The 60,948-nt window shown below is 47.8% G+C and overlaps 1 protein-coding gene across 1 annotated transcript; it reads left to right on the top strand.

Moving 5' to 3' along the window:
• The first annotated feature begins 13,247 nt into the window (after positions 1 to 13,247).
• Mapkapk2 (MAPK activated protein kinase 2) lies at positions 13,248 to 57,315 on the top strand. The gene is made up of 10 exons (XM_070041631.1): positions 13,248 to 13,753; positions 52,038 to 52,177; positions 52,444 to 52,508; positions 52,722 to 52,801; positions 53,281 to 53,407; positions 53,959 to 54,034; positions 54,397 to 54,521; positions 54,890 to 54,975; positions 55,098 to 55,178; positions 55,780 to 57,315. Exons 1-10 carry the CDS (start codon positions 13,472 to 13,474, stop codon positions 55,921 to 55,923), a joined length of 1,206 nt encoding a protein of 401 aa, XP_069897732.1. The 5' UTR covers positions 13,248 to 13,471; the 3' UTR covers positions 55,924 to 57,315.
• The last annotated feature ends 3,633 nt before the right edge of the window (positions 57,316 to 60,948 follow it).

Genomic DNA, 60,948 nt, shown 5'->3' with positions numbered 1-60,948 from the left:
AGGCAAAGAAAGGCAGTAAGGAGCACCAGCACCTCCAAACCGGAGGGAGCATTTTGGCTGTATAGGACATTGGGGTGGTGTCATGGTCCCCAGGGACCACTTTTTTTTAAAAATGACTTTCAAACCAATAGATTGATTTTGGTTTGGGGGAAAACATAACCACACCTCTATGTTTATTGCAGTACTATTCATACTAGCCACGATGTAGCAACAACCTAAAGGTACATTCGCAGCTGAATGAATAGAAAAAAGTGGGATAGCTTGATGGGGCACATCTATAATCCTAGCTAGTCAAGAGGCTGAGATCTGTGGTTTGAGGCCAGCCTAGGGAAGACAAATCCAGGAGACTGTCACCTATTAACTAGGGAAAAGCTGAAAGTGGAGGTGTGCTTCAAATAATAGAGCATCAGCCTTGAATGGAGAAAGGAAGCAAGAGCTTGAGGCCCGGGGTTCAAGTCTCAGTATCGATGCACACACACCCACACACGAAAACATGAGAGAAGAAAAGGAAAGGAAAAGTGGGATACATATACCATGGAATGCTATTCAGACTTTCTTCCTTTTTTTTTGTCAGTTAGGGGCTTGAACTCTGGGGCTGGGCACTGTCCCTGAGCTCTTTTGTTCAATGCTAGTGCTCTATCACTTTGAGCCACAGCACCACTTCCGGTTTTCTGGTGGTTAATTGGAGATAAGAGTCACAGATTTTCCTGCCTGAGCTGGCTTTGAACCATGATCCTCAAATCTCAGCTTCCTGAGTAGCTAGGATTACAGGCGTGAGCCTCCAGCATCCGGCTTCCTTTTTTTTTTTTTTTTTAAATAAAGAAATTTGCATGCAGGGATGGTGATATATCCTTAAAGTTCCAGCACTTGATAGGTGGGAGGCAACATAAGGAGATCTTACCTTCAATTTAAAAACAATTGTAAATTTGCAACATGCAACATCATAGATGGTCCTTAATTAAGGATCATCTGGACTAAGAAACCATTCTTCAGATACCTCATAGAGGTATCTGTGAAGTATCTCGTACCTCACAAAAGGCACTATCCTATTGATTCTTTGAACTGAGGAATGGAATGGTTGACTGGCAGAGGTTGGGGGTAGGGAGAAAGAAAGAAGAGGCTAAGAAACCATGAGCATAAAATTTTAGACAAACAGGATGCTTAAGCTTTAGAGATCTGGGGTGCAATATTCAGTCTATAGTCAACAACGAAATATTGTAAGCATAAAATTGTGTTAACAAGGTAGATCTCCTGATGTGTTCTAACCACAAAAATCAGAACATGTAAGTAATGTGTATAACAGAACCTGGTGTGCTAAACATAGAGTGTACAACATAAAACAGGCATGAGACATAATACACAATAAACACGGCAGAGTGGCAGTCTTATCCCATTTTGTGTGTGTGTGTGTGTGTGTGTGTGTGTGTGTGTGTGTGTGTGTGTGTGTGTGTGCGCGCGCGCCAATACTAAGGCTTAAACTTAGGGCCTCATGCTCTTGTTTGGCTTTTTTGTTCAAGGCGGATGCTCTACCATTTGCGCCACACTCTACGTCTGGCTTTTACTGGTTAATTGGAGATGAGGCTCATGGATTTTTCTGCCTAGGCTTGCTTCAAGCCTCAATCCTCAGATCTTAGCCTCAAGAATAGCTAGGATCACAGGTGTGAACCACCAGCACTGGCCTCTACTGTTTTCTCTGAGCCTCGAAGAGGAGTTCACTTAAGCACATGTGTGGCTTGGGATGGGATGGGGGTCACAGCAAGAGAACTGACCGAGAAAGGAAGTCTGTAGATACAGCTTTCCAACCCAATCTTTCTAACCCAAACCAAGCAGTTGTATGTCTGGGCTCTCTGCTGAGAAGACAGGTGTTGGGTCAAAGCTAGCTTGCTTTCTCTCCCTTCCTTCCTTCCTTCCTTCCTTCCTTCCTTCCTTCCTTCCTTCCTTCCTTCCTTCCTTCCTTCCTTCCTTCCTTCCTTCCTTCCTTCCTTCCTTCTTTTGAATCTCAGAGGGCTCTAGGCTTTTGCACTGTTTTTTTTGAGATGCTGAGGGTCTCTGGTATGCTGGGCAAGTGCTCTACTATTGAGCCACAGCTCCAGTCCCTAGAGGTGATACCAAGAGGTGGTACCACACCAAACTCATTTCCTTCTACTTCTCTGGTCTTTCTTGGCCTAATAGGAAGTCTTAGACAAGGAAGGCCAGAATCCTTCCATGATTCTGTCTTTGGCAAGGGAGCCATGGGAGAGCTTGAGCTGAGGAAGTCCGCTGGTCCTCCCACTCAGCAATTCTCTTTGGACAGGTTCCCCTTCCCAGGCCCCAGGCTCCTTCACCCATTCTCTGGGAAGCTGGAGGAGGGCCATGGGGCTGGGTAATCACCGCACTTCTTCATGGTAAACAAGAACCAGATTCTTGGGCAGTGACGCGGGCGGGAGCTTTAGCTGAGGCAGCTGTGATTACATTGAGACATGAAGAAACGTCTCTGTGCAGCCCTGACCTGCCTGGGAAGGGCCCAGAGGGGAGGCTGCCCACAGCCCCTCTTGACTCCCTTCTGGTAGTCCTGGGTCTGAGATAAAGAGGCCTTGGGACCAACAGGCTCTTCAAACCCAAATGGACAACTCATCGGTTCTGTAGAACAACTCTATCCCAACTCTCCTCTCCTAGGATTTGTCCCACCCCTCTCCCTGAGCATGGACCCAACTCTTCCCCTTAGCAGTCATTCCTTCCAGGAGAGAGAGCTCCCCCATCTTCTTCCCTCACTGAAGCCAGAAGGACCCATCCTCTGAGGATGCCTTGGAGCTTGTTGCTAGCCACAGGTTGTCAAAGCCATCTGACTCAGGATGGCATGGCCTGGTCCAAGGCTTGCCTCTTAACAATGTGACTGTTAGGTGTAGGATAGATCTCTAGGATTTAGGAAAAACACAGTTCCTGGATGGAAGGATTGGACACGTGCAGATACTGCTAAAGGATCCATAAAAAACTAGGTTGAGCTGAGCCCTGGTAGCTCATGCCTATAATCCTAGCTACTCAGGAGGCTGACATCTTGAGGACCCCATCACTAAAAAGCCAGAACTGAAGCTATGGCTCAAGTGACAGGGAACCAATTTTGAGTGAAAAAGTTAAGGGATAGTGCTCAGGCCCTGAGTTTAAGCCCCAATACTAGCGCGCACACACACATACAAACACACCACCACCACCACCACCACCACCACCACCACCACCACCACCACCACCACCACCACCACCACCACCACCACCACCACACTCCCCACAGCCAAAACAAACCCAGCAAGTTTTATATATATTTTATACATATGCACACTTTTTGCCATCCTACATAATATGTGTGTGTGTGTGTGTGTGTGTGTGTGTGTGTGTGTGTGTGTGTGTGTGTGTGTGTGTGTCTAAAACTTCTCAAAGCACCGAGAGTTGTCTGGCTCCTTCACAGGGTCACAAATGCATCACAGGCTTTGGGTATTTGCATAACCCTCACAGTACCTGGCACTAACTGGTGCTGAGGTAGCATTGCCCTGAAAGGGGTACACAGTCAATGAAGGGTGGCGGATGCAAGTCCCAGGCTGGCTCTGTGCTCTTCCAGGACATCCAATGCACTCTCCTGCATCTATGAAGCAAGAGAATTCCTGCACTGTCCCACCAGAAGAGGCTCTAGATGGGACTGCACCTTCTCTGGAATCAACTAATGGGCCTACGTAGGAAAGAACCTGTCAGTAATGTGCTACAAGGAAGAACTCCCCCTCTGCAGTGTAGTAAGACACCCAAGATGTGAGAGCCTAGAGTGTTATGGTTGCACGCTGTCTGCATGATGGTGTAGATGTGGTCTTTGGAAAAAGGGAGCCAGGTTCGATTCCCTTATGTCCCATTCACTTCTACTATGATGTCCTTTTTACAAAATTCATGAGAAATGGGATGGGGTAAAACACTTAGCTCTTGCCTCTGTCTGTCCTGGAAGAACAAAGCAAAACATCCCCAGTCTGAAAACCTGAAATCTAATCTCATCTATCTATCTATCTATCTATCTATCTATCTATCTATCTATCCATCCATCTATTTTGGTGCCAGCACAGGGCTTTGAAATCAGGACCTGAGTGGTGTCCATTAGCTCTTTTGTTCAGAGCTGGTACTTTACCACTTGAGCCACAGCTCCACTTTGGGCTTTTCCTGGGGTGGTTAATTGGAGATAAGAGTCCCATGGACTTTCCTTCCCAGACTGGCTTTAAACCATGATTCTCAGATCTGTCTCCTCAGTAACTAGGATTGCAGTTATGAGCCAACTAGTACCTGGCTGAGATCATTAATTTCTTGAGCTGTAACAAACTACTCAAGAAATATTTCAGCTTCTGGAGTATTTCAGATTTTAGATTTTTGGATAAGGGATACCCAACCAGTAAAATCTATGCAAATGTGTTGAAATGCAAAGCATCCTGAGTCTAAAGCTACTCCAGCTCCAAGCATTTCAGATAAGGATACTCAGTTTGTGTATATTATTATAGCCTTCATAGTCAGGTCTTTTCTCAAAAGCTTACAAGTATTAGGATTTTGCTAAGTGTAGGATGTTACTACAGCAATGACTTTTTCTATTTTTGGCCTTTAACTCTGTCTTCCATGCAGTCTCTGGATGCTGAGTCTTCTGCAGGTACAAATAGATAGATGGTCTTCTTAGGCTTGAGCAGGGCACACGGGCTGACAGGTGTCAGGTGACCAGACCACTTACAAGAGCATGAAAAGGCATGAACTGAAATTCCAACTCTTTCCCCTTCTGGTTGTGTGATGACTTCCAACAGTGTCTTAGCTTTCCTTTACTATAATAATATCCCTGGGATGATTAACTAAAGAAGAAGAAAGGTTTGGGCTGGGAAGTTGGCTCAGTGGTAGAGCGCTTGCCTTGCATGCCTGAGGTCCTGGGTTCCATTCCTCAGCACCACATAAGCAAAAAGGAAAAAGCCGGAAGTGGCGTTGTGGCTCAAGTGGTAAAGCACTAGTCTTGAGCTGAAGAGCTGAGGGACAGCGCCCAGGCCCAGAGTTCAGGCCCCACGACCGCCCCCCCCCCCAAAAAAAGAAGAAAGGTTTACTTGGGCTCAGTTTGGAAGATTCCAGTTCATGGTGGTTAGCCCAGTTTTTGGCAGGTGGCCCTGTTTTTTATGGCAAGGCACCTATCCATTCACCTTGTGGCTGGAAAGAAAGAGGAAGAGACAAGTATGATACAGTCCTCTTTGAGGGCATGCCTTTAATGATAAAGCAACAACAATCAACATCATCATCAAGGGCTGGGAAGGTGGCTCAGTGGTAGAGTACTTGCCTTGCATGCCTGAGGCCCTGGGTTCGATTCCTCAGCACCACATAAGCAAAAAGAAAAAAAGCCGGAAGTGGCGTTGTGGCTCAGGTGGTAGAGCGCTAGCCTTGAGTTGAAGAGCTGAGGGATAGTGCCCAGGCCCAGAGTTCAGGCCCCATGACCGGTCCCCCCCAAAAAAACAAAAAAACAAAAAAACAAAAAAAAACATCATCATCAACAATCTCCACTCAGCCTTACTTCCCACAACAAACAACAAGGGGACGTGTAAGATCAAGGTCCAAATTTAGGAACCAGTTCCTTAATCTTTCTGTACTACAGTGTATTCCATGAAAACAGCAAAATCAATACCAATGAGATGATTTTAAAAATTAGTTATATATCTTTTAAAACATGTTATTGCTATTAAGGAGTTGTTAAAGAAGAGTTGTTAAGAAGAGTTAAAATTCTGTAAGTCAGATAATGAGTATAATTCGTCTTGGACAATGTCACCCCTTCCTTCACTTTTCCTCAGTTTCCCTCTCCTGTCTCTGCCCACAAGTTACATAGTTCATTTTTTTACCTAGTGCATATGGAATACCGTGACTGCACTTGTTCCCCCTTCCTCTCTTCATTCCTGTGACCCGTTTTTACCCCCAAGACAGAAAACCCAAACAAACAATATCAACAATAATAACAACCAAAAAAAAATCCATGTTTCAATTTCCTAGAATTCATTTTGATAAATAGTATTTTAGATGTTCAGAGGAGTTGTGCCTTTTGAAAGTATGCCACTTTAGTCTGTTTGCAAATACCTAAAGTCCAGTGTAGGCCATGATTTCCGGATACATTTTAGATCTAGCTTCCACATCTGAGAGAGCATGCGCTGTTAGTCTCTCTGAGCTTGGCTTACCTCAGTTGACATGATTTGTTCTATGTCCATCCATTTCTCGGCAAATGACATAAAACTAAAATTCCATTGTATATGTGTACCGCATTTTTGGGATCCATTCATCTATTGTAGGGCATCTGGGCTGTTTCTATAACATGGCTATTGTGAATAGTGCAGCAATGAACATGGATGTGCAAGCATCTTTACCATATTCTTACTTGTCAATTTCTGGATAGAAGCTCAAGATGGTATGGCTGAATCATGTTTTGTTTTTTGAGGAATCTCCAAATCACCATCCAGAGAGGTTGTACTAGTTTATGCTCCCACCAATAGTGCAATAGGGTTCCTTTTCCCCTACATCCCCACCAGCATTGGCTGTTGTTTGGATCTTTGATGTGATTTAACTGGGGTGAGATGGAATCTCAAAGATGTTATGATTTGCATTTCCTTTATGGACAGTGATGTTGAGCTTTTCCTTATACATTTATTTACTATTCCTACTTCAGAGAAATCTCTTTTTGGCCTCTTTGCCCATTTATTGATTGATTTGTTAGTCTTTTTGAGGGAGGGAGTTAATTTATTGAGCTTCTTGTATGTTTTGGATATTAGGTCTTTGTCTGATGTATTGTTGGTAATTGCTGGTATTGGCTGACTTAAAAGATGAGAAACTATGTCCTTTGCTGTGCAGAAACTTTTTATTTTGCTGTAATTTCATTCATTAAATCTCTCTCCTATCAGCTGTGCCCCTGTGACGCTTTTTAAAAAGTTCCTGCCTGTGCTTATAAGTTCTACTGTTTCTTCTAGTCCATTTTTGCAGTAGTTTCCAAGTTTCAGGTCTGATGTTGAGGTCTGTAATTCACTTTGAATTGATATTGGTGCATGATGACAAACAGGGATCCAAACTTAAATTTCTACATTTGGATGTTGAGTTTCTCAAACACCTATTATTGAAGAGGCTATCTTTTCCACTGTATATTTTTGGCTCTCTTGTCAAATACCAGATAACTGCAAGCGCATGACATTATTTCTTCTCTAGTCTTTCTTTTTTTCTAGTCTCTCTTTTTTTTCTTCTAGTTTCTCATTGATCTTTGGGCCTGTTTTTGTGCCAAGCTGTTTTTGTTTTCATTGTTGTTGTTATTTTCTTTTTTCTTTTTGTTATTATAGCTCTGTAGTTAGAGTTTGAGGTCTAGGATTATGGTACCACCAGCATTGCTTTTTTTTTTTTTTTTTTTTTTTTTTTTTTTTTTTTTTTTGCCTAAAATTGCTTTGGCAATTTTAGAGGTCTTTCGTTGTTTCACTTGAATTTTTGGGTTGTTTTCTCTATCTCCGTGAAGAATGCCATTGTTTTGATGGGATTGCATTGGACTGATAGATCACCTTTGGCAGTATGGCATGAGAGAGTTTTGGGGGCCAAACTAAGCATTTGTCTCTGTTGGTGTCACACACAGAGAGGTGTGGGTCGGTTATTGGGGCTGGGTTGGGTGCCCTCCTTTGACAGTGTCATGTGGGTGTGGGAGAGATGCCAGAAGGCTTTGTGGCTCCATTGGGCACTGTCCTGGGCTGCTGCCACTAGGAGTGGGGTTGCGCAGGGCGGGGTTCAGACCAGACACAGATCCTGCCCAATGAGGCTTTGTCTCTGGAGGTAATGGTGGGCTCTTATGGCTTCACTGATTCCAAGATTTCAGCTTCTCAGTGCAGCCAAGCTTCAGGAGTTGCTTGCTTGGGCTCCTCCAGTACTTTTCTCTCTACATTTAAACTTTGAATCTTCAGGGTTTGTTTATACTTTGCCTGGTGCACTCTCTGGAAGTAGAGCTTTGTGCTAATGCCCCTGAATCTCTGTTTGCTCAGAGGGATCTAGGGTTATTCCTTGTCACTACTCTGCTGTCTTGATCTGAATGAGATAGCTTTTATGAAAGTGCTTGCCACATAGTAAGGGCTTACATTTCGAGGCCAATTACTATGTATCAAGAGCAGCTGAAAATACAAGAAATTATATTTAGCCCAAGGAACGTTACCTCCTCTTCCCTAACACAAGGAAACACAGAAGTGCCATTGGGATTTGAACCTTGGAATTGATTCCACTATGCTCCCTGTTGCCTCCAAAGTATGTTTTTGTAAGAAGCTATTTATCATTATGCCTTATGAAAACGCCACCCGTCCTTGCATCCTCTTCTCTCCCACTTTTATAATATCATCTTTGTCTTTGTGTGTGCGGGCGTCGGTGAGGGCTGGAGCTTGAACTCAGGGTGTAGGCACACCGTCCCTTAGTTTTTACACTAGTGCTCTACTACTTGAGCCACACCTCTACTTCTGGCTTTTGGTGGTTAATGGGAGTTAAGAATCTCATAGATCTTTCCTACTCAGGCTGGTTTTGAATCTTTATCCACAGATCTCAGCCTCCTGAATAGCTAGGGTTACAGGACTGAGCTACTAGTGCCAAGCTCCATGTCTTTATCTTAAGAAGGAGAAACAAAACAAAACAAAACACCTGACAACAACCAGGATCATGAGGTAAAGACCCATTGGTCCTTTAGTTGACCCACTTGGTTCTATTCCTTGATAGCAAGTTCCCTTTTCTTTTCTCTTTTCCCCACTTCATGATCCAGCCTACATGCTGGGCTGAGAGGCAAGGGAGAGGCCAGGTGCAGGCTAGACTGGAGAGTAGAGAACAGAGGAACACACTCTTGGCCCTTCTTGACTATAAGTAGGTACATACCCCCGCTCCTATACTGCCCATCTCAGCAGCAGGGTTTACAGCTGGGCATCCTGTCACCCTCCTTGTCCCATCTGTTGTCCCTTTGGACCATGTGATGATGGGTGATGTGCAGAGGGAGAGTTTCCGTTCCCCTTGGGTACTTCCGGCTTTCTCTTTCCATTCCCATTTTCATAGCTGCTCTGGGTGCTCCTCACACTGGGTTTTAGCTGTGAAAGGATGGGGCGCAGGGAAGGGCTCTGCCTGTGGGGGAGCAAAGCCGTGGTTCCACAGGATGTCCTCACACAGTGCCTTACCACGAACACTTTCTTAAAGGAGAATATTTTCCCCCTTTGAATCAGCCCTTAGCATGTTCAAAGAGGGATAAGATAGAAGAGATGATGGAGGTTAGCAGGTGTACAATTGTTTTGTTTTGTTTGAGATAGGGGAAATCTCTATGTAGCACTGTCTAGCCTTGAACACACAATCTTCCTCACTCAGTTTTTCAAGTGCTGGGATTATAGACATGCATTACAGGTTACAGTTTTGAAATCACTTGAACTCAGGGTGTCTTGTTTTCGTGTGGCTTTTTTTGCTCTCCTGCTAGAGCCACAGCTCCGCTTCTAGCTTTTTGCTGGTTAATTGGAGATAAGAGTCTCATGGATTTTTCTACTTGGATTGGCTTCAAACTGTAATCTCATGTAATCTTCCTTTTTAAAGACAGTCTGAGCTTCATTTTTAAATGATGCCCTTAAACACATCTGCATGAGGTAAAACTATATACAAAGGAAAGCAAGGGGCAGGTACAGAGGGGTCAGATAATTAATTTCAAGAGAGAGGTGGGAGATGGGTGAGGGAACCATCTTGCTATATGTTGATGTCAAGGTCTTGGTTTTGGGTTTGGATAGTGGATCCATGGGCACCTATTGCATTATTAAAAATAACTAGTAACAAAATAAAAGTGGAGGTACATAGACTAATGATCCCATTATAAAGGTGTGGCATGAATTGAGGATTATGACTAATCCAGTTCTGTGTAGCAGAGGATTTAAATTGTCTTTTGTGTACTATATTGAATGTATCTATGTTTGCATGTCAACAAAATAATTCTTTTAAAAAATTAATAAAATAATACTTTTTTTTTTTTTTTTGTCGGTCGTGGGGCTTGAACTCTGGGCCTGGGCGCTGTCCCTCAGCTCTTCAGCTCAAAGTGAGTACTCTACCACTTGAGCTACAGTGCCACTTCCGGTTTTCTGGTGGTTTATTGGAGATAGGAGTCTCACGGTCTCTCCTGCCCGGGCTGGCTTTGAACCGTGATCCTCAGATCTCAGCCTCCTGTGTAGCTAGGATTACAGGCGTGAGCCACCGGCACCCGGCAAAATAATACTTCTTAAGCTAGATACTTGTAACTCATGCCTATTATTCTAGCCTCTCAGGATGCTGAGATGTTAGGATCATGAGTTTGAGGCTAGCCTAAACAGAAAATCAGTGAAATTCTTATCTCCAAGTAACCAAAAAAAAAAAGTGGGTGACTCAAGTGGAAAAGCACCAACCTTGAGCAAAAATGGTAAGGGACAGTGCCCAGCCTTAGATTCAAGTCCCAGCATACACAGACACAGACACACAGACACCCACATACACAAATAGTACTTTCTGTTTGCTTAGATTTTATGCTTTTTTCATATTTTTTTTGTACATGTAAAAACCCACTCTCCTACTGAGCCCAACTCCCAACTTTTGAAGAACTTTTACAATCTGATTACTGTTTATTTGGTAGTTCATTGCAGAGAACAGAATGGGTATTAGACAGATAGGACTTTGGACTTCTTCTATTCTGTAGAGACATATTTCATCTTATTCCCACAGAAGCCCTACAAGATAAGTAGAGCTGATGCTATTATCATAGACCAGAAAGAAGGAACTGAGGGGCAAGGGGCTTTGGTAGCCAGCATCAGAAGAGAACTTAAGACTCTGGGTTTCTTGTGGAATGTCTCTTTTGGATCATCCATTCCTCAGCTATTCATCCATGAGAGATATATATTGTGCCTAATACTTTGTGCTATGTTTATGTGTTTTCTGGGTACTGGGTGTTTGGTCTGTGTAATTTCTCTGCACTGTATATTTATCCTCAGAGTCTTCTAGGCCCACATGTTCCTATTACTTAGAAAGAACCCCTTGCTGGCTTTCAGTGGTCCTGTTATATTCCTAGGCCTTCAAAACCCAGCATCTCTCTACAGCTTGGTAGGAAGGCAGCTTGCTATCAGGGACAGGTCCCTAGGCAGTGGGCCCAGATTGGAGGACAAGGAAGCAATGCCTGAGTAATGGTGATATTTAACATTTCACAATGATTTGCAGATACTTTGTGAAGAGTTCTCATGGACATTATCTTATTTCATTTTCACCTGGTCCTGAAAGGAGATCTGATTATTCTCTCCCTCTCCCTACCCCCTCTCTCTCTCAAGTGGCTGGCTCAAGGAGACGTAGATTCGACTCATTCATCTCTAGCTTCTGTTTTCTAGTTGGCTTTGCTGTTTCTGAAAGGACCAGCTCAGAGCTCAGCACAGCCCGGCTTCTTTCCACCTGAGGGAGGCCTGAGTAGTTGGGTCTTCCTCCTCCTCCTCCTCTTTCTCCTCTTCCTTCCTGTGTTCCTTCTTCAGCCCTTGGTCATCTCTGTATGGGCTTCTGGAGGTGATAGCAATCCTACAGAACAGGAAAAGTGCTGGTAGTTTCCATTAGCTGTGGTCTCGGCATCAAGACTTTGAAGAGTCAGGGGAATCCCAGAGCTGTCTCACTACTGGTTCTCTAGCCTAGATGGAATCTCCAAGCTTGCAGGCTGCAGACAGAAATGAATTACTCTGCCTTTCTGCTTGGAGGTCTATGTCTACCACACTCCTGATCTATTAGAGGAACAGTTTCTCTTCTTGGTCCATTGACTGAGTTGAGCCCAGCTGGTCCCTGGAGGTGTAAGGTTGGGAGAGTAACTCCATCTTCATCTGTTTCATTCCATTGTCTTATTTCACTTCTCAGAGGCGGGAGGGGGGCAGCAGAGATGTGTTCACCTATCATCTTCTGCCTCATCAGAATGTGTGAGTATAGAGACTGACTGCTTATGGTCTGGGCCTTCCCAGATCGCTCCCTGATCCTGGCTGTGCTACTGGGTCTACTTAGATCCTTTGGTATCTCCCTTAGAGACATGGGTTAACCTAGACCAAAACTAGGTTTCTTTCTTTTTTCAAAATAACCACTCTTCTTAGGAATGTAGGTTTAGGGACTAATTTTTCCTCACTAGAAGTCAGAAGCTTGTGAAAGAGATAGTTGAAGGAATTGAGAAGGCTCCGGGGTAGTCTTCCAATCTCAATTTGCTTCCCTTCCCTCCCTCCCTCCCTCCCTCCCTCCCTCCCTCCCTCCCTCCCTCCCTCCCTCCCTCCCTTCCTTCCTTCCTTCCTTCCTTCCTTCCTTCCTTCCTTCCTTCCTTCCTTCCTTCCTTCCTTCCCTCCTTCCTCTTCCAGGTTGGACTCCAATGTGCCATCCTCCTGCTTCGTCTCATCAGTAGCGGGGATTACAGGTCCTCAACAGTGTATATGCCTGTCCAGCCATTCTCAATCCTAATTAATCCTCTTTCCACCGTGTGTCTTTTTTTTTTAAGTTTCTTTACATAAAAAATACGTCAAAGGCTGATTACTAAATTGACGGAGACACACATCTTTGAAAGAAAAAAAAAAAAAAAGCGCCAGTAACTTCATGAGAACAATGTGAGGACGGTGATCCCCGTGAAGAAGTCACAGAGCATGGCCCGACTCGTGTCCCTGGGGTGAATAAACTCCATCCACCTCGCCCCCCCCCCCCCCCGTCTCATCTAGCGGGATTCTTCCCAGACCACCCTCTCCTTAAAAAACACACCTCACCGCTGCGATCTCCAAACATGACAATTAGAGCGCAACATCAGATAGCTGGAGAGGCAGTAGATCTTTCGATCCGAAACCTTCAGCCGCTTTCACTCGCCGCCCCCCCCCCCGCCCCCCCCCCCCCCCCCGCTTTCCTTTCGAGCGGCCTCGGCCAAAGAAACGGAAACTCCCCGTCCTCTCCAAACCCGAGGGACCCCAGCCCCGGGCTACCTACCTAGCCCGCGTTTTGTTCCCTCCTCCCGACCTCCTCCCCTTTAAGGCGCGCCCCTCCCCCCAGCCCACGCCTCCCGAAGCCCCGCCCCCTGACCCTCCCCTTTAAGGACCGGCCCCGGACGCAGACGAGCCCGTGACGCGGCCGCCGGCCCCGGGGCTGGGTACTTTGTAGCGCGGCCGCTTCCCCCCGGCCGGGCCCCGCCGTCCCGCGTCCCCCGAGCGCCAGGCCCTCCGGGGGGGGGAGGGAGGGAGGGAGGGAGGGAAGGTAGGAAGGAGGAGGCAGGGCCGGTGGGCGCTGGTGGCTCACGGCGGGACCCACGGAGCCCCGCGACCCGCCGAGCCTGGAGCCGGGCCGGGGCGGAGACACCGGCTCCAGCCCGGAGCGAACTTCGCCGCCGCCGCCGGGCGGGGGGTGGCGGGGACCCCGTCCCGAGCCCGAGCCGGGGGCGTCGGCGGGCCCGCCCGCGCCGGCGCCCGGGTCTCCCGGCACCATGCTGTCCAACTCGCAGGGCCAGGCCCCGGCGCTGCCGTTCCCCGCGCCGCCGCCGCCGCCGCCGCCGCCGCCGCCGCAGCCCCCCGCGCCCGCGCCGGCCCCCGCGCCGCCGCCCGCCCCGCCGCAGTTCCCCCAGTTCCACGTCAAGTCCGGCCTGCAGATCAAGAAGAACGCCATCATCGACGACTACAAGGTCACCAGCCAGGTCCTGGGGCTGGGCATCAACGGCAAAGTGCTGCAGATCTTCAGCAAGAGGACCCAGGAGAAATTCGCCCTCAAAGTACGTGGAGGGGTCCGGGGGTGGGGCGTCCCGGCCCGGCCCGGGGCGCCCGGACCCTCTCGCGGGACGGGGCGTCCCGCGATCGCGGCGGGACCGTCGGGCCCGGGACGCCGGTGTGTGTGTGTATGGGGGGGGGAAGGGGGATGGACGCGGGCGCGCGCCGGGCATGGTGGTCCGAGCGGATCCCGGGGTCCCCCCGAGTTTCCGTGAGTGGCGGGGTGGTCGAGGGGGGGTGTTGGACGACTCTGCCCTGTAGAGGTTTGAGCGGGATCTGGCTGAGGTGAGGCTTGGCATCGGGGCGCGGGGAGGGGGGGCACGGCTGCTGATTGCTCCCCCGTCTCTAGGAAGTGGTTCCCCGTCCTCCCTCCTGCCCTCCCTCCCCCTCTCTCGCCCCTTCCTTTCCTTTTCCTTTTCTTTTTTGCGGGTACAAAAGACCCATTACTCATGGAGCCGGCTGGACGGCTGGTTTGGAGAAGTCGGAGCTGGGGGGGTTTATTTAGCCTCGCTCCTTATTTGGGAGCCGGAATGTGTGATTTCACTTCCCGGGGCCTCGGCGGGGCGGCCCGGCCGGCTCCCGGGCCCCGCGCGCGCGGGGCTGGAGATTCCGCGGGACGCCGCCCCCCGCGCGGGGGAGGGATTGTTTTGATCCGGGGAGAGCCGCCCCCTCCCCCTCCCCCTCCCGTCCCTGCGAGGCTCCAGATGGGAGGCCAGCAGGCTCCGGCGCCGAGTCTGCTTGTTTCCATAGTTCCATTGATCTTTGTAAACCGAGTCTGGAAGCCACGGCTTGGCCGGGTGCTCTCTCCACAATCCGGAGACAGCCACTTAAACCTTGGCCCCAGCGACTGTTCTTGGGCTGGGGAAATCCAACCTCTCTCTCTCTCTCTCTCTCTCTCTCTCCCCCCCCATTCTCCCCCCCCCCCCGTCTGTCTGTCTGTCTGTCTGTCTGTCTGTCTGTCTGTCTGTCTCCTTCCCTTTTGGACGGGATTTAAGTAGCAACTGCAGTGAAACAGAATGAACTTGGAGGTGCGGTGTGGTCCCCGATCATTGAGGGTCACCGGAAAGGTTTTCTTTCTCGGAAGAGTTTCAGGTCAAACCACATCTCTAAAGGTCACCTGTCAAGTCTGTTTCCCCCGGGGTGTTTTGAATGATTGGAGGAGGAGAGAAACACTTCCTGTGTTATGTGTTTTTCTCTTCCCCTCTAGACTGCAGTTAGCTGTGTCTCAGCGATCAGATAGAACTCAGATGGACTATTGGGATATACAGTTATATGGCATTAAAAAAAAAACCCACAAAAACCAAACCAAACCTGGTACAATGTCTAGATTTTAAGGCCTTTAAGGTAATTTTTTTTTCTTGCCTTATTTGCCCTCAGTGCTGTCAGGATTGCTTTGCTTTTCTACTATAAGCACTTGCTGAGGGATTTTGGTTATTACTTAGTGTTGACTATCCAGGGAGAAATTAATCATTGTCACAAACACTGTAATAGCTGTACCTTCAACCTCCCTTCCATACTTGTTTGTGAGGGGGGAAAAGGGAGGAGTTGTGTAGCTAGATGGCTCTGACCTTGAGGACTGGAGGTGAGTGAGTAGTTTGACCACAGTTAACCTGTACCATTGGGAAGTGACAGATGTTCTTTCCAGGAGAGTTTTTTTGGCCTTTCTGAGATGCCATCTGCCTTCACCAATCAGCAGCCTGGGGACACTGGCTGTTCATTCATTCTGTTATAGTTGGAAAGTAATATAAAGAATTCAGAACAAAAGCTCTCAACTTATTTTTAGTGCACGCGAGCATGTGCACACACACACATACACACTTCTAAAATGCTTTTGGGTGGTCATTCAAATTTCTACTGTAATTAATAGGAGAGAAATTTGGATATTTGTTTTTTTCTCCTTGAATAGTATTGAAAGGAAAAAAAGTCTAGCATATATTAAATAACATTCATGGTTTATATGTCTCCAGTAAGAAGTGGGTGAAGATTGAAGTCAGAGTCTGTTTTGACAAGCAGCCTGCTCCCAGATCTTAGACATTCAGTTGTAGATTTCCCACACATCTTTGTGTGAACACTTAATAATAGAGGAAGAAAGGAGGGATGAGGCACTTGGAGACTGACAGCAGTGTCAACAGCGCTTTCATATCCAAATATTGGCTAAGACATAATTACAGCTGTGAGAGAATCTGGTTCAAAGAATCCTGTTCCAGAGACTCCAAAGAGATTTCTAGATCTTGCATTTTGATTAACTTTAGGTACTGAATAGTGAGGTGATGTTCTAAACCTTCTGATGATAAGCAAGAGCGGAAGTTGTAGTAATGGGAGCCGGCAGGATTGGAGATCTCATCCATGGATGCTGAGAGGAAGGGAGAAGACCTGTGCTCTGCAGGGTGTTTGAGCCTATTCCTGAGTTGTCATGGACGTTTGGGATGGCTACTGTCATGTGGCCCTGAGAGTTGGTGGAAGTTGGTGGTAGCTGGTCACAAGCTCTGGTCCTGTGGCATAGGGAAGTCAGTGCTTTAAAAATGGTCCCAACCTCACCTTGCTGCTTGTTTACCTCTACTGTGGAGTTGATGATAAAATGCTCCCCACCCCTCCATGCTATGGTGTGGCTTCATCATCTCTCCTGCTGGATTCTAAGTCACACTCGTACTTCCAGGCAGAGTTGGAGAAGGTGAGAGGTCTTGTCATCTAACTCTCTATTTTCAAGGCCTAGAGTGAGTGACTTGCTTAAGGTAACATAGCCACTTACTTGGCAGAGGCAAGATTAGAACCCAGGTTACTTGATGCTAGTCTCTCCATATTTCCTAACTGTAGTGACATCCAAGGCATGGGGACAGCAGCTGTTTCAGAGCATCTGTGGAGCCGCTGGGACTATGAGCCTTCCATTGACAATTGTCCAGTGGGCACTGACTAGGCCTCTGCCACAACTTAGAGGCGCAGTTCCAAGGCACCTCAGGAGCTTCGTGAGTTCTGGGTTTGTGGTGAAAAGCTATTAAGAAAGTTTTTAAGGGAGTATTGGATAGAAATCTTTATTATTTTGTTATTGTTTGTACAAAAATGTAGGAGTTGTATGCTTTCTTTGGTAGAGACATGTAGTCTCAACCCATTTGTATATTAATTGGTTGTATTCCTCAAGGGTTTCCTCAGCTGCTTTCTACTTCTCTGTGTCATGGTGACTTTCAGGGATTAGCTGAACAAATTTAATTAAACCCGTCTTGTTGTCCCGCTGTGCAATGCTGATTAGGTGAAGCATGTTATTGCTTTATAAAGTGTAGAATGTTGTCATAACTTATCTCTGTTTATCTTTCCATTGCGTAGATGAGAGGAAACAAGGTCCAGTACTTTCTTTCCTTTTCTTTCTCCTGTCGGCCTCCCTCTCCAGGTCAGAGTTGCCACTGTGATGCGTCTTCCTTGGGTGTCATGAAGGCCATGTGAGCCTCACACTTAGTCTGCACACTGTTAGAGGGAAATGCCCAGGCCCCTCCCCCATCTCCCATTCTGTGACCTTTCCTAGAGGTGACAAGTAGTGTGGCTGGGGGAGAGGATGAATCTCAAATTGGGTTTGCTGGGTAGAATGACAAAGTATCACAGGTTAACTAGCCTCTTACATCTGGTGTGGTTCCAGGTAGGTGTGCATATATGTATACATCTATGTACGTATGTATTCCCATGGAGGATATAGTTGTAGGTAGTACCTTATAAAGTTTTGGAGATCAAGAGAACTGTTTGAGCTAGGCCTGGTAGTACACACCTGTAAGCCTAGTCCTTGGGAGGTGGAGGCAGGAGGATGGAGAGAGTGAGGCCGTGTCATGAGGTGCTCTGTAAAACACTAACCAGCCAACCATTTCGGAGAAGGCAAAATGAACAATCTAGGGCCTTATTGTCAAATATGGTAGCCACTACCAATGTGTGACTGTTAATATTATAATTAATTAACATGAAGGAATGAAACAACTTGCTTGCCACAAGTTGAGTGGTGCAGAAAGTTGAACCTTGCAAGTTTTACTGGGCTGCTAAACATAATGATTAGGAAGAAACTTTGGAAAAGGGACATCTCTGAGGACTGAAAGCTTCAGCTGGTGACAGCGGGACTTCACTGGGCCTTTGAGGAATGTGCAGGTCTGTTCATCTCATGTTGAAGGTGGTCATGGCTAGAGTGGAGGAGAGAAGCCGGAGACCGGATTGGTCAGGGCAGGTTGATCTAGGGGCTCAGGATTGAACTTCATCCATCTTGTATCTAAGCAGGTTTTGAGGTAGGGGCTTGAGGATGTTAAAAGTTTGAATCACTGAGATGTTGGGCTGTGAATTTTTTTTTTTTTTTTTTTTGCCTCTTCAGTGTCTGGGCCCTGTCCCTGAGCTTCTTTTGCTCAAGGCTAGCACTCAAACACTTAAGTCACAGCTCCACTTCTAGCCTTTTTTTTTTTGGCAGTTTACTGGAGATAAGAGTCTCAAGGACTTTCCTGTCTGGCTGGCTTTTGACCTTGCTCCTCAGATCTCAGACTCCTGAATGGCTAGGACTATAGGCATGAGCCACTGGTGCCGGACTGGGGCTATGGATTTTCCTTCCTAACTTTCTTTCTTTTTTCCTTTCTTTCTTTCTTCCTTCCTTCCTTCCTTTCTTTCTTTCTTTCTTTCTTTCTTTCTTTCTTTCTTTCTTTCTTTCTTTCTCTCCTTCCTTTCTCTCCTTCCTTCCTTCCTTCATTCCTTCTTTCTTTTCTTCCTCCCTCCCTCCCTCCCTCCCTCCCTCCCTCTCTCCCTCCCTCCCCCCTCTCTCTTTCTTTCTCTCTTTCTCTCTCTTTTTTTTTTCTTTCTTTCTTTCTCTCTTTCTCTCTTTCTTTCTTTCTTTCTTTTTTTCTTTCTGCCACTCCTGGGGCTTGAACTCAGGGCCTAGGCAATGTCTCTGGGCTTCTTTTGCTCAAGGCTAGCACTACCACTTGAGCCACAGCACCACTTCTGGCTTTTTCTGTGTATGTGGTACTGAGGAATTGAACCCAGGGGGGCTTCATGCATGGCCGGCAAGCACTCTGCTACTAAGCCACCTTCCCAGCCTGGGGCTATGGATTTTTGAGGGAAGCATGGTTTCATTCTATTCCTGTGTTGAGAGAAGGCTCAAATACATCGGCCATTGGCTTTGGCCCTGTCCCTGAGTACAGGCTTTTTTGCATCACTGAGGCAGTATCAAAGCTGGGCCAGCTCACCATCCTTTTGAATTCTGGACTTAGATAGAGCTTGAAAATCATCTCCAGCTAAGATTGGGGATCACTGGCTGACAGAAGGGTACAAAAAAGCCCTCTTGGGACCACAGGGCCATCTATTGGTGGGCAACAGAAGGCTCCTTTGTGGATGGATGAAAATATTAGTATCCATGGCTGAGACAATGTTTAAAGAACTTGGAACCCAGGAAGCTGGGCCATCCTCAGCTGACAATTCTATTTAAGAGCCTGTGCAGGGACTGAGAGGAGGCTGGAGGAGCCAAGCCTCCAGACTGCCTGCCTGAGACAAACTTAATGCTCCGCCAAATCCTGGGGCTGGAGATGGGGCCAAAGGTCCTGTCACCCACAGAGCTCCGGGATGTGAGAGACCTGTGCCAGGTGGAATGTCAGCCAAGGTGGGAAGGAGCTGATCACCAGCATTTGCGTCGAGTCATTTCACAATGCTGAAGCAGTGCGTGCTCCTGGCCAGGATTCTCCCTGGTGGTTTGGTATCTGTGACACAGGAATTCACACTTTCCTGCCTCTTCTCTTCCTCTGCGTCAGGCCCTTCTGAGGGTCATGTAAGGCCTCTCTCTCTCTTTCTCCTCTCTCTCTTTCTTTCTCTCTCTTCCCTTCATTGCCTCTTTGTAGATGCTCCTATATCTTGAATGGGGGTAGGTGGGCAGGACAGAGTTCTTTGCATAGGCTCCAGCTGCTATTGGCAATTGTGTAAGGCCCAGGGGTGAAGGGACTTACATCTCACAGCCTCAGGAAGTCAGCACCCTGGACTCCTTTCAGCTCACTGAGGACGAGCCTAGGCTGGAGCATCAAGCCTCAGTGGTATGACCAAGGAGTTAGTGTTGGCATCAGGGCCACATCTTGGGACCTGACCCCTGGGGACTTGCTCTTGGTCTGAGTTCCTTGGGTTTGTGGGTTGCTAAGGTGTTGTCATGCTGGGGCTGTAGACATGGCTAAGCCTGAGCTGTGTTAACCCACCAGGTAGAAGCGTCATGTCATAGGTCTCCTTGTAAGAGAGGGACATTGGTAAAGAGAAGGGGGCACACCCCTGGATATCTTAATATATACCATGTATGTAACCCAGGGAGACAGCTGTGACTATTCTAGTCCTTAGGAAAATGCTGATGGTAAGATATGGATACATATATATCTGTATGTAAATATAGATACCAGTAATTATAAATGAGCTTGTTTCTAGGGTTTATGTGCTAGATAAGAAAGCAAAACAAACAAAACCCCCAAAGTACCCCTTCCCCCCAAACACCACCACCAAAAATGTACTGATTGTGTGATATTGGGTAGGTTGGTTAAACTTGCCAGGCCTCAGTGTGTCCATCTGACGGTTGGGTGCAGCAGCCACTGAGTGTGGGCAGTGTGGACTAGTGGAAGAGGCTGCACTGGAGGCCAGAGAACCAAGAGCCCTCAGGAAAGGTGCTGACTTGCTCTGACCCTCAGCAGTATCTGGGCCAGGACAGATGCTATTTTGGTAGGCTTAAAAGTAGTTTGCCCAGTAGTTAATATCACTGACCAGCTGTGCTCTCCCCTGTATGAAGACTTGGTTCTAGCCAGCTATGGAGAGAGGAGGGCTGTGGGATCCAGTGGGGGTAAGAGGCATCTTCTCTCCCATCTCAGTGCCATGGTGGTGTAAGGTAGAGGTGAGGAGTGCTGTGCTTTCTTTTTCTGTTTATGTGGTGCTGAGGAATGGAACCCAGGGCCTCATGCATGCAAGTCAAGCACTCTACCACTGAGCCACCTTCCCAGCCTAGTGCTGTGCTTTCTTGACTCCAGTCTCCTGTGTTATTTGAAGTTGGGGGGAGGGGGCATATTTGGATGTTGAAAGATGACTGCCTGAGCTTGGTGGACAGTTCAGGGCCAATTGGCTGTCTGGACTGTGTCCCACACAGGGGCACCTGGCTGAAGGCTGGATCTGTACTTGCCAGCTTTACCTTGGTGTGGGGTTGAGTGTACTTAAAGGAGTGTTTCTTCCCTGCTCTGTCCCCCACTATTGTGGTTTGTACTCAGGGCCTTGTACCTACTCAGCTGATACTCTACCACTTGAGCCACACCTTCAGTCTGACTTTTGGTGGTTATTTTGGAGATGGAGTTTGTTGACTTTTCTGTAGAATCTTGTTGGCTTTTTCTTCATGGTCTGGCTTTGAACCTTGATCCTCTGGATCTTAGCTGTCTGAGTAACTAGGATTACAGATGTGAGTAATCCTCTAGCTAGGAGTACCTTCTTTTAATTCACCCATAGACATAGTCATGGACTAGGGACTGTTCTGTGATGACAGCTAGGAGCTAATGAGAAAATTAGGATTTATGACCAGGTACAGTGAGCCCCAGAGAATGCTGCATCAGAAGAGAGTTCTGGAGTTTGAGGAAGCAAAAGAGGAGAAAGGAATCCCTGGTGATATCTATTTTCTTTCCTCTCCTTCCTGCCTGTTTAAAGGGAACCCAGTGGTTTTTTTAGCTATGAGGCTTAGACTGTGAGATCATGTGTTCCAGGGCATCTAAGTTGGTTTGAGGAGAAGAGAGGCAGAGGAAAAGGGGCATGAGGTTGGGCTTGGCCTCCGCATTGTAAGGTTCTTGGGGAATTGATTCTCTGGTCTATAAACACCTATATGTGCCAGCTAGCAGATGACAGAGCCTGGACATGCACCTGAGGCCAACCTCTGTATGTGATGTTCCTCTCCAAGATCTGCCAGGTTGTGGTCACCCTATTCCTGAGGGTTGCCTCAGGCATCTTCTGGCTGTTGTCCATTGGACTCATTAGGAAAGTGAAGAATTGGAGGTTGCCTAAGGTGGCAACTCTGTGGCCACCCATTGAAAGTGATGCGTTTCAGGACATCTTTGTCTCCATAACAACAATGATGATGACCAAAAGCAGTTCTGGGGTTTGAACTCAGAGTCTTGTGCTTGTTAGGTTGGTGCTCCAACACTTGAGTCATATCACCAGTCCCTTTTGCTTTATTTTTCAGATAGGATGTCATGCTTTTTGCTTGGCTGGCCTGGGACTAGTCCTCTTATCCATGCCTCCTCCATAGCTTTGCCACATCCTACTTACTGAGTCATGCTTGGACTGCCCTTGGATCTCTGTCCTCCTGGTCTTCACTTTCTGAGTAGCTGGGATTACAGACATGAGCTACCACATGCAGCCTCTATAATGACTCTTCTTTTGAACCTGAAGCAATGATGAGATTTCCAAGTCCTGGGAAGAGGAGGGGACTCTCAGAGAAGACCTCCTGACTCCCCCTGTGCCAACTCCTGTATCTTCATCCTGTGGCTGATCTTATACTCCCTGCTTGCTCTGTGGTAGATGATTGAGTTGACCGCCTTGCTGCCATCTTGGTTATCCATGCTGATAGGAGGCTGCCAGCTCATACTGGCCACTTGCAGTCTGGCCTCCGGCCCAGGGCCCAGGACTGTTACTCAGTCCCTCTTTCCCAGTGGCTAAAAATAAAGCCGCCACTGCTGGAGTCCTCTTCTAGCCAAGCCCCAATCTGTCCCAGGGCTTCCTGCCATCCTGTGAACTATTCTGTCACTTGTCACCTGTCCTTTCCTTCTTTGCCTTTTCCTCTTCCAGTCTGAGCTTGGTGAGCAGTTCAGGGCCAGAGGGTCTGCGGATCTGCCTGGCTTATTTCTGGAGGGAGGGGATTAGACCATAAGGGTATCCAAGCTCTTCAAAATAGTTGTCTTTCATTGGCTCTGGTGGCCTCCAAGCTCCACCTCCAAGAAGGCCACCTGGCCTGAGGTCATTGTGGGCTGAGTCTGTCCTGCCCCTTTCTCCAACTGTTCTGGGACTGAGTTTGCTATCTGCTTGTCCTCTTGCGCTGTTGCTAAATTCTGTTCTCCGTTCTACAGTGTGAGGCTTCAGGTTACCACATTCTAAAGCGTGACCTCATCTTACTGGTTTCCAAGAATAACTGAGTCTGGCTCATGGGGCCTCTTCCTAAGTCAGACCACAGCCCCCTTTGGCCATTTCAGCTCAGCCACCTGCAGAATGTCACCAACAGCATGAGTTTGTTTTATTCTTTAACTGCAGAGGCAGAGGTTTTCCTCCTGATCTGTGATCCGCTGAGCTGTGTCTTCTTCCTCTACCCCCTAGGGATCCTGGAGACCCCCATGGAGCAAGATGAGAAAGGGATACAGATGGCCAGAGTGCCTGCTTAGCCAGAGGTACTGGGCAGGGTGTTTCTCCTGATTTTCCTAGTCATTGGGCAGGTGCTGGTACTAATCATGGTCCAAGCAGACTTGACTTCAGTTTTGTGGATTAGCATTTATTTGGAGGAAAGGGCATGTGGGGGAGAATGACAGGAGCCAAGGGTTAGGACTTGATAAAGTTATACCCATACCATGTTTCCCCAACTGTCCTCTCCCTCATTTTCTCTGCAGGGAGAGATTTAACTGCCAAGGCCCATTGGCCTCTGGGAGGGCAGGAGCTGGGTGTAGTTGCTCAGGGTTATTTTTAACTCTGACACAAGGAGTCCCTGTCTGTCCTTGGAAGAGCCATGCCCTCCCTCCTCTATCCCTGTCTTTGCCTCCTTCCTGGCCTCTGTAAATTCTTAGGAGAAGGCTCATTGGATTCTAAACACAGGCTTCCCAGGAGCTGTGCAGGGTGGGGATTGGGGGGAAGACTTGCAGGGAAGTCCTCCATTGCTCCTTAAGCTTGGCTTCTTCAGGACTCAAAGGGTGTGTGTGTGTGTGTGTGTGGGGGGGGGGGGTGTTTAGTGAAGGCATTTGAAGGCCCTAGGGTGTGGAATGCAGAGCATCTTAGGAATGCAGGTAGATGGTGGCCATCGCGTGGCCCTGGAGCTGTACTCTGGAGGCTAGCAAGGGGTCAGGCTTGTGCCTTTCTTTTTCTCTCCCTGCTGGTGCCCAGGCCGCTGGCAGGTAGGTCAGTTGATGTGAGAACAAGCTATAGTCACCTTGTTACCCCTGACTGCCAGGCTCATAGGTATCCTGGAGTTCTGCCCACCCTGCCCTCTGCTCCCCCCCAGAATTCTTAATGACTTTTCCTGGAGTTCACTTCGATAAATACTATTTTATATGATCAGATGCCTGTTAGGGGTCATGCCTCTGTATTCCTGTCCTAAGAATCTCCTTTGGTCTCACTGTGTGTGAATGCCTGGAGTCATGTATCTTAATGACTTTTATTCCATTTGTGCTCTCTGGGTTCTTAGAGTAGAGGAGGAGGGGCAGCCGTGCCCCCTCTCCTGGGTGTCAAACTGTCCTGCCTTCATGGACTGGACTTGATTACTTTAGCTCAGATTCTAAAAGAAAATACAATTGGGTTTGAGGTGAGGGTGGGGTGGGCAGGGGAAATGGACAGCTGTGGAATGAGGCTCTGAACCCTCATTCCCTGGGTATGTAGTGAGGGGAGTAGCTTGCGTAAAGCCCAGCTCTAATCACCCAGCTTCCTGGCTTAACCCCTTCAAGTGGCTTTCTTTGCCCATGGAATATATGATATATCCCAATCATTGCCAGATCTGGTTCTGTTTTCTTTCTGAATATCTGCTTCCTCCCCTCCCAGCTCAAGTGACTGTCATGTATTTTGTCTACCCCCACATGTATCTCCTTGCCTCTCTCCTCCATCCCCTGTCTCCATCTTCTACCTGTTCTACCCTGAACCAAGGCTGCTTTCCCACGAAAGCTTGCACACACAAGTGAATTTTGGGGCTGGGGGGTTGGGTCTTTGAGTGGCAAGAGTAAAGTGTTCAGCCTGTGTATGGTCTTGAGTACAATCTGTAGTATTAAAATGAAAACACAACTAAAAAAAAAGGAAATATTGACCTTAGTCAAACTAAGACATTACCTGATATTTCATATTGACAATGCATTTTTTTCCATGCAAACAAGATTTTTTTTTTTTGGGTCCGGTCGTGTGGCCTGAACTCTGGGCCTGGGCGCTGTCCCTCAGCTCTTCAGCTCAAGGCTAGTGCTCTACCACTTGAGCCACAGCGCCACTTCTGGGCTTTTTTCTTTTTGCTTATGTGGTGCTGAGGAATCGAACCCAGGGCCTCAAGCATGCAAGGCAAGTGCTCTACCACTGAGCCACCTTCCCAGCCCCAACACGATGTTTGTTTAGACATTGAGTTGGATTTAAAATTCCTTAAAGACCATCATTGATTTTTTTGTTTGTTTTTTGTTGTCATGGCAGTTCTGGGATTGAGACAGCACAGGGCTGGGCTGGGAAATAGCTAGGCATATGGTGAAAGACACCCCTCCCCCTACCCCCTGGCACACACACCGTGCCCTCTGTCCTCCTGTCTGCTGGCAGTTGCCTTCAGAATAATCTTCTGGTCATCTCTTCCACCCACTCACATCTGCTGACTCAGGAGGTGCCTTGTGTTTTTGTAAGTGAGTTCTCATTCTCATATGAGATCTGCAAAAATGGATGCATTTCCTCCTGTTTAGGAGTTGGCCCTTCTACCACTTCAACTGAGGGGGAGACAGATGTGGAACTTTCCTACAGTTCTTGGCATTTTCTTATTAGCTCCAGGCATCCAACTGAGACACACTAATGCAGCCCATGCTTATCTGTCTTCTGCCTGTGTGTTATGTTATAGCAAGAGGGACCTGCAGTGACACCTGCTTGCTGGCATTGAGGTTAGAGTTTTGGACCTCACAGGCCCTTAGCAGGGCAGGCATTCTTGCACAGGTTAGAAAACCTGAGAGACCTGGCTCCCAACCCAACTCATGTGGCCCTAGAACCTGTGTGGACCATACTCTGTTTTTTCATTCGTCAATGGAAACCATCAGACTGGACCTCAAAGGACTTCTGCTCTGCCTTTCTGCACTGATGCCGCATCCCCACTGCTGGGAAAATGACCTGATGTAGCCTGGTCCCAGAGAGCTCTGGTGGCAGAGAGCCATCCTCTCCTAGGGTTCTTTCTCTTCTCGTGGCTGTTGTTCCCCCCTCCCCCAATTCATTCATTCAATATTTGTAAACGTTTATTCTCCTTCTTGCCTGCCTCCTGTCTTTCCTGCTGACTGGCCATCCGGAGGCCCAGATGGCAGGATTAGCCTGGAATGGAATAGTAGTAGTTAGGGCTATCCCAATGGGTTTAGACCCTTGAACACCTCTGCTGTGTGAGATGAGAGGAATTTAGAACAATGAGGGTTGATTTTTCAAACAGCTTAGTCTAGACTCTTGTCCTCCTAAGCAGGATTTGCCTTAGGGTGTCGTCTAGCCCCCTGAGATACAAAGCAACTGATTACTTAAGAAAATTAATTAGCAGTGCCAAGAATGACTTTAGCAGCTTCCCTATGGATAGATCAGAGTAGCAGATTGGCTTTGATACATATAATAGTCTGTAGTTCAGATTTCTGTTGTAAGATTAGCAACTCTGAAGCTTTCTTTGGTTAGTAACAAGTCTTTATTGACTTGGTGCTATGTATCAGGCATTATAAAGTCTATTGTTAGTCCTTGAAATAATACTGCAAAGTAAGAGTCTTCTCTTTTTTTTTCCTTAAAAAAAAAAACAACAGAAGAAACATTCAGAACAATTCACTTATTGGCAATTATTTGTTGAGTTATTGAATACCTTATCAGTGTTAAGCATTTCTTTAGGGTGTGGGGATTTTTCTAGGTATAAAACAGGTAAGAATGTCATCCCATCTGTATGCAGTCTAGGAAGGAAAGATAGAACAACTAAATGGCACAGCTTGTCATGGGGAGAGGTACAAAAGAGAAGGAAGGGAAGGAAGTCCTGGAATGCTGGGAGTCTCTGTGTGACCTTGTCATTTTAAATGACGGATCAAGGAGAGCTTTACTGAGGAGGTTACTTGGAGTAAGCTTTTGAGATAATTTGGGGAAGAAGGGAACACCTGGCAGAAGGAATGGCAAATACAAAAGCCAGAGGTTATATTGGGGATGAGAGGGCCTTACTGTTTCTTTTTTATTCCTGGTCTTGCTGTGTAGGCCAGGCTGGCCTGAAACTCTTCATCATCCTGCCTTAGCCTGAGACTACAGGTATGCATTACCATATTCAACCATGAGAGTGCCTAACTCTAAAACCTAGCCTCTTTCTATCTCAGGACAGTATTGCAGTTTAAACCTAGCTATTTTCCATGACCCATTATAACTCAGCACTTGAGTTGACCTAGCAATTTTTGTCTTATCATCAAATATTTATATATAAATTGCTAGATTGCCAAGAATAAGTAGTGGTCCCTGTGTGGATAAAGCAATGGAAGCCATAGGCTGGTGGCTCATGCCTGTAATCCTAGCTACTTAGAAGACTGAAGTCTGAGGATTGTGGTTCGGAGCTAGCTTGGGTAGGCAATGGCTCAAGTGGTAAAGGGCCAGTCTTGAAAGAAAAAGCTGAGACAGCACCCAGGCCCTGAAATCTAGATTCATTGCCAGCAAGAAAAAGAATCCCTGTGTTTAGCCTGCTAGGAGGAGGAAAAGGCAGATTGCATTCAGGGAGAGTTGGGGTTCTGAGGTCCAAGCTCCCCAAACTCTGCCCATCTTGGCTTCCTGCATCTTTGGAACTGGGTGAGCAGAGGGTAGGGCTGATGGGAAAGTGAAGCAATGGGATGGGTCTCGAGCATTTTCCGTGATAAAGGAAGTTGCAACATGTTTTTTCTTCCTTTTTTCTTTTTATAGAATAAGAAGGAGGAGAAAATAAAATGGTCTTTCAGGAAGCTTTGAAACAAGTGTCTAGTCTCTGAACTCTGGGCCTGGGCACTGTCCCTGAGCTCTTCAGCTCAAGGCTAGCGCTCTACTACTTGAGCCACAGCGCCACTTCTGGCTTTTTTTTTTTTCTTTTTGCTTATATGGTGCTGAGGAATCGAACCCAGGGCCTCAGGCATGCAAGGCAAGTGCTGTACCACTGAGCCACATTCCCAGCCCAAGTGTCTAGTCTTTGATGGATAGTTACCTTCTCCTCCCCACTCTCCAGCCCCTCTACAGTGCTTTTTACAGTTAGTCTTTCTGGGTCTTTTTTATCCATCTGTACCTTCTTCTGAGAGGTTGTGTCTGTGGCAGCCTCGCCATATCTCCAGAGAGGGAAGCAGCCAACACTTGGATGGAGGGAAGCCTGCAAAAGCAAAGCACCTTATTCATTGCTGATCAGGCCAGAGAGGTCATATGTACCAATGACATGCTTGGAAAGTTGCTGCTTGTCCCTCCGTCATTACTCAGAGCTCTTCAAATAGGACAGGTGGGTCCTGCTACCCACCTGGGCCTCTTGCTCCTTCTTCTGTCTGTGTTCATAAGATAACCTAGAAGGTTGAGGTGGTACTTGTATCTCAGTTCTGATAGTCACCTTGGTGGTAGATTGTAGGCAGAGGCTGGGATAAAGAGCCCAAAATGTGTGAGGGAGGCAGGAGTCAAGGCTGGAAGACCACACATGTGCATCTGGAGCTCTTTATTAGGTTTGATTTTTGGCCTCTGTGCAGGAGCTGGGCAGACATCCAGTCGTATTTGGAAATGTACAGAAAATACATTTTTCTGATGAAAACTTTTGGGGGAGGCCTGGAGAAGCAGTGGCACTGCCTTTCTTTCGTCTTTCTTTGGTGAGATTCATTTCCTTTTCCTGGCTTTCTCTACCTCCGCTTCGCCAGACAGTTCCAATGTAATCCAGCTTTGAAACTCCATCTTCCATCAACTAAGGACTGTTCTAGGTCATCTCTGAGAATGAGGTCTGCTTGCAGGGAGCAAGCTGGACCTCTCTGGACAGGTGTTAATTGCATTTGTGGGCTGAAGAGGGTAAAGTTCTCAGGGCTGAGCGTTTTGTAGAGGCACTCACCTGGTGCTTCAGATTCAGGAAATACAGAGCTTTTCCTTCTCCACTGCTTTCTTTGAGGTTGATCTTTTGTCTTAGAGAAGTACTCGGGGAAGGCAGCTGGTGGGAGGGGGCAGTGGGTGTGATGCCAGAATTTGCTGCATCCCATAGTGAGTACATACGTCCTAATCCAGAGGAAGCTGCACCTGCCAATATGATGACCTCTAACCCCATGTGGCTATTTCAATGAACAGTAAGACAATAAAATTTAAAATTCAATTCCTTGGCGGCACGCTGTTTCTGATGCCCAGTAATTGGCTAGTGGCCCTTGTATTGTAGGGCACAGAACATTCCGTACCACAGAGCATTCTCTTAGCACAGGATTCTGAGATAATCATCCCACATTCTGGCAAAGAGTCTGAGCTGGAAGGGGACTTGTGGAAGGTCATGGGAGGTTCAGGTGAGCAGGCCAGTAAAAGGGAATCATTAGTCTTGGGGATTGAACCCAGGGCTTCATGCGTGCTCATAAGCACTCTACCACCTATGCCATTCCTCCAGCCTGAAAAAAAACAAACACAAATAAATAAATATTCCACCTGGCTCTGCCTTCTGAGTAGCTAGGATCATGGGTATATGCCACTGTGCCCACCTGTTTTGTTTGAAGCTATTACTTCCTCCCCTACCTCCATACACACAGAGACACTCATGTGTCTCAAAGCAGGTTGGCGTCATCCACTCGTGGGAAGCATTTGGAGTTCCAGCTTCCAGGGCAACATGCTGTATCTTACTGAGTCCTAGGCTATACAGAACTGATAGGAAAGTGTTTTTTAGTGTGCTCCCAAGTGAGAATCATTTGGGTTTGGCAACCACCCAGCTGTCTTAAGCTATGCTCGTACTCCTCCAGTGATAGGATCCATGCCCCTTTTCAAGAAAGAAAACTGTACCATTAAAAATACGTAATCCTGTGATAGTTTTGTGGTTAGTAAGTCAAGAATTTGGATCCCTGACCTTGTGAAAACCCCTGCTGGTCCTCACCTTCTCCAGAGCCTCTCAGTGCTTCTCAAGAACATGTCACCTCCATCTCGTGCCTATGGTCTCTGTCGGTGTTTGAGCATTGCCGTGGTGATGTTCTTGCCACCTGGTGTCAGCATGCATTTCAGGGTGCCTCATCTGCCAAGGGCTTTAGGTCACTGCAGAGACGGAGCACTATTCCCAGGATCCTTCTGTCTCTCAGGCCTTGCTGAGAAACTGAATGGCTTGATTCTCAGCAGGGGGTTCCCAAAGAGCAGCAATGGATACTGTCTACCTGTGTGTGTCCTGTTGCTGTTAGTCTACGTGGTTAGCACGTGCCCATCCAGAGCACCCATGTGGCCTCCTTCAGAAGTGCTGAGGGGCTCAGCCATTTGTTCCTGGACAGATATGATTACAAATGTCTCTTACAGTTAGGGACCTTCAGTTGACCTCCCTTACCTCTAATACGAATGCAAACCCCTCAACCCACCATTCAGGCACAGTAGGGTTCCTTTCCATCTTCACCTTGCTGCCCTACCACACATGTGGACTCATCTTCATCTTCCCTGGGCTCCATGTGTTCATCCTTCTGCATGCTTTCTGATGACTTGTATTTATCGTTGGAGGCTCAGGTAAGATTTCCTCTGCCTGTACTCTCATTGCAGATAGAGCTAACTGTACTAGATGGGCTGGTGGATGCTTACACTGCCTGCACAGCTGCTCTGAACTTGATGAATCAAGTCACCACCCTCTCCTCCCCTGCTAGACAGCTCCTGTAAGACAAGCACTGTCTCATTGCCTGATACCACCAGAGGTGCAGTACCCACTGCGGTCCACACTTTTGTGTGTATGTGTGTATGCACGTGGCAATACTAAGGCTTGAACTCAGGGCCAGGGCGCTGTCTCTTAGCTTTTGTGCTCAAGACTGGCTCTCCACCACTAGAGGTACAGCTCCACTTCCAGCCTTTTGGTGGTTAATTGGAGAGAAGAGTCTCATGGACTTTCCTGCCTGGGCTGGCTTTGAACCTCATCCTCAAATCTCAGCCTCCTGAAGTAGCTAGGATTATAGGCGTGAACCACCGGTGTCTGGCTGTTTGGGGGATTAGAAGCCCCTGGCTGGGTACCAGCATCTTCATTCTCAGCTCCAATGCAGAAAGTGCTACTTAGCAGCTGATAATTAACAAGCAAGGCATGGGGCTTGGCTGCCTTAGAGGTAAAACTGGTATTTAAACAATGAAGTGTTTTAAATCAAGTATTAAAGTGTCAGCTTCAAAGGCAGCTACTTTCAAACATAATTTCACCCAGTTAGAGGAGATAATTGGAATAATTAGTGGAGCCCAAGAATTCTCTATAGCCTTGAGAAGAGTGGTACTGTGAAATGGGCATTATGAGGAGTCAGGAAGGGACCTGTAAGGTTTTGCTGTTTGGGGTGGGTCTGGGGCTGGGTTGGGGAGAAGAGAAACTAGAAAAGTAGGGAAACAATAAAGTCTGGCCTCTATCCTAAGGTGATATGGAATAAAGATATTAGAATAGAAACGAGAGCACATGTTTCGGCCTCTGATGCCTCATGTTGTTTTCTAACCAGGTTACTGGAGGGCTCCCCATGTACTGCTCCCTCCGCCCTGGCAGGGCAGGGCTAGAGTTCAAGGAATTCCCCAGCCTCTTGATGGTGGCCCAGATGCTAACCACAACCTGTAGCTCCTCTGAAGGCCTTCTGAGAATTGTGTGTGTTCCAGGAATAGTCTCAACCTTTCTGTGTGTGGGGTGGGGCCAGAGAGTGCCCCACATCTCTCTCTGTGTGTGTGTGTGTGTGTGTGTGTGTGTGTGTGTGTCTGGGTGTCTGGTGTGTTTGAGGAGTCTGGGGAAAGGGCACACATGTTCTGTGCTCAGCTGCAGAACTCCATGAAGGTCCCTTTTAGGGTCTGCTTCATTGTGAGTAAAGCAAAAAGCCCACTCCGGAAAGTTTCCTCTGGGGTACAAGGGCTCTTATTTTTCCTATCCAAACTAGAGTCTCTCTGACAGTTTTCTCTTGAGGGGACAAGGGATGCCATTTTCAGTTTCAAAAGAAAATCTGTGGTACGTAGTTTGAATATGAAACCTCCAAGGTATGTGTCCTGTCTGCCATAATCTACCACTGATTGTGACCACTGTTACCCGGCCCTGGCCGTGGATTAAGAGGGTTGACTGAGAAGTGTCCATGGTCCCCTTGCTGGTCAAACTCCATTGGTCTTCCTCCCTTGATTCCATTTAGGTTGCTCTGCTAGAATCAAGTAGTGGTGGTGGCTGAGCTCATCCAGAGGTAGCGTGATAGTGTATGATGGTGTGTACAGAAAGTGTGATCATCCAGGTATCCTATGGCCAATTGCAAAATAGCTGGTGAGGTCTGAAGAGGGGAGGACTAGACAAGGACTAGATAAGGTGGGGAGGACTGGATAAAACCAGCTGGCTTATCTTGAGGGCTGAACCCTTATCCTTATTGACTATGCATAGATGATCACACAGCCCCTCTTGGCATAGTGAGGCTCTTGGCACATTCTGTTCCTGTGTGACTGTCTAATGGTCTACGTCAAAGCTTCATTACCACTGGATTTGAATAGTGAAGATCCTAGCCGTGTGCAGGAGCTTTCATTAGCCTGTTCCCTGATCGGCTTGCTGGAGGCTGTGGAGGGGAGATGGGTAAGCAAAGTATTCTTTATATACTGCACATGGCAGAGGGGCGAGGTATGGCGGTTGGATGAACACGGAACAAGGAGCCACTCATGCCCTGCACATTGCTATATTAAAGGCTCTGAGAAGTTCTGCAGTGACAGAATCTGTTTTTTAAGCCAGAGCTTCTGACGTATGGACCCTTTCTAATGTACCATATATTAATAGCCCATAGGATGCTATTCAAGAAATGGCAATACAGGTCTCTAAGAGAACTGCCCATTGATTTAGGGAAAAAGCCACCTGACTTGGACTAATGCCAATTGGAGAGGTTTGAAAAGGTGCATGTGCATGTGTGTGCTGGGGGTGTGGCTGAGGAGGGGCCGGCAGGTGGCTTCTATTGAAGGTATCTGTGTTCCTGTCCCTATTGGCTTTATGCTTCTGGAGCAGCTTTGTCTTGGCTTGGAAACACTGAATAACAGCTACATCTGTCATGCCTGGGAAGCGCAGTTTTCAGTGGGGGTGAATGAGCAGTCAGCAGACACCCCTGCTGGAGGCCCAGGCTGTCCAGAGACTGTCAGTATTGGAGAAGGGAGGGGCTGGGGCCAGGAGGCAGCTGCTTGCTAATCCTAAAAGTAGGGGGAAGCTGGAGTTAGGCCCCTTATCTTTCCCTTTTTCCAATGATGAAGATAACTGACAAAGGCAAATGGTGTGTGTGTGTGTGTGTGTGTGTGTGTGTGTGTGTGTGTGTGTGTGTGTGTGTGTGTGTGTGTGTGTGTGTGTGTGTGTGTGTGTGTGGTGTGTGTGTGTGTGTGTGTGTGTGTGGTGTGTGTGTGTGTGTACACATTTGAGGGGCAACTAGGGAAAAGCAGGTGGGCTGTATGTTTCCTTCTATTTTTGTCTGAAGGGCTTCTGGAGGGTAGACTAGGGGAGAAAGCCACTGAGCTCTCCATGACATAGAGAATGAGATGAGCTACATTTAAGGAAGAATTTAGAATTGTGAAATAGATCAACATCTGTGGCGTTTTCTTTTTTTTTGTTGTTGTTATAATTAGGGTGTCCTGGATGGAATAGCTTTTAGACCATTGGTGGGGTGGCGGGAACTGGGTAAATGAATGGTCCCACAGATGGCTAGCTTCCTGAGAAATGCCTGGGAGGCCTCTCAGATTCTTCAGTTGGAACAAATCCAGCCAAGGGGATTCCCAGAGCGTGGTACAGGCCCATCTTGGGCCGCAGTGCCCTTGTGGGGCGCCTGCCTGGAGCCATGGCTGTTTCTAAAGAAATTGTCTGCTAGGGACAGATGGGACTGTAGGCTGGGAATCAGTGGCTCATCCTTGGATCACACATTTTCAGTGTCTGGGGACACTGGGGTAATTAATGCAGGGCTAGAAATTCCTGTATCTGTTTGATTCATCGATTTCAGTTTCTAAAAATTTATTTTTTTCTAAGGAGGCTGTTTTTTTTCTTTCTTGGCCCTCCAAGGAGGTTAGTCTCTCCAGCGCTGAAGAACTAGGTCGGAGTGTCCTTCATCTCCTGCCTCTTTGGCCTGCTCCCTCTTTGCTCAGCCACAGCCAGAGGCCCCTGTCATTCAGATGGGGGAGAAGCCAGCTCAGCCCTAGACCGCTGTCCTTTGTTCCAGAGAAAGGGCAGATGTTGTTCTCAGTTGCCCCCACCCCTCCGCTTGCCCACGTCTGGGTGGGCCAGCTTTGGTGTGGGAAGCAGCAGTTTGAGCCGCTGCTGCTGGGTTCTCCTTGTAGACTCACAGGCTCCCTGGAGGGAGCTGCAGCTGCAACTCCCAGGACTTGCTGTGGCTCCCAGAGAGGAAGCTGTGTGCTCACTGAGCTGGATGTGGTGTGCAAGGGAGCAGACGAGGGTGGGCTGGCCCCTCCTTCCTCCATCAGCTGGGGATGTATCATGACTGCCTTCCCTCTTCTTCTAGACAATTTGGTCATGGTGGAAATGCTTTCTTGCTGCCTACTAGGGCTTTATTTGTTTAGAAGAGCTTCAGTTTTTCCAGGTAGTGGTAATGTGAACTAAGTCATTTTTGCTGTTCTCAAGGCCAGAGCCATCAATGGCTGAGCCTTGTCCTATAGTCACTTCCTGTCCTTAACCTTTCCCTCCAGCTTCCCTCAGACTGTGGTGTGTGGCTCTAGCCAGTGTACAGTAGTAGTCTTGAGTTGGGGAGGAGTTGGCAGTGCATCTTTGCTTTCCTTTTCCCCTAGGTCCTAGACTTGCTGGGCCCCTGCTGCCTGTCACGGCCTTGTTTCCAGCTGTGGCACACACATCTGGATCTAGACAAGGTATCCTGTTGTCTTGAGTGACAGAGATCCCAAGTCTCCTTTAGGTGAATTGAAAACTAGTGGTTATTTCAGGGGAGGAATGAGAGTTCCTCCACCTCCAGGCACTCTAGAAACTTCTCTTGGCCTCTGAGTAGCCCACCTACCTTCCGCCTCATTTTAAGGAGAAGGAGTCCTGTTAGTTTTGTTTTGGCTTGTGAGGAAACAGTCATTAGTTTGAGAAGTATGTGGGTCCTTCTTTAATATCTGAGCCAGACACACTTGATTCTCTTTTCACCAAGGAAACTAAAGTAGAATGGCTTAGGCTAAGGTGTAGGTACTGAAATCTAGGAGGGGCTGAATTTTCTGGGGATCCACAGGGTCTACTCAGGTACACTGGCTATACCTTGCCTGGTACAGAGGAGGAGACAGGCTCTAAGCAAGTAGTTGCAGAACTGGTCCTTGAAGCGGGATGTCCTGCTGCCTGTCATATACTATCACTTGGCAGGCTCCAGCATATGTGACCTTGAGGTAGAGAGCCACAGAGCAGAAAGACTAAACTGTAGTCTTGCATGCAATCCAGTTTAAAGGTCTGTGTTACAGGTGATAGAGGGCAGGGAGGTTGGAGAGAGGGTAATCTTAAAATCATTGAAGCTGGACTTCTCAAAATGTCACTGAATTTTTCCCCCCTCCAGCAAATGTATCTCCTTAATTCTCTTGGGCTTCCATAATGGTGTGTGTGTGTTTGGGGTTAGGAGAGTGGACTTTGATTAATTCAGTGTTGAGTGTGGCTGATGTACCAAGTAGACCATCCACAAGCAGACTGTGAGAGCTGCTGATCCCCAGACCCCTCTTTGGAGACAGATTGATATAGCAGCAGGCACCTTGCCTCTTTGCCTTTATGAAACCTTTGCTTCCTGGCTGGAAGTGTTTTTCAGAAATGTCAGAGCTGGAGAGCATGCAGAATCCTTTAAACCAGTCCCTTCCTTAGACACTCATTCTTTCATCCCGACTCAGAGGGGCTAGGGGATTGTTTCTGGCCACACAGTACCATAGTGATGTAGTTGGTCCCATAGGAATGGAGCTTCTGACAGCAAAGGTATGAGCACCAACCTCATGTGGGTTCTTTCTCAGCCAGGATGGCCTGAAACCAGCTCTTTGCTGCTTCTTCACTCTCCAACCACCTCTTCCCCACAACTTACTGTGAATTATCTCAGCTATCCGGCAAGCTTGAAAGAGTTGTACAGTTAACGGCCATTAACTTTTTACTGTGTTTGCTTTGTCTTTACTATATTTGCTTTATCATTTCTTCCCTCTTTCCATCTATTTAGAGTCTGTCTTGTCTGGGGGACAGATTACATAGTCATCTGCAAGCCATCAGTGCATTTCACTCTCAACATTTCAGCGTAAAGAGAGAGGCACTGGAGTTCAGTATGGGTTCATGCATTTTTTTGTTGTTGTTGAAACTTATATACTAGTAAAATGCAAAAATCTTACAGTGTCATCTGATGATACTCCATGTGCACCCCATTTCTCTGCAACAGTAGAACAAAAAGGTTTATTACCCTAGTAAGTTCCCTAGTACTCCTTCTCTCAAACATTCCCAAATCTACCCACTTACTGTGTGTGTGTGTGTGTGTGTGTGTGTGTGTGTGTGTGTGTGTGTGTGTGTGTGTTGTAGAATTCTACATTGAATTCAGTGCAGAACATTGAATTCAGTGCAGAATGTTTTGACTGGTTCAGGAACCTCATATGAATGGGATAATCAGTAAGTACTCTGGGATAAAGTTTATCCATATGATTGCATATATTGGCAATTTTTTAATTTTCTATGCTAAGCAGTATTCCATTGTATGGATAGGATATATTCTATTTATCCATTCTCTTATGGTTGGGCATTTGGTTGATCCAGTTTGGGGCTATGATGAATAAAGCTCCAGAGAACATTCTTGCACAAGTGTTTTTGTGAACCTGTTTTTGTTTCTCTTGGGTCCACACCTAGGAGTGTGATTGCCAGTTTATGGAATGCTGTTGCTTCTTGATCTGACTGACTCTGCCCCTCCCCCAAGAATGTGAGTACTAGAAAGGGCCATGTTGCTTAGCTAGATGAACTCCTACCCTTCCCAGTGTAGGATTCCCTTAGAGAGCCCATCCTACTGTCTCTGCTCTGCTGTTGCCAGGACAGGGTATTGGCTTATTGAATAAGACTTTGACTGTTGTGAGATGGTTCCATGATTTCTCCCTTGAGGACCCATGTGGAATAAGTTTAATTTAGCACCTTTTCTATGACAGGCCTATGGAATTTCAGAACTTACCCAGTTCTTCATCTGCTCTTTCGGGGTTTTTGTTCTTTAGGCCAGTTGCCCAGTTAAGTAGATTGATCCTTGTGTGTCATGGTTCTCTGATCTGTTACATCTAGAAGTTCAATATTCTTTATCTTGATGGGTGCCCAGAAGGAAGTTCTGGTACTTAGATTCAGTGTAGATGTGGACCACACCTCTGAAGTAGGGAGTGTGGTTGGATCTTCATTCCTCTCTTGATCTGATACTTGGTCCATAATGAGCTGATGGTAAAACTGGTCTTTGGTAGCCATATGGTAGTATCACATCAGATGAGTTTATGTTTGTAAGGGTGCCACAAAAGTGTGGGTCACTAAGTCACTCAGCTTGAAGTCATCTAGAGCCTTGGATATTGACAAATTGATTACATACTTTCTACTTGCCATGCTCTCGTTTAACGGCCGTCACCCTCTGAAGAAAATTAATTTAGTCAAAACTCTTTGATTTGAAACAACATTTCTTAGCTTTGGTATTGTTGATCTTTTGGACCAGATATGTCCTTCTTGTGGGCCATTGTCCTGTGTTTCAAAGGACTTAATTAGCAACACACACCACACACTTATTAGATGCCACTTGTAGCCATTTTCCTTGTCCAAGTTGTGACAATCAGAAGATTTTCCAGGGCTGGGCAGGTGGCTCGGAGGTAGATTGCCTGTCTAGCATGCAGTAGCACATAGAAAGCCGGAAGTGGTGCTGTGGCTTGAGTGGTAGAGTACTAGCCTTGAGCACAGAGAGGCTCAGGGACAGAGCCCAGGCCTTGTGTTCAAGCCCCAGGACTGACCAAAAAAAAGAAAAAAACAAACAAACCAGATTTTCCAGATATTGCCAAGTGTTCCCTCAGGACAGAATCATCCTCACTTGAGGATTGGCCTAAGGTGTAGTTCTTCTGGAGGTATTTACTCTAAGCTCTTGGGGGTATAAACTTCCAGCTTGTGTTCTTTGGACAGACAGGCTTTATTTTTCAGGGTTCATGAATTTCAGTTATTACAGATTAAATAATGCCAGTCCTAAGCCAGATGCTGGTGGCTTACACCTGTATAATCCAAAACCAAAACAGCACTGTTGGGAGATGCTTCAGAGGTTAAAGTGATAGAAATGGATCCAGAGCTAGAAAGAAAGAAGTCTGGCAGTTTGTGAAGGCCAGAAAAGATGTTCACTGAGTAAAACAGTAGTGACCGGACAAGCATTATTCAGATGACTCTGGATAAGACTTTTACAAAGAACTGAAACATTCATTCTCAGTGACTCTAATGTTTTAAATTACTACATAAACGTGTATTTTGCTGTTTTTAATTTTCTTATTCAAACCTGAAAGTAATGAAATGTTTTGACAATTTAAAAATTGTTAGTTTTATTAGCTACACAGGATTTTCATTATTACATTTCTACGTGAGTTTACAACATAGCCAATCAGTCCCGCTCATTTTGACAAAAAAATTTTTTTTTTGGTCCGGTCGTGGGGCCTGAACTCTGGGCCTGGGCACTGTCCCTCAGCTCTTCAGCTCAAGGCTAGCACTCTACCACCTGAGTCACAGCGCCACTTCCGGCTTTTTTCTTTTTGCTTATGTGGTGTTGAGGAATCAAACCCAGGGCCTCAGACATGCAAGGCAAGTGCTCTACCACTGAGCCACCTTCCCAGCCCCCCACTTTGACAAAATTTTAAAGATCATGGGACTACCATGATTTTCTACAGTGATGGTTAAGATTGCTTGCTCGATCATTTTTATATCTCCATGATTGTATAACTGTATTAACAAAAAGTATAGGTGAATACTTATAAGCGCGTGCGTGCGCATACACACACACTTTTTTCAAAATATTTTACAAAAAAATGAGATCAGATTGTATTGTATTGAATTGCAGTTTTCTTTTTTTCATGGAGGAACATCTATTTGAAGAACTTTTGATGACAGCATATGTAGATCTACCTCATGCTTTTAACAATTGCATATTTTTTATTTATTTTTTTATTGTGAACATACTGTACAGAGGGGTTACAATTACATGGGCAAGATAATGAGTACATTTCTTATCAAGCATTGTAGCCTCCTCCTTTGTTTACCCTTCACATCCCTTTCCAGCCTCCCCCCGCCCCCCTACCCAATCCTCCCCCCCCAATGTTGTAAAGTTCATTTTCGACATGACAACTTGTACTTCTCATTGTTGCAACGAGTCCACTTGTATCCTACAATTGCATATTATTCTATGGTTCACCATAATTTATTTTACCTGTTTCCTATTCATATTTAATTTTGATTTCTTTCCAGTTAAAAGTACATAGCTCTAAAACAAATACCTATAAGTGATACCGGCATTAGCTCAATTTACTGGATGAGGACAGTGGAGAACAAGGAAGTGAAACTGCCTGGTGAGGCCAGGCTAGGAGCTAAAAGCTGGCCTTTGAACTTGGAGCAGTCTCAATTAAGAGTCCTTGGTTTTAACCACAGTGCCTCACACCTTTCTTCTCTTTTTCTTAGAAGTAACTTTAAAAACAACAAACATTAAGAGATGTGCCAGAGATAGTTCTAAGTTCAATTCCATTATTAACTGAACAGCCACCCCTGTTAGGTAGATACTGTTATTATTCCTGTGTTATAGCAAAGGAAGCTAGAGACTTCAGAAGTATGAGAAACTTGCAGAGCAGAGGGGTAGCTAGTTGAGGTGGTACAGGTCTGCTGGCTCCTGGAATCAGGCTTCAGAGAGCCTTTGCTGGCACTCCTGATCCTGATGAGTTTTATTTTAGTTATTTGTTTTTTTGGTATTCGTTCTGGGGCTTGAACTCAGTACCTGGTGCTGTACTTACCTTTTTTTTTTTTTTTTTTTGGCTTAAGGCTAGTGCTCTACCATTTGAGCCATAGTTTCACTTTTGGCTTTTTGGTGGTTAATTGGAGATAAGTCTCTTGGAGTTTTCTGCCCAGGCTGGCTTTGAACTCACTCCTCAAATCTTAGCCTCTGAGTAGCTAGGCATCAGCTACTGGTACCCTGCATGATTTTTTTTTTTGGGGGGGGTACTAATATATGACATTTGAGGGGGGAATTAGTATTTTCTCCTATTGCAATCTGTTAATTAATTAATTAATTTTGCCAGTCCTGGGCCTTGAACTCAGCGTGGGTGCTGTCCTTAAGCTCCTTTTGCTCAAAGATAACACTCTACCACTTGAACTACAGCACTACTTCTGGCTTTTTCTGTGATTAATTGGAAATAAGAGTCTCGTGGACTTTCTTGACCTGGCTGGCTTCAAACCATGATCCTTGGATTACTGGCATGAGCCACAGGTACCTGCTTCCTATTGCAACCTAAAAAAACAAAAACAAACAAAAAACCCTCCTATTGAGCATACTAATTATCCTTCCTTTGTTTGTTTCATTTTTTACATATTTAGTTTTTCCTCACATGCAAGTTTGGTAAGCTTGTTGTCTACTGTGTCTTTAGATGGCTTGTTGGTGAATTACTAGAATAAATCAAGGATAGCATTCCTTTGCTTGTCATTACCAGCATTCTGTGAGATTAGTCAACAAGTATTTATTGAATGCCTCTTAAATTCCAAGTATTGGGTTAGGACTTGGAATCAAAAGATGAATAAGACAGTGCTCTAGGCTTCTCCCCAGTGGGTGGAGGAGCCAGGTCTAACCTGAGTCTTATGGGAACAACGAGGACTGGCATTTAACTGCCTGGAAGTGGCCCAGGAGGCTTGGCAGGGGAGGTGACATTGTTCTAAGATATGGAGTTATGGAAAGGCGTGGCTTGTTTGAGTCATAAAGTTCAGTGTAGCTCAAGAGTTGTGATGCTGGGAGATGAGGGAAGAGATGCTAGAGACAGCATCTGGGAAGGACTCAGATCAGAGTTTGGGTTTTATTCTGTTATCCAGCTGAGGTATCTTAGGAAGAGAGTGTGCCTTTCAGAACGAGACCTGGATGGATTGGGAGAGAGTGAGTCTGCCATCTAGACACCAGTTAGAATGTGCAGGTGAGAAAGTGGAGTTCAGATAGGTTGAGGGGCGGGCAGCAAGTCTGAACAGGGAAGCTGGGCTTGGGAGAATCTCTCCAAAGACAACTGGGTCGGTCGTGGTGGGGGACGGAGAGGCTGAGGCCTTCCAAATTTCTATCTGGGAGGCTGGCCACCTGGGCTGCCACCTCCACTTGCTGAGGTTCTGGAGCAGGCTGGAGGGGAGAGTGAGTTCAGTCTGGCATTCACAGCCCATTCTAGTTCCTCCATTAAATGACACTGTATTGGTCACTTAACAGCAATTCCAAGTATTATTTAAGTGCTTTGTCATATCACTCTTTCTAAGGCCTGGCAGAACACTGTGTCTGTATACCTTATAAAACCCAGGCTTCTTGACTTGGGCCTGGCATTCCTTTGGTCTGCAGTGTAATAATTCTGCTAAAAAGGAAATGAGATTAATTTGCCATGGTTGCTCAGGGAAATCAGGTTGGCTTGGTTAAAGTCTTAGTTCATTATCTGTTCTAGTGCTTTGCCAGAGTCTGATATTAAGTGAAGCAACCCATCCTATTTGTCCCTTTTACTCTATAAACAATCAAAATTATATCCTCCTAGATGGCACACTTTGGCTTTACGTACTGTTTGTTTTTTCCTCAGCCTAGGGGGAAACTCAGTCCTGTGCCTGGAATGCACTGAGTTGGGAAGTAGCCTGTCTGTCTGTCTCTGAGCAGAGCTGCTGAGCACCTAGTCTACTGTCCTGGTTTACACCCACCTGCTTTCCTTGCTGCATTTGATTCTTTCTTAAGGTTGGGATCTTTTAGCTTAATCACTGTGGGGTGACTCTTAGTTGGTTCTTTTCTTGGTGTATGTGTAAGAGTGACAAGGTCCTGGGGCTTGAACTCAAGGCTGTCCCTGAGCTTTTATGCTCAAAGTTAGTTCTCTACCACTTGTGCCACAGCTTCAAGAGATAAGTGTCTCACAGATTGTTCAAACTGTGGTCCTCAGGTCACAGCCATTTGAGTAGCTAGGATTACAGGTGTGAGCCACTGGTGCCTGGTTTATAAGTTACTTTTTAGTCTAGCTTGGAATAGAGGCATAGTTTGTGCCTTTAGACACATCTCTGATTTTATATTTTTTATTTTTGTTGGTGGGGCCTGGGCACTCACTGTCCTTGAGCTTCTTTTGCTCAAGACTAGTGCTCTACCACTTTAAGCTACAGCACTACTTCCAGTTTTCTGGTGGTTAATTGGAGGTAAGAGTCTCATAAACTTTCCTGTCTGGGTTAGCTTTGAACCCAGATCTCAGATCTCAACCTCCTGAGTAGTTAGGATCACAGGAGTGAGCTACCAGTGCCCGGCACACCTCTTACTTTTTTTCTTCTGCCTTTGGTTTACTTCTTCATGGACTAGAGCTGTGTCTTCAATGCAACCTTCCTTTTGGGATCTCTGCCTCTCATGTTGCTTTGTTGATGCATCTAGATTGTTAGGATAAACTATTGCTTTTGTCTTCAGGTTATTATTTTTTTCTTCCCCTCTTTGAACTCTAACAAGGTTACTTCCTCCCAGTATGGTAGTCTTGTTTTTATTGTTATTGCTAAGGGGTGTGTGTGTGTGTGTGTGTGTGTGTGTGTGTGTGTGTGTGTGTGTGTGTGTGTGTAAGTGTGTAAGTGTGTAAACATAATTTACTTCCTGGTCAGAATTTAGTCCAGAGTAACAGTTCCCTTAGTTTGCCTTGCTTGTTTCCACGCTGCTGTCCACCCCCCCCCCCCCCCGGCCTTAATGCCAATCCTGGGGCTTGAACTCAGGGCTTTTGGTGGAGTAGTTAATTGGAGATAAGAATCTCATGGGCTTTGAACAGTGCTCCTTGGATCTCAGCCACCAGAGTAGGTAGGATTACAGGTGTGAGCCACCAGTACCCAGCTCCTAGCTTATGTTTTAAGTTGTCTTGAGTTGGGTAGGACAGTTTATCAAATGCCCTGCTTTTAGCAGAATAGAGATAACCCCTGAAAGGTTAACACAGATGGCCTAGTGTTTGTGTTAAAGGGGCTTGAGCTCTGTCTCAGGTCTGGGCCATTTTTGCCAAACCACAGGCAAACTCCTTGCTGTGTGCATTCCCATATTCCCACACACTGATGTGTCTTCTGGTTCTTGGCCTCCTCTCCATGTTCAGCTATTCTCTGGTGAGTGCAACTGTGATGGGTGGTGTGTGCACGTGTGTACACACTGTAGTTTCTTCTTGCCTCCCTTCTCTGCCCTCCGTTCTCCCGTTGATTAGATCGGTTGATTTCGGTGTACATGCACAAATCTTATTTTACTAAATTGGGGTAGTGAAGCTGAGGTTCTTAAAAAAAAAAAAACAAAAAAACAAAACTTCAGCCTTGCTCTGGCAGTTACCCAGGGTCAAGCTGACCCGGGCTGCTTAGGCCAGCAATAGTGCTCCTGCCCTTTTTCTGCTTTTTGTTTGGGTGGTCCTGAGGATTGTGCTCAGGACTCGTGTCTGCTTGCTGATCTGGTACTTGGCCACTTCAGCCACATACCTTCAGCCCTTCTTATTTCTCCTGACCCTTTTCTTTTCTTTCTTTCTTTTCTTTCTGTCTTAGACTCAAGGCCTTGAGCTTGCTTGCTTGCCTGCTACTCTTTGACAATTGAGCCACACCTTTGCTGCTTAGTTTGGAGATGGACTCTAGCACACTTTTCTGGACTGATTGGCTTTAAACCATGATCCTCTAGAGCTCAGCCTAGTAGCTAGGATTGTAAGTATAAGATGGTAGAGCCTAGCTCACCGTGGTTGTTTTGGAGGTAGGGTCTTGCTTTGTGTCCAGGCTTGTCTGGGATTCAGTCCTCCTACTTACGCTTTCACATGTTGCTGGAGATGACAGGCAAGTGCCACTACCTTTAACCCTTGTGCTTCTCCCATAGCTGGGATTATAGGTGCACACAGTTTTACTCAGCCGTTGGTTGAGATGGAGTCTTAAAAACTTCGTTTTTGCCCAGGCTGATCTCAACCTTTTTTTTTTTTTTTTTTGCTGGTCCTAGGGTTAAACTCAGGGCCAGGGTGCTGTCCCTGAGGTTTTGTGCTCAAGGCTAGCACTCTACCATTTGAGCCACAGTGCCACTTCCAGATTTTTTGGTGCTTCATTGGAGGTAAGAATCTCATGGACTCTCCTGCCTGAGCTGGTTTTGAACCTCAATCCTCTGACTCAGCCTTCGGAGTAGCTAGGATGGCAGGTGTGAGCCACTGGTGCCTGGTGTTGATCTTAAACTTTGACCCCCAGATTTCTGCTTTCAAAATACCTAGGGTTGCAAGCGTTAGCCATGGTACCTGGCCCTCCTTTTGTCTTCAAAGACATCTCTGAATTTTTTACAAGCCATATCTAGATACTCTTAAGGGACGTGGCATTTTATTTTCCCTTGCTACTCAAATTTTAGCTTAAACTTGGAGAGCTTAGTGTTTCTTCCTAACAACATCTCCTGACTCTCAGGGAAGGAGGCCTGTGTCCATGTACTGTCTGCCGGTTTCATCCATCAGTATTTATTGTGACTTTTGATCAGGCGGGTCCTGCCTGCGCCAGGACCTGGTAGATGGGAGACATGATAGTCATTTAGGAGGAGGAGACAGACGGGTTGACAGTAAACTAATAATAGCAGTTCAGAGTTTACGTGTTAAAAGCTCCTTTGTTATGTGTGGCAGGGAAGCCCCCCAAATCCAAAGGCTGGAGGTTGGAGCCCAAATCTACCTTTCTCTTTTACTTGCTACATGGCCTTGGGCAAGTTGCTTTACTGGGCTTCGGTTACCACACCTGTACGGAGAGCCAGCAATTGGCTGACTTCCATAGGGCTGTTTGAAGGCTTAAGTGTGGCAATATTTTTCTCTATAAAGTGTACCTGGCACACCTTCCCTTTTGTGCTGGTACTGGGCTTGAACTCAGGACCTGGGCCCTGTCCCTTAGCCTTTTTACTCAAGGCTAGCGCTCTACTCTTAAACCACATTTTCACTTCCAAATGTATGGAAGTTTATTGGAGGTAGGAGTCTCACAGACTTTCTTACCAGGGCTGGCTTTTAATGGCATTTCTCAGATCTCAGCCTCCTGAATGGCTAGGATTACAGGTGTGAGTCACTAGAAAAATCTCCCTCTAGAAGAAATGCAAACATCCATAAGTCCATTTACCCTCTTCTGTGTGTTCAGAAACAACAAAAACAATAAAGTCACACAAAAGGAAGTGTTATTATACATGCTGTTTAATACTTCTCTTTCTTAGTTTTGACAACTTAAAAGGGCTGCAAAGCTTGGCCCATCTTCCTACCATTTATAGTAAACCACTAAATTGCCTTTTGGTATATTAACTTCTTGTCTTTGAATATACTTTAAACATTTGTTCATTCCATTAAAATACCATTCCGTTAAAAAATTAGGACATAAAACATAAAGCCAAAGTGTGATCCTTAACTACTGTCCCGTTTCATAACACCATGTTCTTTCATAGTGGCGATTTAGATGCTTTGTTATTTTATAGGGCGCACAGGGTTCTCCTGTGTGTATCTACTGTCATTTTTCTGATGCATGCCTTCTTGGTGGACTTTTAGATGATTACCAGTCCTATCATTTATTATGTTTGCCATTAAACTGCCTTGTGAATGTCATTTGTAGGCTAGATTCTATCAGGGTAGATACTGAGTCAAGGTTGGAACATTTAGTTTTGATAGGTATGATCAAATTCCTTCAATATGAAACTCGCCACAAAATGAGTGTATTTGAGAGAGACGCTTTCTTCCTGAAGGCTTTTCATAAGTCCAGTTTTGATCAAATGCTAAAAAAGAGTTTTGCAGGTACGGTGCAGTGATCATCCTTTTAAAAAATTTTATTAATATTTCTCCATTAATAATGAGTTGTGTAGCCATCATCTTTCATTTGGCCATCTGTGCTGTGTGCTGTGTGCTGTGTGCTCTGTGTGTGTGTGTGTGTGTGTGTGTGTGTGTGTGTGTGTGTGTGTGTGTGTGTGTGTGTGTGTGTGTGTGTGTGTGTGTACAAGTACTGGACCTTTCACTCAGGGCCTCCCATTCTCCTAATGCTCTACCATTTGAGCCATAGTTTTACTTTTGGCTTTTTTTAAATGATTAGATGGAGATTAGAATCTCACAGCTTTGTCTGCCTGGGCTGGCTTTGAACCGGAACCCTCAGGTCTCAGCCTCCTGAGTAGCTAGCATTTCAGGCATGAGCCACTGTGCCCAGCTCACAGGGAAGCATCCTGTCACCCTTCCTGAGCTTTGCAGAGATTCTGGAAGATTGGGGAGGTGGGGGTGTAGGTCCGTTTATCCTCCCCACAGTGTACAGAGAGGAAGATCAATGGAATTAAGACATATCTGCTTATCATCTGTGGTGTTGGGAGCTGTGTGGATGGATAGGGAAAGGGGACATGTCTCCCCAGCACATAGGCAGCTGTTGGCAGTTGGGGGACTGAGATTCTCACCACCATGGCTGTTTTATAGTGGCCCAGATCACAATGAGTAATTAAAACAAGACTTGGTTGGAAGTAGTTTCTTATATGCCTCCTATACTGCCGTGTAAGCCCTATGTGGAAGGGTTGTTCCAGCCCGTATCTGTCGTGGTCTCTGGGCCAGTGAGGGCATTGCTGGGCACTCCAGGTTCTGATGAGGGAGGTGGTTCTGTGCTGATGAGATCCAGTGCTGTGTGCTTCTTTCCCAGGTCCCTCTCAGCCCTTGGATCTAGGGATGAGGGTTCTAGAGGGACTGCTGGAAACAGCAGACTATCTTTCAGCCTCTCTTCTTTTAGCGTTGATTTGTCCCATGTGGGATTCTCTGTGTGTGGGCGGGGTATACATTTTTGAACCTGATAACACGGTGTTGCATTCTCCTGAAGGCTGTGTCTGTATCTCAGGCTAGGTCAGAGCCCATAGAGCTGGAGGAGGAAGGAACAGGTTCTTGCTTGACACTTGCAAAAGTTAGATCCTAACCTGTAGACCTCGGGGGAAGGGAGTTGGGCTGCCTAGAGGAGGTGCTAGTCTTCCGTGGTAAGGCTGAGGTGTGTACAGCTTACAGTCAATTAAAGTTTACAGAGCTGAGCTTGAAAGGAACAGATGTGAATTGTAAACTACCTTGGCAATAAAGATGCACAGCAAAGGAAATTGGCATCAGCTGACATTTTATTTTTCAGAGATAATTGCTATGAACAATTTACTGAGTATTATTGGCCTTTCTGTGTTTACATGTATAGACAAATACGTGTCTGTGTGCATAGGTTTAGCTGCGTGTGGATACAAATGAATACAGATACAGAGATGGTATTGTACTGCACTCCAGGTTTTATAATGTGCTTTTTTCATTTGCTATCAGATCCTTTCTAGAGACTTAAGCTAAATTCATTATAGAATAGGAGAGTTTGATTAGGACTCCAGTCCTCATTAAATATTCCTCCTAGTTTTGGTAGGTGTAGGTGGAACAGGTAACTGGTAGACATCAAGCTCCTTTAGCCCTCTCTGGAGCAAGTAAGTTGCCCTCAGCTGCACCCACTAGTACTTCAGGGTGGAATTTCAGCCTCAGGGACTTTGCACCAAAGTCTGCCGGCTCTGATTCCCTCTGTTGCTGTCCAGGGCAGCCCTTGTGCTCTCTGTCTTCCATGGGGTTGGGGGGAAAGGGAGCTTTAGGGACAGCAAGAGAGCAGGGTTTAAAGTCTAGCCCTGTCACAATTGGCTGGAAGGCCTTGAACTAATCTGCCAATACTGAATTATCTCTTCTGTAAAATAGAACATTCCCTCCCAGGGTGGGTGAGAAGCCCACTGGAAGTAGCCATTTCACTGGGAGTCCCCCCCCCCCCCAAACCGGGCCTGCTGCCCACCTACACACTGTGCTCTAGAGGTGGAGACTCCCCCACCGTGGCTGCTCTCCAAGGCTGCCTCCTCCATTCCTCTCACCCTGAGTTGTGCCCAAGGCCACCATCCCCCACGGGGTACACAAGAAGCTTCTGTGGTCCAGGGAGAAAGGCAGATGGCCCTGGCCTGAAGACATGCTGGGATTGGCATGACACAAGGGCTTTCCCCTGGCCCTGAGGAAGGCAGAGGCCTCACTTTACACCGCACCACACACCCACAATGCACTGGGTGCCTGGACTGGACTCTTCTGTCATCCTTGGGACCAGATCAGAGCTGGTCCCAGAAGGGCTGGCCTGCCTTCTCCTGTTACACATGCACCCCCACCTCCAGCTGTCTTTAGGTGGTTTGGGGAAGGAGAGCCCAGGGCTGTCATGCCTGCCCTGGGTTGTGGGGGACCCCCCCCCTCCCGCACTGCCTAGTGCTTGAGCTAAGAATTAACTCCTGTGTGGAATGGGGATGGTGGGTCCCAGCTGCACACCCCCGTGGGACTAACACATGGAGAGCAGGAGCGGAAAAGGGACAGCAGACACACTTGCAGCACCCCATCCGTGCTCTGTTCCATGAGGTACATGCGCAGCACTAGAAAGGGTAAGCTAGGTTATTATGTCCTTTAACGGAGGAAGAGACAGGCACAGAGCAGTCAAAGTCTCCCTAGTTTATATAGCTAGTGAGGAGTGACGTTCCCAGGCCTTTCTCATATCTGCCTTGCTGGCAGTCCTGGGATCCCTTTTCTTTCCTTTTTCCTGGCTTTCAGCTTGGTTTAAAATGTCATCTTCCCCCTCACCCCACTCCCGCCCCTCGCCTGTATCCTGTGATAGAAGGTCCCATGGAGGGGTAGAGGAGACCAGGTAGAACCTGAATCCAGGGCCCCAGACTGCTTCCTGGAACAACATTTGGGTGGCTCCTGGGTCTCCCTTGCTGCCTTCCTCTCTTCCTCTTAGAGGGTCTTCCCCTAGTGGGGCCTGTGAGGCTGTTAGCCCTGTAGGCAGCCTTGGCTAGCCTAGCATTGCGGGCTAGCACACACAGCACTTAACGCTAACTCTTCCGCAGTGCAAGAGGATTTTGGGCTGAGGCCAAGTGACTGTTCCAAGCTTAGCATGAGTGTCACAAAGTCAATCTCCTCCCCCCCCCCCCCCCACTCATTGACTAAAAGGCCTAAGGCTCTTCAGTGGGAAGGTCCCTCCTTCTAGTCCCTATCCCTTCCACTTGTGGTCCTTGGCCTTGCCCATAAGACTCTGCTGGCTTCTGGTGGCATCTGGGCCTCTAGCTCCCTCTGCTGGTGGTCCCTGGCAGTGTCCTTGGAGCTGCTCCTCCCTCCCCCCCCCCCCCCCTTCTGGTGGCGATTCTCTGGTTCAGGGCTAGTCCAGCACTCTGCACTGTTACCTGCCAAAGGCAGGCAAAGCAACAGTTGCATTTGGGATGCCCAGGTGTGACATGGGCTTGGGTCTTGATGGTCCTCACTGAATATGGTGCTGGTTGGTTAGAGCAGAGAACTGATGTGCAAGTGTTAGTGAATCGGATACAGATGGAACCGAGCCTACTCTCCAGCTTACCCCACTCCAGGGCAGTGCTCTGGGTTTTCAGTGATACAAGCCTTTCTGATCACAAGGCACTTAGAAGGGTTTGCTTCATTAGATGCTTCCAAGGGCTCTGTGAGCAAAAGTCGAGGCAGGTGGACAGGCTCGGGCAGTTAATGACCTCTGCAAGGCTATGTGCACCCAAGCCCTCATCTCCCCTGCTTGTATTCTCCAGCCATACCTTGCCTGTTGCAGTAAATTGGATTGTTCTCAAGCTTTCATTCTCCAGTGCCTGTAGGGGGCGACAGAGGTCCTTCCTGCTTGGCTGTTCTGGAAACTTAGGCCCCTGAACCCTTTGAATGTAACACCTTTGTAGCACATAACCCAGGATGGTGGTAGTATACCACCATGCCAGACACAGAAAACATTTTATTGTCCTTTTGGATAGACAAGAGAATTTCTTTGCCAGGAAAGGTGATCTGCCATACCTTTGCTGGAACTCTGCCTGATGTGTTTGGCTCTGGTGCAGCCTGTCTTCTATGTCTGGTCTACGGTGTGAAACCTGCTGGCCCATCCCTCCATATGAGTCCTGGACATGGGTACCAGTGCTGGGGTCATATATGATCCCCAGATGGATCTCAAACCAAAGTTCTGGACCCCAGACCAAAGTTGCCAGAGTCTCAGAACTTCTGTCTTGACCCCATTGGCCTGTTCAGAGGGTGACAAACACTAAAGGTTTTTATCAGTCCTGGCTCTGGAAGACGCCAAGGGCCTGGCCTGGGAATTGCTTCAATACCTTGGCTCTCTTGCTGTCTGTCGTGAATCCCTCTACCATTTCTTCTTTTTCCCTTCTGTCCTGTGTAGCATGATGGAGAACTAGAAAAGAGATTTGGTTAGCAAGCATTTTCAGTATTTACCTCTTGTATCTCCACTTCCCCTTCCCACTAGCCTGAACTTTCAGATTGGAACTCTGTGTACTTTTGAAATTGAGCACAATGCATGGCCCATGGTAGTCTATGCTTGTTGAATTCAGTTTTAGGTACCTGAAATTGGCCAGTGCCTCTCAGTATTTCTCTTAAGAGTGTGCGAAAGTATACTAAGCTTTTTAAAATTCAATTTTATTTTATTGCAAAGGTGATGTACAGAGGGGTTAGTTACATAAGTAAGGTAATGAGTACATTTCTTGTCGAACAATGTTAACCTCCTCCCTTGTTTTTTCCTACTTTCCCTCCCCCGACTCCCTTCCCCCCAAGCTGTAAAGTTCATTTCCAACCTAGTGTCACGTGAGTATCGCTGTTGCATTGGTTCTCCCTTTGTCCTTTGTCGCACCGTTTTGTTATTCCCCTTCCCTTCCCCCAGTCAGATAAATGTATATACAAGACATGTACCGAAATTTAAAAAGTGCCATAAATTGAAACTAATGAATATGAACTCCAAGATATGGAAATAGAAGGCTTTTTTTAAAAATGTACTGTGTGAAGTTAATTCTTTTTTATTTCGTTTTTTTTCTTCCTTTGGTTTATGCCTGCTGTAACTGTTTTTGATTTTGGTACCCTGTGTCTTGTATACTAAACTTTTTTTCTCCTGGTCCAGCCAAACTCATGAAGTAGAAAAGTGGCCGAACTATGTCCATATGCAGTTTACCTTACATGGCCACACGGCGGCAGTGTGAGCCCACAGGGAATCTCACCTGCAAACTTTTGGGCCCAGCACACTCCATAGGAGACAACAGCTATTAGTGATTCTTTCTGGACACCTGTGGGGGGCTTCAACTTTCTTAAAAGCTGGGCAGTTTAAACAGCCAGAAATGTTTTTGGTCATACCAAGAAGAAGTCATGAGGGCTACTTGGCCATGTAACCAGGATCCAGGTCTCTGCTGTCTGTCGCACACTGTCCTCATAAGCCTGCCTCCTTATGATACCAAAGTGACTGGCGTGGTCCCAAGTACTAGATACAGCAAAGATGACGTAGATTCCCACACTTTTTTTTTTTTTTTTGGTTGGATCCTCTCGGTCCCTACAAAGTTCTCCTGGGCCTGTTGAGTGTTAGGCACGCAGCCAGACCAGTCAGTCAGCAGCAAAGGATGGAACCAGTGAGACTGGCGCGCAGTCAGGGCTTAGCCTCTGGGACAGGTGAGATCCCAGCATCGCTTTTCATTCCTGGATGCTTGGTCCAGAAAACAAGAGGGGACTGGAACAAGGCTCAGCTAGTTCCATATCTTGCTCAAGATTGTAAAACTGGTAAGAACTGGAATTCAGGCCTCTAGAGGCCATCTGTTGGTTGGGTGAAGTAAACTACAGGGAGAAAGAACACTGGCTCTGGATCTGGTGTGTGGTGACCTTGGAGACACCTTTTCCTGCTGTCTGGAATCTCCCTCTCTAGGCCCCTTTCCATGACCGTTGTGGTTCTTCTTTCTCTGCACACCCTGTCACCACTCTTCCTGACACCTGACCCTGACCGCCACCTGCTTTTTTAGTACACTTACCTGTTGTAGGCTCCATTGTCCAGAATGACCCCAGGGCTGGTCTCAGCCTGCCTCTCAAGGCCTCACCGGTCAGTTGAGGTTCCATGTTGCGCAGTCCTCCTGGCTTCCAGAAGGGGGAGCCAGAGAGGAAGCTGGAGAGGCTGAGAGATGTGGGCGTGGCATGTGGGCCTGGGCTTGGAGTGGACCCATGGGAAGGGAGAGGTCATCCTGTTCAGCCTGGGTCACTCAGGAGACACTGGCCTTGCAGATGCTCCAGGACTGTCCCAAGGCTCGCAGGGAGGTGGAGCTGCACTGGCGGGCCTCCCAGTGCCCACACATCGTGCGTATTGTGGACGTTTATGAGAATCTGTATGCGGGAAGGAAGTGCCTGCTGATCGTCATGGAGTGGTAAGCAGCCAGGTGGAGACCTGTACAGCCATGAGTCTTGAGGTCCTGATGGGACTCCATCAGAAGGAGGGCTGTGGGCTTACATTAGACTCCTGCCCCGCCTGTCCCCGGGCCTTGCTTGCTGGGACATCTCTCCCTCTGAGGACAGCCCATTGCTTTGACGCTTGGAATGTGAATGCTTGCCTTCTGCCGGGGACCATGGTGCACGGGTGGGGGGAGGAGGGGCTCTGGGTTCCTAGCTCTCATGCACTGTGGCTTTCCTGCAGTCTGGATGGTGGGGAACTCTTCAGCCGAATCCAGGACCGGGGAGACCAAGCGTTCACAGAAAGAGGTAAGAAGGGTTCTGCTGTGGGGACAGGCAGCGGGAGTGTGCAGGGCCTGGTGGAGGCCAGGCCGTGCCTCCCGCAGCCTCTCCTCCAGCAGAGTGGACGTCCTCTTCGTTCTTTCTGGGGTGCAGGATGGTGGGTGGTGGTGAGCTGGCTGCTAGTGTATGGGGCTTTCAAGCCCACGGACACGTCTCTGTCATCCTTTCCCCTCTCCGTAGAAGCGTCAGAAATCATGAAGAGCATTGGCGAGGCCATCCAGTATTTGCACTCGATCAACATTGCTCATCGAGACGTCAAGGTACCTTGTTCGAGTGCTTTGTAGGCTGTGTGGGAGGGCTGCGGCCTAGGACCAGAAGGGACCGGGAGGATGCTATGGGGGCTGAAAGGGGCCTGCAGAGGCGGAGCTTCACTTGCATCAGTGGGAATGCTGCATGTGGGCCAGGTTCGTTTAGAACAGACTGGTGAGGCCATTGCCACCCTTGCTGAGCCCACGGTACTCGGGGAGCTCTCCACATACTGACTTCCGGCTGCCTGGGCAGATGGGGCAGCCCTGTGAGGGCCCTGCCCTGTGGTTCTCATCCGTATCTAGTTTCTGTCCCGGTGATGAACGTTCATGGGGGTTCCCGTGTTCGCCTGTCATCTCCAGGGCCAGCCTCTGTTCACATGGAGTGCTGTGCAGGGGGCCGGGATTAGTGACAGTCTTTTATCTTTTTGGGGTCTGACAGCCTCCCCCAGGTCCGACAAGGTTGGTAAGCATCTCTCTGTCTCTTTCTATAGCCTGAGAATCTCTTATACACCTCCAAAAGGCCCAATGCCATTCTGAAACTCACTGACTTTGGTTTTGCCAAGGAGACCACGAGCCACAACTCCTTGACCACTCCTTGTTATACGCCGTACTATGTGGGTGAGTCCAGAGGAGGCCCGGGCTTCTTGTCCATCCCACAATGCATCTCACTAGCTCCTTTACTGGCCTCAGGGGCCACAGGTCCTTGCGCAGCCCAGTCCTCATGGCCCTTGCTGGCGTTGGTTCTGATGAGATCCCATCAGAAGCAAGGCTGTGGAATTCAACTAGGACCGAGGAATTGTAGAAATCCTCCGCCTGCGATTATGGGCAGGGTTTTATATGCCCACGCACTGTTTGGGATGTGCCATCATTTCTGTGAGGTCGTCATTGGCATCTGGGACCCAGATGTGGCTCTGGAGTCCCTGCTGACTATTCTAAAACAAACTCCCACAGCATGCTTATGAAGTTAAATGGACAGCACGGATTTGCAAGTCTCCAGTAGTTCAGGAAGCTGCAGGGTGCCCCCTGGGGGGGGGAGTTTTCTGCTCCCCGCCCCCCCGTGCAGTGTTCTTCCCTTCGTGATGGTCCAGGTGTTGGGGGAATCTCATCTACAGAGACCCTGGGTAGGTGTCAGTGTTCTGAGGGCCACAATGTTGGTCTTTGGTTTGCAGCTCCAGAAGTGCTGGGCCCAGAGAAGTATGACAAGTCATGTGACATGTGGTCCTTGGGTGTCATCATGTACATCCTGTGAGTGTGCGGGGCAGGGGGCGGGCTGGCTGGGCTGGCTGGGGGGCAGGGCAGGGAGTCAGGGTGGCCAGGCCCTCTCCAGGACAAGGGGAAGAGGCAAATGTCAGTAATCCCCTTTTGAGTGGGGGATTCCCCGGGAATCCCCCTCCTGCCCCCTTCTCTCAGCCTGTAGTGGGATCTGCCAGGTGGGGTAGAAACTAGCCCATGGGCACGTGGTGAAGACCCTTGGGATAGTGCATGGCGGGTCTGAACTGTCCTTCGACTATTGTGCCTCTATCAAGGAGCCCCTATTTCTCTGTGACCTTTACAAGGAGAAGAGACTTTTGACACCCTTGTCCTGTCTGGTCCTCTCCTCCTGACAGGCTGTGTGGGTACCCTCCCTTCTATTCCAACCATGGCCTTGCCATCTCTCCGGGCATGAAGACTCGCATCCGAATGGGCCAGTATGAATTTCCCAACCCAGAATGGTCAGAAGTATCAGAAGAAGGTATGAAATTGGCCTTTTGGGACAAGATGAAGAGCCCTTGGTGTGTGTGAGTGTGTGAGTGTGTGCGTGCGTGTGTGTGTGTGTGTGTGTGTGTGTGTGTGTATGCGCGCGCGCGCATGCGTGCCTGACATATATGTTGATGTGCCTGTGGGTATCTCACTTGTGGGTCTACGCCTGCCAGGTGTGTTTTGTCAGGAGCCGAGGTCAGGCCTGGGCCATGAGGCTGGGTAGGAGCTGTCATAATGGACCTCAGCTCCCTGGGGAACCGGCTCCGCCATGTGATCCCCACTGCTTTAGGCCTGGTTTCTCTAACAACTATACACAGGGAGTGGCCTCTGAGCTGTCCCCGTCCTTCCCCCGCCCCACAGTGAAGATGCTGATCCGGAACCTGCTGAAAACAGAGCCTACCCAGAGAATGACCATCACAGAGTTCATGAACCACCCCTGGATCATGGTAAGTCTGGCAGCCTGGAATGCTCTAGAACTGAGAACATTAGCCCTCAGGACAGCAGGGTCTTAGCCAGCACTCCCCCTCCCCCCCAGGCTTTTACTTGATCTCCTTTTCTCTCTCCTCAGCAATCTACAAAGGTCCCTCAGACGCCACTGCACACCAGCCGGGTCCTGAAGGAAGACAAGGAGCGGTGGGAAGACGTGAAGGTGAGGGGGGCTCGGAGTGGGGGGCTCAGCAGAGGCTGAGCCTCTGGTGGCACCAGCTGGGGACAGCATGGTCTGCCTCCCCACCCCCCCAGGGGTGCCTCCGACAGGAGCAGTACCTGAGCTGCTTGTAGGCAGAAGTGATTTCCTCTCAGAACTGTGCTGGCGATGTCCCACCCCCCCCCCCCCCCCCCCCGGTCTCCACTAGGATCTCTCCATCTAGGCCATCTCGCACATCCCATTTTGCAGATGAGAAAACTGAAGTCCAGAGAAGGCCAGTAATCTATTTAGATCATACAGTTGGTGACTGGCCTGAGACTGGACCCAGAACTGCTGACCCCTGGCCTAGGGCTTTTGTAGGGCATCTGGGGAGAACAGTAGGGCAGCCTTGACCTCTGGGCTCGGGGCAAGCGATTGTTAGCAGCATGGACTCACTGACCGGCCTGTCCTCTTCTCTCCTGTTCTGGTGTTTCGCCCTCCTCCTGCCCTACCTTGTGTCTTGTCTCTTCTGTGCGCTGTCTCTCTCTTTCTGTCTCTCTGGTGCATCGTTGGGCTTTTTCTCTATTGCCCCTTTCTGACACAATCCCTCACTGCCCTGACCCAGGAGGAGATGACCAGTGCCTTGGCCACGATGCGTGTTGACTATGAGCAGATCAAGATCAAAAAGATCGAAGACGCGTCCAACCCTTTGCTTCTGAAGAGGAGGAAGAAAGCGCGGGCTCTGGAGGCAGCAGCGCTGGCTCACTGAGCCGCCGGCCTCCCGCTCTGCCGGAGGACAAGCAATAACTCTACAGGAATGGACACGGATCGCCCACCTCTGCTTTCTCTGCTCCTCAGCTGCATGGAGCCCAGAACCGCGGTGGCGGCTGAATTTCGCCTTTGGCTCGGGCCACCTGGAGGGGGAAGGCTGGGAGGCTGTGGAAGAGGGGCAAGGTGCTCTCAAACCTGTGCTCGTTTTGCAATTTTATCAGTCATCTGACTTAGAATTTTTATGGAATCTCTTTTATTGTCTTTTCTCCCCTACTCTTCCTCCCTCTGCCCCCCCCCCCCCCAGTGGGTACTGCCAAGGTTTGGAGATTGTCCAAGGGTATTGTGGGAAGACATTACAGGGAGTGTCCCACGTTGTCCCATCTGCCTCCCCCTGTGTTCCTGGTATAGGCCGGAGCCCTCCTTGGATCAGGTGCGGGGGGTCCAGCCACCTCCTCTGCTGGGGTCCTCACCCGTGTGCCGAGCTGATAGGAGTGAGTGCGAGCGTGTGTGCATGTGTGCGTGTTCAGATCTGCACTGGGGCTGTGCACGTGAGGGTGCCCCGCCCCCGCCCCTGCCTTTCCGAGCTGCCGAAGTGCCTGGGAAGCCTGACGAGGAGCCAGGTGGCCGCGGCTTGTGTGCTCACTGGGGAAGGGGCAGCAGGCGGCTGGGCACCAGCACAGCCATCAACAATACTGGATCCCCCCCCTTCCCTCTCAGGACCCCCTCTCCCTGGAAGCATCAGTCCTAGATTCCTGAGGGGGGCACCTCTATGAATGGCCCCTCTTCTTCCCCTTCCTGCCATTATTAACTTGTTCCTGTTGATTTTTTTTTTTGTTTTGTTTTTTTGGTTCAGTTTCTAGCCATTGCTCAGTGGGCCGCCTCTCAGCTCACATGGGCGAGCCTGGGCAGGTCGTACCGCGAAGCCTTCGGGTCTCATGCATCTCTCCTGGTCTCTGGGCATCAGCCAGCCTCCCCTTGTGGACAACAGCAGGACCGGTGCTGTGGTCCTCCTTTAAACTTCCACTGTGTGGCCTCGTGGGTAGGGGAAGTCTTCGCACCAAAGATGTCCCGACTCTGCCCCCTATCCACTAGCCACCTTCCCTCCCCTCACCCCTCACAACAACTCAGCCTGTGAAGGGGGAGGAGCTCCCAGTATTGAAGAGGAGCAGGTAGGGCGAGTCCTTCATGCCATGGTCCTCCCTTCCCTTCCCTTTGGAGGAGGGGTGGCTCCCTCAGGGGTTGGTGGTGGAGGGGCTCCCGGGTTCCTCTAGCCTGGGGGCAGGGCAGCCCCTCCCTCATCTGTGTGATGGTGTGTCCAGCACTCAGACTGTTGTAAACTGTTGTTTTGTATGAGCAAAATTGTCTTTACTAAACAGATTTAATAGTTGAACGTTTCTTTCTCTTCATTCCTGGGGCTCAGGCTCTTCACCCCTCACCTCTGCTTTGCCTACCCATAGAAAGTTTTGTATACTGAATGCAGAATTTGGGAGGGGAAAAGATGACCTCCCCAGATGGTACTCAAAGCAGCATCACCCCACTGTGGGCCAAGGGGAGGATGTAGTGTGGGGATTGTGAGTGCTGCTCTTCTTCAGAGCTGGGAAGGGTGGTAGGCCGTGAGGCCTGAGGAGCCCTTTCCCTTTTGACAATATGGCTTCATGAACCAAGCTGCCTCTCAGTCCAAGAATCTTGTACCTGCATGGCCACTATCTGGTGGCTATTCACTTGGCCTGGGGAGGGGTCAGGGCTGAGGAAGGGAGCGCGCAGGCAGTAATACCTGAGAATTCCAGCAGGGGGTGGTAGGGATCAGCCAAGTAACCAAGGTGCCCTGAGCTGGAAGAGACCTCAGGCTTCCAGTGAGTCAGTTTCCTCCTAAGACCGTAGATGAACTGGCTTGCCTTGGTCCAGTCTAGAGTCGAATCTGATTTGCCGTTCACATGGCTGCTCCTCCCAGTCACGTGAATGTTACATCCCTGGATCATTTCACCTGGGCCATCCTCAGCTGGCAGGGAGAGAGGCATAGCGGAGATGGTTAGTATCTCTGCTGTATGGGTTTATTGACTGATGGGGAGAAGTACTGGGCTGGAAGAGAGACTTGCCTGTCCCCTTCGCTACCAAAGCCAGCTGGGGTCCCCACTGAGCCTGTGACTCCCAGAGACTTTCCCATCACACTGAAGAGCGCCGCCCAGAGTGAGGAGGAGCTCCTGCTTCCAAAGAAATCCATAAGAGAAAGGCGGTGGGGGAGGGCAAGGGCAGCAGCCAAGAAGGGAGAAGGAGGTTGTGGAAGCTCAGCCATCTGAGTTCAGAGGCAGTATCAGGTTCCTGTTGTTGCTGTGATATAATTAGTAGCAAATTTGGGCCTTAGACCCTCACTTGGCTTTTTCACTCAAGGCTAGTGCTCCACCACGCCACTGGAATTACCGCTCCACTTCAGCTTTTTGGTGGTCAATTGGAGATAAGACTCCCACAGACTTAACTGTTGAGGCTGGCTTCACACCGTGCTCCTCAGCTCTCTCCCACCTGAGTAGCTAGGATCATAGGCATGAGCCACTTGCACCAGGCTCAGACCTCCTTCAAAATATGCACAGGAGGTGCCAGAAGTGGCAGGAACTAGGTTCTGCACCACTGAGGAGTTTCTTTCTGTGAAGGTGTGGTGTTTTCTAAGCTATGCAAGCTGCTGCAAACATTGCAGCGAGACAATAGAGTCCTAAAATGCTAGGTCCCCAAAAGAGTTGTCTTCTTCTTTTTTTTTTTTTGTCACCAGTAGAACCCTGCCCACCAGAAGGTCGCCCTGCCCCGCAGGTCTGTGGTCTAAGCTGGCTCAGGCGGAGGGCCCGGCTAAGTTCTATCCACACCTTGTGATGGTGAGGCAGTTGAGTTGGTAAACAATAACAGTAAATTTGGGGTTTTCCTTTGCCTGGGTTGGAGACAGGAAATGTCGAGGGCTGTGAATGATACGTAGGTATGTAAGCTGGGTAGATTGGGTTGGTAGACCTTGCTTGACTTGTAAAGAAGATCAGTTACTCAGGGAGGAAGGGGGTGGTGAGGCTGGGCAAAATGTTGGTTTCGGGCTGGGAAGGTGGCTTAGTGGTAGAGCGCTTGCCTTGCATGCATGAGGCCCTGGGTTCGATTCCTCAGCACCACATAAGCAAAAAGAAAAAAGCTGGAAGTGGCGCTGTGGCTCAAGTGGTAGAGTGCTAGCCTTGAGCTGAAGAGCTGAGGGACAGCGCCCAGACCCAGAGTTCAGGCCCCACAACCGGACCCCCCAAAAAAACAAACATAAAAACAAAAAATAAAATGTTGGTTCCACTGAGCGAATGTAAACAACTTCTCTGGGCATTCCCAGGTGGGAAATACAATCTGTTACTTGAAGTATGTTCTTAAAGGTCCCAGCCACCTCAGCTGGCTGAGTGTGAAAATAGCTTGTTTATTATTTACTCATTTGTATTCTCTGTGTGTGTGTGTGTGTGTGTGTGTGTGTGTGTGTGTGTGTGTGTGTGTGTGTGTGTGTGTGTGTGTGTGTGTGTGCGCGCGCGCGCGCGCTAGTATTGGAGTTTGAACTGAGGGTCTCACTTTCACATTTAGCTTTTTCACTCAAGGCTACCACTTGAGACGCTGTTCCACTTGTGGCTTTTTGTGGGTTCTTTGGCGGTAAGAGTTTCTTGGATTTATCTACTGGGGCTGGCTTTGAATTGATCCTCAGCTGTCAGCCTCTGGATTAGCTCTGATCACAAGTGAGACCCACCAGCTCCTGGAAGGAAGAGTTCCTTTAGAAGGAGCCTCAGGCTTCAGTTCCAGTGGCCTTTCCTCCATTGTAACCACCTTCCCTTTAAGTGCACCCAGGACCCTAGGGAGAGGTCACCCAGCATTGCACACCAGGGCCGTCCCGTGCCATAGCAGGTCCTGCCTATGCTTAGGGTTGGCTTGGGGGAGACCAGGGTTTCTCCTGGAGGGGCTGTTGGGGTGATGCAAAATGCCTGTGTGCCAACCAGGCGCCGGTGGCTCACACCTGTAATCCTAGCTACTCAGGAGGCTGAGATCTGAGGATTGCGGTTCAAAGCCAGCCCGGGCAGGAAAGTCCGTGAGACTCTTATCTCCAATAAACCACTAGAAAACCGAAGTGGCGCTGTGGCTCAACTGGTAGAGCGCTTGCCTTGAGCTAAAGAGCACAGGGACAGTGCCCAAGCCCAGAGTTCAAGCCCCAGGACTGACCAAAAAAAAAAAAAATAATAATGCCTGTTTTGAATAGCAAGTGCCTTGTTCCCCCTTAGAAGGACTGTGTCATCCATGTCTAGGTGTCACTGCAGCCTCTAAGGGCTCTTCCTGGTTCTTTAGCTTGGCTTTCAGTCTCCATGAGAATCTGTGTTTCCCCTTTCAGTGGGACGCCCTTGGTGTTTTCTGACCATTTTCTTTCTCCAGCCCTTTCAACCTTCATTCACAACGTTTGCTCTCCAAAACCAAATTTTGGGAACATGATCTGTCAGGGACTTCCCCATTTATTTTTCAGTTCATAATTTGTTATTTTTTTTAAAGCTTTTTGAGTGTGTTACCTTAAACTGAGATCATTATTATTTATTTATTTTTAGTAAATGAACCATTATGGAAAAGGGTTTTTTTTTTTTTAAACAGGAACTTGGGGCTTTCGTGGAAGAGCAGGAGGAGTGGTCCCTTGGGCCTTCTTCATCATCTTCCCTCAGAGGTCCCCAAACCACAGTTAGTGTAAAACCCTGGTGAACTTCCATAAGGCAGACACTAAAGTGGATTAATTGCTGAACATTCCATCCTTTTGATTAGAATAACATTTTTATTGTTATTATAAAGGTGACACATGGAGAGGTTACAGCTACGTAAGTCAGGTGAAGAGTACATAGTTCTTACTGAACAAGGGTGCCCTTTCCCTCTCTCAGGTCATCCTTTTGATTTTTAATACACCAACATCTGGAACCTTCTGGAGAAAATTACTTTTGCTCTGAAGGTGAACTTCTACCCAAAGGCTCGGGGCAAGAAGTTTTGTCCATCCTGACTG

The sequence above is a fragment of the Dipodomys merriami genome, unplaced genomic scaffold (genome assembly GCF_024711535.1).
Source record: "Dipodomys merriami isolate MVZ:Mamm:240054 unplaced genomic scaffold, mDipMer1.0.p SCAF_31, whole genome shotgun sequence".
NCBI classification, from domain to species: domain Eukaryota; kingdom Metazoa; phylum Chordata; class Mammalia; order Rodentia; family Heteromyidae; genus Dipodomys; species Dipodomys merriami.
The sequence above is the reverse complement of the archived record's forward strand: the minus strand, read 5'-3'. Positions and strand labels throughout refer to the sequence as shown.

Bases quoted from the DNA above. Each gene is read 5' to 3' on its own strand.
- Mapkapk2 (XM_070041631.1), top strand. From the start codon at position 13,472: ATGCTGTCCAACTCGCAGGGCCAGGCCCCGGCGCTGCCGTTCCCCGCG. The intron at 13,754-52,037 runs GTACGTGGAGGG...CTGGCCTTGCAG, and splicing joins AGGAGAAATTCGCCCTCAAA to ATGCTCCAGGACTGTCCCAA. The intron at 52,178-52,443 runs GTAAGCAGCCAG...GCTTTCCTGCAG, and splicing joins CTGCTGATCGTCATGGAGTG to TCTGGATGGTGGGGAACTCT.